The 72,089-nt window shown below is 33.6% G+C and overlaps 4 non-coding genes and 1 pseudogene across 4 annotated transcripts; all 5 read right to left on the bottom strand.

Annotated features, from left to right (window-relative positions):
• Nucleotides 1-48,915: 48,915 nt before the first annotated feature.
• On the bottom strand, nt 48,916-52,292 carry LOC149512417 (25S ribosomal RNA). The gene has a single exon (XR_016332238.1). It is a non-coding gene; the product is annotated as a 25S ribosomal RNA (ribosomal RNA).
• A 229-nt stretch (nt 52,293-52,521) lies between these two features.
• LOC149512416 (5.8S ribosomal RNA) lies at nt 52,522-52,677 on the bottom strand. The gene has a single exon (XR_016332250.1). It is a non-coding gene; the product is annotated as a 5.8S ribosomal RNA (ribosomal RNA).
• Nucleotides 52,678-52,967: 290 nt separating this feature from the next.
• Nucleotides 52,968-54,812, bottom strand: LOC149512415 (18S ribosomal RNA; annotated as a pseudogene).
• Nucleotides 54,813-62,303: 7,491 nt separating this feature from the next.
• LOC149512414 (25S ribosomal RNA) lies at nt 62,304-65,648 on the bottom strand. The gene has a single exon (XR_016332241.1). It is a non-coding gene; the product is annotated as a 25S ribosomal RNA (ribosomal RNA).
• A 227-nt stretch (nt 65,649-65,875) lies between these two features.
• Nucleotides 65,876-66,031, bottom strand: LOC149512413 (5.8S ribosomal RNA). Its single transcript, XR_016332247.1, has one exon. It is a non-coding gene; the product is annotated as a 5.8S ribosomal RNA (ribosomal RNA).
• Nucleotides 66,032-72,089: the final 6,058 nt, after the last annotated feature.

The following is a 72,089-nucleotide window of genomic DNA, read 5'->3' as shown; positions in this document are numbered from 1 at the left end:
AATGATCTCCTTCTTCAAATTTCCAGAAAAAGGATCGATCCCCCCATATGGGGGATCGATCACCTAGGCAAGGGATTGATCCCTCCATTAAAGGGATCGATCGGTTCTGAAACAGAAAGCACTCTCTGCTTGAAAACAAGCAAAAGGGATCGATCCCCCCACATAGGGGATCGATCACCTAAAGAACAAATCGATCAGGTAAGGCCATTTATGCATGATCTTTGGGTGTTCTAAAGCTAACCCAATCGATCCCTTAAGGGAAAGGATTGATCCCCTAAGACCCAAAACACTGTAATGACTACTTTTGCATGATTCTAACGAGCATTTCTTCACTCCAAGCTTCCCCAATGGCTGGTTTCTCAATTTCTCTATAAATTGGGCACTCTAACACACCAAGAACATTGATGAATCAAGAGAGCAAGAGCCAACAAGCAATATTTTCATTCTCTCAAATAATAAAGAGTTTTTTAGAGCTTCAAAGTCTATATCTTTGCATTTATTGTATCCAAATTATTTTTGTTGTTCATTCATCATTTTCTTATCTATACCATTGTATACTTCAAATTAGCAAACACCCTACCTTTGATAGGTTCTTAGAGTTTGCAAAACACTTTAAAAATTTTGTATTGTGTGCTTGTAAGCTTAAGGGGGAGGATAACCCTTAAGAGTATGTAGTGTTGAGTTTGTACAGCTTTGAGAAGCTTGTTTGTAATCTTCAACACATAGTAGATTGAAGCCTTAGTGTGGACAACTAAGAGAGAGGACGTAGGTGCCTTGTGAAGAAGGATCGAACCTCTATAAATCATTGTGTTTGATTTCTCTATCCTTATCTCCTTATAATTTATTATTGTTCATATTTGATTTTAAGTTCATTAATTGTTATTGTTTTCATTATATTTTCATCAAAAGGGCTTATTGTCTTAATTTTCATTCAACTATATTGAAATCATTATTTGGGAAGAATTTGGAGAGATCTAATTCACCCCCATCTTGGATCACCATCTAACCTATAAAGCTAACAATTGGTATAAGAGCTTTGGTATCTTTTTATAGGTTTAACCACCTTGAAAAAAGATTCTGTGGCTCAATTTTGGTTCCAAGATGGTGAGGAAGTCCTTAAAGCTCCTATAGTTGATAAATTTTAATTTTGTGAATGAAAATAGAGGATGAAGGTGTTCATTATGGCCCAAGATTTAGAGCTTGGAATGTGATTGAAAAAGGGCTTGAAACTCTTTCAAATGATGCAAACTACATGAGGCAAGTGATGGATGATGCCAAGGCCAAGTGCTTACTATATGGAGCTATTGACTATCATAAATTCAACTTGGTATCAAAGTGTCCAACCTCAAATGCGATATGGGAGAAATTGGATGAAATACATGAAAGACAACAATCCAACCAAAATGCATCATGTCTCATAGCTCTTGAAGATCCTGAGGTAACCTCTAATTCTATTAATTCAAATTCATATGCTTTTGCTGAATTGCAAGATGCTTATAATGAGTTATATGTTCAGTGTGAATCAATGAAAAGGAAATACAAGAAAATGATTTCAAAGTTGAATGCAGAGAATGAGTTTTTAATGAATGCAAAAAATGCTTTGGAAAAAAAAATGAAAAATTGAAAATAGATTTTGAAACCTCTCAAAATAGGTATGAAATTTTAGAAAAAGAAAATTTTGATTTGAAAAAGAAATTTGATGTTTTGATGAATGAAAAACAAGAATTTTTATATAAGAGATTAAGTACTAAAATAATTAAATGCAATTTTTCTAATTTTCATGGACATACTATACATACTTATCCTATTAGAAGAAAAGTTCCATTTAGAATTAGGCAAGTATGGGTTCCTAAAGGAAGAAGAGACTTGGTAACTAACTCTAAAGGACCCAAAGCAATTTGGGTACCAAAAATCAAATGAGTGCTAGAGCAAGGAGCTATAATGTGAGATTAAAGATTGAATACTCTAGACACATAATGGAGATGGGTAACCTCTAAACTTTTATTTGAAGAAACTTTTATTAGAAGAGAACTTGAATTTGGTTACCTATTCTTGATGAAATTTAAATGCTTAATTGATTATGCAAATTTTTGTTGCCTATTCTTGTTGGACATAGGATGCTTAATGGATATTGGTATATGCTTTATTGATATATATTGAATATATAGATTTTACTTGAGAAAATGTGAACTTGAGTTGAACATGCATTTATTTTGCATAAATATATTTGCTTAAATGATTTTGGCATAATGGAAATAATTTTGTGTTTTATACATATTGATTTGTAATTATTGAATATGCCTATATGACCATGTTGATTAAAATTTGTTCTTAATGCTTGGATAGTGTGAAATATTTTTTTTAACTTGATTGTTATATTCTAAATTGTTTTAACTCTTGATTTGTGTTTTAAAAAAAAAATTGATGATCATCTTGTGCTTAAATCATAAATATTGATGTTTGATTGTTCATCTCTTGACTTCTTATGAAATAATCTTGAAATATGATTTAATTCTTTATCCTTATTAATTCAAGATTTATTTCTTCTCTTGGGTTGATGAATTGATGAACACCTTGTGCTTAAGTTATATATATTGATTTTTTGTTCATCTATGTTTGTGGTCAAGATATGTGCTCATATGATGATTGGTTCAACTTGACCTTAATGCTTATGATTTGAAAATACTTAAATTTTTATTTCTTGATTTTTAAAATATTTTTAAATATACTTGCTCTTGTGCTAAATTGATTCATTAATTTTGTGAAATATTTTGGAACTTGTGCTTAATTGACTTATCTTCTGGTTTGGGATTAAGAATTGATGAACTAATTATGTTTAATGATATATGTTGTTAGTTCATCTATTGTTCTTGTCAAGTGTGTGCATATATGGTAAATATAATTTATCTTTACTTGACATGCTTGCAACATGACTTAAGTGAGTGATTTTCTTATGATGTTTATTTTTAGCTTAAGTCATTATTGATTATGGCCTATAATTTGTGTAGACATATTTATGCTTTTGTGCTAAAATTTTCTTGAATATGTTTTTGATGATAAATATGTCTTCCTTGAGTTTTTAGTTTTCTATGGCCTAAAATTCATTTTGACATATTCTTTGGTGAGTTCTTGAATATACATGAATATTGAATATGTCTATTTTGTGTTCATGAATGATCTAAAAGGTTTGATTTTTGCACATTACATGAGAATTTTTGCTTTAGTGCCATTCTTGTGCTATTTGATGTTTAAATTGATATATGACCTTTAGCTTAAGTATATATCTCTCTTGCAATTGGTGACTTATGCTTAGTGAATAAATTTTCATTTGCCTATAATGACTTAGAATATGGAATTGTTTTCTAACAATTGGTATAATTTTGATCAATTGATTTTCTTGATGCTTCTAATTAAAATCCTCTAAGAGAACTTGAAATGAGCATGGATAAGCCTACATTTTTTGAATTTCAAGTATAGCAAGCAAAGCATGTCATCCTTATCAATCAAGCGTAGTTTTGCTCAAATGAAGTGGATTGGAGAATTCAAAGCCAAATGAGCACAACAACAAAGCTTGACATGGATGGAGGTAAATGTATCAACTTTATGACATGATGTATGAGTTTGAATACATATACATGCTTGTTTTAATATGTGCAAATATATGATTTTGTGGTTGAATATATGAACACATTGCACAAATTAATCACTAAGCCACTTGGTAGATATTGTTCTAATATTTTTTAAGCTTGGATTGATTAATTCACCTTCATTAATATTCATGCCTAGTTCTTGATTGATTTGATTAATAGTTTTAATTGCATGAATATTCGTTTGAATCCTTGAACATGGATATGAGTTAAATTTACATGTTCATTGATTGAGTCCATTGAAATAGCATATACCACATTATGTCTAAATGTTTGTATTTTTTTTTTTTGGTATATTGCTATACATGTTTTGAAATGTTCTTGCATATGCTTGTGTGATTTTGTTTGAAATAAATATATGTTTGATTACTTGCATATGCTTAGATTAATTACATTGCTATGCATTGAAATAATTTGGATTATAATTGAATAATCGTGCTTTCATTATTTCTTTGCTATAGTATATGTGCTCATCATATTTGGAGAATCATGCTTATATAATCTTTATTATGACATGATGATAATTGAACCTCATTGCTCATTAGTAATTATGATTTATTATATACATATGAGCTTTTGTTTCTTGTTTGGATAGGACAGCTTATGAAAGATTACTACTATAATTTATACATGTATTGAATGAATCTTTCATATGCTTGAAGTATGTGTGCTCTATCAAAGTTGTTGAATAAAGTTGCTACTAATTAGTAACAATTGGTATCAAAATTGCTAAAAATTTTTAACTTTCATAGACACTTTTTTATGTGCCTATCCTTGATATAGCTGATACCTTTCATGCAAAATTGTGTGCCTTAAATTGATTAATCCTTATTTTGAAAAGGAGGAGAAATCTCAAAATAAAATTTTGCTTGATTTGTTTTGAGATAACAATTGGTATGCTTTTTGATAACATATCTTTAACAATTGGTATCCATAACAATTGGTATGAGCTTATATGCATGTGCTTGAATTTGTGCTTAATTGATATTGATGTTTTAAGTTCTAAGCACATCTTATAATAACATGATTTATGAGTAGATTGCATATCATTCATTATCCTTTTCTCATAAATTTTGTGTACTAAATTTGTTAACTTGTGCTAAAATGCCAAATTTGGATACACTTATACTTTTCTGCTTGAATACATGTATGTGAACTTCATTGTGCATATTACACTTGATTATATGCATTCAAAATACTCTTGATATTATTGGTATCAAGCATTTTGCCTTATGCCTTGAATTGATCTCTCTTTCTTTTGAAATGGCAAAAAATGGGAGAGAGTTTAGAGATATTTCTTCTTGTATGCTTATTGCAATTGATATAGGAGTTTAAACATTTGGTATAAAGAGCATAAAAAAAAAGGAGGAGAAATGTTTCATGAATATATTTGTTAATGATGACTTTTTGTGTTTATTTGCTTATTAATATGCTCATGCCTTTTTGCTATGACAAAAAGAGGGAGAAATATCATATAGACAAATTTGCTTGTGCTTGATATGCATATGTTTAATTGTGCTTATTTCATATATTTGACTAGCATATGTTTGTTAAGTTGTGTTGGATTACGATGCATAAATTGAGGGGGAGTTTTGCCATTAGATTAGGATGCACAAATTGAAGGAGAGTTTTGCCATGCATTGATTAAGGGGGAGTTTTTCCAAAGTGTTTTTTAAAATCCTAAATGTTTCAAAGAAAGTTTTTCATCAAGCAAATTTATCTTTAAGTTTTCTCATATCAAAAAGGGGGAGATTTTTAGCCTTGAATTGATCCTTATTTTGAAATGACAAAACATTAAGCTGAATAAGCTTGATCAAGATTTTGAAAAATATTTATTTAGTACATGTTCTTAAGTTTTATATTTTGGTATTAAATAAATAATATGATTTTCAAAGTTTAAACAAACTTTTCTTGGTTTCATATTTCTCAAACCCAATCTATCTCTAAAGATTATTTATTTAAGCTTAAATGAAAGTCCAATTGTTGTTTTTAAAGTGAACTTATTCATTTTGGACTTAATACAATTTTGATAATATTGGTTTTGGGAAATAGATTAACTTAGGAAAGTTGTTTTACAATAACAAAGTTTTCCAACATTGAAATTTTTTTATTTTTTTCTATAAATTCACAAAGTTTTAATATTTGAATTTTATATGGTTGGAAAGCTCTTTGAGTTTACTTTCCAATGGATTAAACAGAATGAAAATCTAAATTTTCTAAGAAAAGATTTTTAATTTTTACTAGACGCTTTGTAGTTTTTAGAAAAACTGCACAAGGGGTAACTTTGAAAATTCACTATAATTTATACACAGTGAATTAGGTGATGAACTTTATACGGATAGAAAGCCCTTTAAGTCTAGTTTTTAAATATTTAAACAATTTATAATTTGGATTTGTATAATTCAAGATATGATCAAATTAGTAAGTAGAGTATAGAATAGGAGACTACCACCCAGCATAGACAGGATCAATCCCCTCTAGAAGGGATCGATCACTTTTTCATACAGAATGATCGCCTCTTTCAAATTTCCAGAAAAGGGATCGATCCCCCCAAATGGGGGATCAATAAGTTTCGAAATAGAAAGCACTCCCTGCTAAAAAACAAGCAAAAGGGATCGATCCCCCCACATAACGGATCGATCCCCTCAAGCAAGGGATCGATCGGGTAAGGCCATTTATGCACGATCTCTGGGTGTTCTAAAGCTGACCCAATCAATCCCCTAAGAAAGGGATCAATCCCTTAAGACCCAAACACTCCAGTGGCTACTTTTGCATGATTCCAAGGGGCATTTCTTCACTCCACGCTTCCCCAATGGCTAGTTCCCCAATTTCTCTATAAATTGGCACTCCAACACACCAAGAACATTGATGAATCAAGAGAGCAAGAGCCAACAAGAAATATTTTCGTTCTCTCAAATAATCAAGAGTTTTTAGAGCTTCAAAGTCTATATCTTTGCATTTATTGTATCCAAATTATTTTTGTTGTTCATTCATCATTTTCTTGTTTATACCATTGTATACTTCAAATTATCAAACATCCAACCTTTGAGAGGTTCTTAGAGTTTGCAAAACATTTCAAAAATTTTGTATTGTGTGCTTGTAAGCTTAAGGGGGAGGATAACCCTTAAGAGTGTGTAGTGTTGAGTTTGTACAGCTTTGAGAAGCTTGTTTGTAATCTTCAACACATAATGAATTGGAGCCTTGGTGTGGACAATCAAAAGAGAGGACGTAGGTGCCTTATGGAGAAGAACCAAACCTCTATAAATCATTGTGTTTAATTTCTCTATCCCTATCTCCTTATAATTTATTATTGTTCATATTTGATTTTAAGTTCATTAATTGTTATTGTTTTCATTATATTTTCATCAAAAGGGCTTATTGTCTTAATTTTCATTCAACTATATTGAAATCATTATTTGGGAAGAATTTGGAGAGATCCAATTCACCCTCCCTCTTGGATCACCATCTAACTTATAAAGCTAACATGCAAAATTATTCAAAATAAAATAATACTAATCTATTACTATTTTGAAAATTAATAAGATATTTAAAAACTAAATCTGTTTACTGGAATAGTTCAAATAGTTATGACTATTTGAATAATTATCTATCTCAAATCGTTATGGCTTTTATTTCGTTATAAAACAATTGATTTTTTCATACAAGCTTATTTGGATTAACATAATACTAATTTAATAATATTTCAAAAAATTAATAAGTAAAAGATTTAAAAAATAAATGTGTTTGTCAAACCAGTTTAAATAGTTAAGACTTTTAGAATAATTATCTATTTCAAATCGTTTTGACCTTTTGTTTAGGCATAAAACAATTATTTCAGTTCATATAACCTTATTCAAAATAAATAATACTAATTTATTAACATTCAAAAAAGTAATGAGCAAGAGATTTAAAAAAAAAATTTGTTTATCAAATAAGTTCAAATAGATTTGACTATTTGAACAGTTATCTATTTAAAGTCATTATGACTTTTTGTTTTATCATAAACCAATTGTTTCAATTCATAAAAAGTTATCCAAAATAAAATAATACTACTTCATTAATATTTCAAAAATTAATAAGTAAGAGATTTAAAAAGAAAAACTACTTTCCAAGCCAATTCAAATAGTTATGACTATTAGAATAAATATCAATCTTAAATCATTATGATCTTTGTTTTCTCATAAAATATTGTTTTTGATCATACAAGCTTATTTGGATAAAAATAATATTAATTTAATAATATTTCAAAATTTAATAAGAGATTTAGAAAATAAATGATAGTTAAGATTATTAGATTAATTATCTATTTCAAATCATTTTGACCTTTTGTTAGTCATATAATAATTGTTTCAATTCATAAAAAGCTTATTTGGAATAAAATAATACTAATTTATTAACGTTCAAAAAATTAATAAGCAAGACATTTGAAAAAATAAATTTGTTTACCAAACAAGTTGAAATAGTTATGACTATTTGAACAATTATCTATTTAAAATCATTATGACCTTTTGTTCTATCATAAAATAATTGTTTTAGTTCATAAAAGCTTATCCAAAATAAAATAATACTACTTTAATAATTTTTCGAAAGTTAATAAGTAAAAGATTTAAAAAAAAAATTAGTTTATTGAATCAATTCAAATAATTATGGCTATTTCAATAACTATCTATTTCAAATCATTATTACCTTTTGTTTTGTCATAAAATAATTATTTTTCAATATGCAAGCTTATTCAAAATAAAATAATACTAATTTACTAATATTTCAAGAATTAATAAGAGATTTAAAAAATAAATCTATTTACCGAACTAGTTGAAATAGTTATGACTATTTGAACAATTATCTATTTCAATTTGTTATAACCTTTTGTTTAATCATAAAACAATTGTTTCTATTCATACTAGCTTATTTGGAATAAAATAATACTAATTTAGGATTATTTTAAAAATTAATAGCTAAGAGATTTAAAAAATAAATCTGTTTGCCAAACTAGTTCAAACAATTAGGACTATATAAATAATTATTTATTTCAAATTGTTATGACATTTTGTTTTGTCACAAAACAATTATTTTAGTTTATACAAGCTTAATCGAAATATAACAAAACTAATTGATTAATATTTCAAAATTTTATAAGTAAGAGATTTAGAAAATAATTCTATTTACCAAACTAGTTCAAATAATTATTACAATTTGAACAACTATCTATTATTATTATTATCAATTCAAATAATTATGGCTATTTCAATAACTATCTATTTAAAATCATTATTACTTTTTGTTTTATCATAAAACAATTGTTTTTGTTAATATAAGTTTATTCGAAATAAAATAATACTAATTTATTAATATTTACCAGATTAATCAATAAGAGATTTAAAAAGTAAATCTATTTACCAAACCATTTCAAATAATTTGGACTATTTGAATAATTATCTATTTCAAATCATTATAACCTTTTATTTTGTCATCAAATAATTAGTTCTATTAATACTATTTTATTCAAAATAAAATAATATTAATTTAATAATATTTTGAAACTTGATAACCAAGAAAATTAAAAAAATAAATCTAACTGACAAACCAATTGAAATAGTTAAGACTATATAAATGATTATCTATTTCAAATCGTTATGACCTTTTCTTTTGTCGTAAAACAATTGTTTTGTTCATATAAGCTTATTCTGATTAAAATAATACTAATTTAATAATATTTCAAAAATTAATAAGTAATAAATTTAAAAAATAAATTTGTTTACCAAATCAATTCAAATGGTTAAGATTATTATACCACTTATCTATTTGAAATCGTTTTGACCGTTTGTTTTGTCATAAAACAATGGTTTTAGTTCATACAAGCTTATTTAAAATAAATTAATACTAATTTATTAAGATTCAAAAAATTAATTGGAAAGAGATTTAAAAAAAAAAAATTTGTTTGCCAAAAAAGTTCAAATAGTTTTTACAATTGTTTCAGTTAATACAAGCTTAGATGGAATAAAATAATACTAATTTATTAATATTTTCTAAAATAATAAGAAATTTATAAAATAAATCTATTTACTGAATCAGTTAAAATAACTATAGCCATTTGAATGATTATCTATTACAAATCGTTATGACCTTTTGTTTTTTCATAAAACAATTAATTTTGTTCATATAAGCTTGTTCAGAATAAAATAATACTAATTTATTAATATTTCAAAAATAATTGTTTTATGACAAAACAAAAGTTCATAACAATTTAAAATAGATAATTATTCAAATGGCTATAATTATTTGAACTGATTCGATTAACTGATTTATGTTTTAAATCTCTAACTTATCGATTTTTAAAATGTTAATAAAGTAATATTATTTTATTTCAAATAAGTTTTTATGAACTAAAACAACTTTTTTATGATAAAATAAAAAGTCATAATGATTTTAAATAGATAATTATTCAAATAGTCATAACTATTTGAACTTATTTGGTAAATAAATTTATTTTTTATTAATTTCTTGCTTATTAATTTTTTGAATAAATTAGTATTATTTTATTTTGAATAAGCATGTATGAATTGAAACAATTATTTTATGACTAAATAAAAGGTCAAAATAATTTGAAATAGAAATTGTTCTAATAGTCTTAACTATTTGAATTAGATTAGCAATCATATTTATTTTTTAAATTCTCATTAATTTTTAGAATATTGTTAATTTAGCAATATTTTACTTTGAATAAGCTTGTATGAACAGAAACAAATGTTTTAGGATAAAACAAAGATCATAATAATTTGAGATAGGTAATTGTTTAAATAGTCATAATTATTTAAACTGGTTTGGTCAAGATTTAGTTTTTAAATCTCTTATTAATTTTTGAAATAGTAATAAACTATTATTATTTTATTCTAAATAATTTTGTATGAATAGAAACAATTGTTTTATGACAAAACAAAAGGTCATAATGATCTGAAATATATAATAGTTTAAATGGACATGACTATTTGAACTTGTTCAGTAAATAGAATAATTTTTTAAATCTTCAACTTATTAATTTTTAAAATATTAATAAATTAGTATTATTTTATTCTGAATAAACTTGTATGAATAGAAATAATTGTTTTATGACAAAACAAGAGATCATAATGATTTGAAATAAATAATTGCTCAAATATTCAAAACTATTTGAACTTGCTTAGTAAACAATTTTATTTTTTTAATTTTTTACTTATTAATTTTTGAATATTAATAAATTAGTATTATTTTATTCTGAAATAGCTTGTTCGAATAGAAACAATTGGTTTATGACAAAATAAATTGTCATAATGATTTAAAATAGATAATTATTCAAATAGTCATAACTATTTGAAGGTGTTCCAAAAATAGCTTTATTTTTCAAAATTTTATTGTTAATTTTTGGAATATTAATAATTTATATTATTTTATTCAAAATAAGCTTGCATGAATAGAACCAATTGTTTTATGACAAAACAAAAGGTCATAATGTTTTGAAATAGATAATTGTTCAAATAGTCATAACTATTTCAACTTGTTTGGTAAGCAGATTCATTTTTTTATTCTCCTACTTTGTAATTTTTAGAATATTAATAAATTAATATTATTTTAAATCAAATAAGCTTATATGAATTGAAATAATTATTTTATTACAAAATAAAAGGTCATAATAATTTGAAATAGATAATTATTCGAATAGCTATGACTATTTGAACTGGCTCAAAAAACATATATATATTTTAAATCTTTTACGTATAAATTGTCGAAATATTAATAAATTAATATTATTTTAATTCAAATAAGCTTGTATGAGCAGAAACAATTGTTTTATGCTGAAACAAAAAGTCATAACAATTTGAAATAAATAATTATTAAATAGTCATAATGATTTAAACCTGTTCAATAAACATATTTATTTTTTAAATATTTTATTATTAATTGTCTTAATATTAATAAATCTATATTATTTTCTTCAAAATAAGCTTGTATGAATAGAAAAAATCATTTTATCATGAAACAAAAGGTTATAACAATTTCAAATAGATAATTGTTCAAATAGTCATAATTATTTAAACCGATTAGGTAAACAAAATTATTTTTTAAATCTCTTACTTATTAATTTTTAAAATATTAATAAATCCATTTTATTTTATTTCGAATAAGCTAGTATGATTTGAAAAAATTGTTTTATGACAAAATAAAAAGTCATAACGATTTGAAATAGATAATTATTCATATAGTCTTGACAATTTGATTTGGTTCAGTAAAAAATTTATTTTTTAAATCTCTTAGATTTTAATTTTTGGAATATTATTAGATTACTATTATTTCATTTTGAATAAGCTTGTATGAACAAAAATAATTGTTTTATGATAGAATAAAAGGTTATAATGATTTAAAGTATATAATTGCTTAAATAGTCATAACAATTTGAACTGGTTTGGTAAACAGATTATTTTTTAAATCTCTTATTAATTTTTAAAAAATTAATAAATTAGTATTATTTTATTTCGAATAAGCTTGTATGATAAAAAACAATTGTTATATGACCAAAGAAAAGGTAATAATGATTTGAAATAGATAATTGTTGAAATTGCCATAATTATTTAAACTGATTTGGTAAACAGATTCCCTTTTTAAATCACTTATTAATTTTTGGAATATTATTAAATTAGTATTGTTTTATTTAAAATAAGCTTGTATAAACTAAAACATTTGTTTTATGACGAAACAAAATGTCATAATGATTTTAAATAGATAATTGCTTAAATAGTTGTAACTATTTAAATTTGTTTGGTATACAAATTATTTTTTAAACTCTTGCTTATTAAATTTTGAAATATTAAGGAATTAGTATTATTTTATTTTGGATAAACTTTTATGAACTGAAACAATTTTTTTTATGACAAATCAAAAGGTTATAACGATTTTAAATAGATAATTGTTTAAATATTAAATAACTATTTGAACTTTTTCAATAAACAAATTTATTTTTTAAAATCTTTTTCTTATTGATTTTCCAAATGTTAATAAATTAATATTAATTTATTCTGAATAAGCTTGTATGAATTGAAAAAATTATTTTAAGACTAAACAGAAGATTAAAATGATTTGAAATAGATAATTATTCTAATAGTCTTAACCATTTTGAACTAATTCAATAAGCAAATTTATTTTTTAAATCTCTTACTTATTCATTGTTAAAATATTATTAAATTAGTATTATTTTAATCCGAATGAGCTTTTACGAACAAAATAATTGTTTTACGATAAAAGAAGAGGTCATAACGATTTGAAATAGATAATCGTTCACATAGTCTTAACCATTTGAACTGGTTTGACAATTAGATTTATTTTTTAAATTTTTTGGTTATTGCGTTTCATAATATTATTAAATTAGTATTATTTTATTTTGAATAAAATAGTATGAATAGAACCAATTATTTGATGACAAAATAAAAGGTTATAACAATTTGAAATAAATAATTATTCAAATAGTCAAAACTATTTAAAATGGTTTGATAAATAGATTTATTTTTTAAATCTCTTACGGATTAATTTTCTAAATATTAATAAATTAGTATTTTTTTTATTTTGATCAAACTTGTATTAACAAAAACAATTTTTTTATGACAAAACAAAAAGTAATAATGATTTCAAGTAGATAATTGTTCTAATAGTTATAATTATTTGAGTTGATTCAATAAATAGAATTATTCTCTAAATCTCTTACAAAATTTTGAAATATTAATGAATTAGTTTTATTCTATTCTGAAGAAGCTTGTATGAGTTGAAATAATTGTTTTATTTCAAATCAGCTTGAATAAATAATTGTTCATATAATCTTAACTGTTTGAACTAGTTTGGCTAACAAATTTATTTTTTAAATCCTTAAGTTATTAATTTTCAAAATATTACTAAATTAGTATTATTCTATTATGAATAAGTTTATATAACCAAAAACAATTGTTTTATGATAGAACAAAATGTTATAACAATTTGAAATAGATAAATGTTCAAATAGTCATAGTTATTTGAACCGATTTAATAAACAAATTTTATTTTTTAAATCTCTTATTAATTCTTGAAATATTAATAAATTAGTTTACTTTATTTTGAATAAGCTTGTATGTTGAAAAATAATTGTTTTATGAAAAAACAAAAGGTAAGAATGATTTGAAATAGATTGTTGTTCAAATGGCCAAAATTATTTGAATCGATTCAATAAATTGATTTATTTTTTAAATCTCTTAGTTATTAATTTTTGAAAAATTAATATAGTAGCATTATTTTATTTTGGATAAGCTTTTACGAAACTAAACAATTGTTTTATGACAAAACAAATGATCATAATGATTTTAAATAGATAATTGTTCAAATAGTAATAACTATTTGAACTTTTTCAATAAATAGATTTATATTTTTCAAATCTCATGCTTATTAATTTTTTGAAAGTTAATAAATTAGTATTGTTTTTTTTTCCAAATAAGCTTGTATCAACTAAAACAATTATTATATGACTAAACAAAAGGTCAAAATAATTTGAAATAGATAATTATTTTAATAGTCTTAACTATTTGAACTAGTTCAGCAAGCACATTTATTAAACACATTTATTTTAAATCACTTATGAATTTTTGGAATATTATTAAATTAGTATTATTTTTATTTGAATAAGCTTGTATGATTAGAAACAATTGTTTCATGAGAAAATAAAGATCATAATGATTTGAGATACATATTTGTTCAAATAGTTATAACTATTTGAACTGGTTCGAAAAATAGCTTTAGTTTTTAAATCTCTTGCTTATTAATTTTTGAAATATTAATAAAGTAGTATTATTGTATTCTAATGATTTTATAAACTAAAATAATTGTTTTATGATAAAACAAAAGGTCATAATGACTTTAAATGGATAATTGTTCAAACAATCAAATCTATTTGAACTTGTTCATCAAACATATTTTTTTTTAAAATCTTTTGCTCACTAATTTTTTGAATGTTAATAAATTAGTATTATTTTATTTTGAATAAGCTTGTATGAACTTAAATAATCATTTTATGACTAAACAAAAGGTCAGAATGATTTCAATTAAATAATTGTTCTAATAGTCTTAACTATTTGAACTAGTTCGACAAACATATTTATTTTTTAAATCTCTTACATACTAATTTTTGGAATATTATTAAATTAGCATTATTTTAATCCGAATAAGCTTGTATGGAAAGAAACAATTGTTTTATGACAAAATAAAGATCGTAACTATTTTGGATAGATAATTGTTCAAATAATCATAACTATTTAAAATATTTCGATAAACAGATTTAGATTTTAAATCTCTTATTAATTTTTAAAATATTAATATATCAGCATTAATTTATTTTGACTAATTTTGCATGAACAGAAACAATTTTTTTAATATCAAACAAAAGGTCATAACGATTTGAAATAAATAATTGTTCAAATAACCATGACTATTTGAACTTATTCGGTAAACAGATTTATGTTTTAAATCTCCTACCTTTTAAATTTTAGAATATTAGTAAATTAGTATTATTTTATTTCTAATGAACTTGTATGAATAGAAACAATTGTTTTATGATGAAACAAAAGATTATAACTATTTAAAATAAAAAATTATTAAAACAGCCATAACTATTTTAACTTACTCGGTGAACAAATTTATTTTAAAAATTTTTTACTTATTAGTTTTTGGAATATTAATAAATTGGTATTATTTTATTTCGAATATGCTTATATGAATAGAAACAATTGATTTATGACAAAGCAAAAGGTTATAACTATTTAACGTGTTCAAAAAAAGATTTATTTTTTTAATTTTTACTTATTAATTTTTGGAATGTTAATAATTTATATAATTTTATTTAGAATAAGCTTGTATGAGCATAAACAATTATTTTATGACAAAAAAAATGTCATAATGATTTGAAATAAAAATTTATTCAAATAGCCATAACTATTTGAACTTGTTTGGTAAATAAATTCATTTTTTAAATCTCTAACTTATTAATTTTTACAATATTAATAAATTAGTATTATTTTATTCCGAATAAGCCTATATGAGCTAATACAATTGTTTTATGATGAAACAAAAGGTTATAATGATTTGAAATAGATAAGTATTCAAGTAGTTATGACTATATAAACTTGTTCAATAAACATATTTATTTTTAAAATCTATTACTTATTAGTTATCAAATATTAATAAATTAATATTATTTTAATCTGAATAAGCTTGTATGAACAAAAACAATTGTTTTATGACAAAAGAAAATGTCAAAATGATTTAATATAAATAATTGTTCAAATAGTCATAACTATTTGAACTTATTTGATAAACAAATTTATTTTTTAAATCCTTTTACTTTTTAATGGTTTGAAGATTAATAAATTGTATTATTTTAATTGAAATAAGCTTGTATGAATAGAAAAAATTATTTTATGATGAAACAAAAGGTTATAGCGATTTGAAATATGTAATTGTTAAAATAGTCATAACCATTTAAACTTGTTCAATAAACAGATTTAGTTTTTAAATCTCTTACTTATTAACTTTTGGAATATTAATAAATTAAAATTATGTTATTTTGAATATGCTAGTACAAATAGAAATAATTGTTTTGTGATGAAACAAAAGGTTATAATGATTTAAAATAGATTATTGTACAATTAGTCATAACTATTTGCATTGGTCAGGCCAACAAATTCATTTTTTTTTTTAATTTCGTTACCTTTTAATTTTTAGAATATTAATAAATTACATTACTTTATTTCGAATAAAGCTGCATCAATAGAAACAATTCTTTTATGACAAAACAAATGGTCATAACAATTTGAAATAAACAATTGTTCAAATTTTTATAACTAATTGAACTGGTTTGATAAACATATTTATTTTTTAAATCTCTTATTAATTTTCAAAATGTTAATAAATTAATATTATTTTATTCCTAACAAACTTATATGAACAAAAATATTTGTTATACAACAAAAAAAAAGTCTTAACAATTTGAAATAGATAATTATTCATAATAGTCATAACTATTTGAACTATTTTGGAAAATAGATTTAATTTTTAAATGTCTTATTAATTTTCAAAATATTAATAGATAAATATTATTTTATTTTGAATAATTTCGCATGAACAGAAACAATTGTTTTATGACAAAACAAAAGGTCATAACAATTTGAAATAGATAATTGTTTAAATAAACATGACTATTTGAACTTGTTTGGTAAGCAAATTTATTTTTTAAATCTCTCACCTATTAATTTTTAGAATATTAATAAATTAATATTATTTTATTTTGAATAAACTTGAATGAATAGAAACAATTGTTTTATGACAAAACAAAAGATCATAACTATTTGAAATAAATAATTGTTCAACTAGTCATAACTATTTAAATTTGCTTAGTAAACAAATTTATTTTTTAAAATCTTTTACTTATTAATTTTTGGAATATGAATAAACTAGTATTATTTTATTTCGAATATGCATGTATGAACATAAACAATTAGCTTATGACAAAACAAAAGGTCATAACTATTTGAAATAAATAATTGTTTAAATAGTCTTAACTATTTAAATGTATTTTATGACAAAATAATCTCAACTATTTGAGCTAGTTTGGCTAACACATTTATTTTTTAAATCTCTTACTTATTAAGTTTTGGAATATTATTAAATTAGTATTATTTTAATCCGAATAAGTTTGTATGAAAAGAAACAATTGTTTTATGATAAAATAAAGATCATAAAGATTTAAGATAGATAATTATTCAAATAGTCATAACTATTTGAACTATTTCAGTAAATAGATTTAGTTTTTAAATCTCTTGTTAATTTTCAAAATATTAATAGATCAGTATTATTTTATTCTAAAAAATTTTGCATGAACAAAAACAATTATTTTATGACAAAACAAAAGGTCATAATGATTTGAAATAGATAATTGCTCAAATAGACATGACTACTTGAACTTGTTTGGTAAGCAGATTTATTTTTTAAATTACCTGCCTATTACTTTTCAGAATATTAATAAATTAGTATTATTTTATTCTGAATAAACTTGTGTGAATAGAAACAATTGCTTTATAACAAAATAAAAGATCATAACTATTTTAAATGAATAATTGTTCAAACAATTATAACTATTTGAACTTACTCAGTAAACATAGTTATTTTTAAATCTTTTACTTATTAATTTTTGGAACATTAATAAAATAGTATTATTTTATTTTGAATATGCTTGTATGAACAAAAACAATTGATTTATGAGAAAGCAAAAGGTCATAACTATTTGAAATAGATAATTGTTCAAATAATTATCTTAATGGTTTTGTGTCTGCCTAACGAATTTGGAAATGAAATAAAAAATAACGGAGTTACCACCAATCTTTTTTGGCTAGGTGCGATTGGCCACCTATTAAAACATATCCTTTTAATGAAATCTTAAAATTAATTAAAATTTATTAAGACGATAATTTTAGGGTCTGTGCAACGGTTTGGGTTCAGGAGTCAGTAACGTGTGGGGAATGATTAGCACCCCCACAACTCCCGTTTAAAACGGTACCAATTAACTATATGTTATCCATTGATTTTAATATAAACAATATTATTTTCGGTGTTTGAAAAATAATTTTTTTTATTTTTTTCATTTGTTGTGTTCAAATTTTATTCGAGAAAAATAAATTAGAACCCTTTTATCAAAATAATTCTTAAAATGTTCCAGTACATAGGTAACAATAGAAGAACCTTTTCTCACCTAGAGATTTCTTAAGCATCACTTCTCGGAATACCTTAGAATCCTATCCTTGGAGACTCGAATTTACTTTTTGTAAAAAATTTATGTCATGCATGCAATGCAGAATGTTACCATATTAATGCACACATTTTATTCTCTTTTTTAGAAATTTTATTAATTGTTTTATTAATATTTTCATTTAAAAAAAGAAGAAAAGAGGAATTTTTATTATATTGAAGTTTTTCTATAAATATTCCAATACACTGGTAATATTTAAAGAAACTTTTTCACCTAGGGATTTCATAAAGCATCACTACTCGAAATACTTTTAGAATCCCATCATTAGTTAATTTTCCTTTTTCCTTATTTATATTACTATTTTTTATAAATTAATTAATTTTTATATTTTATTAACAAAAAGGAAAATTTTCTTGTATTGAAAACTTTTTATAAATACTCTAATACACTGGTAGTATTTTAAAAAAAAATCTTCTCACCTAAAGATTTCTTAGGCATCATTACTCAAAATACCTTTGAATCTCATCGTCGGATAAAATTTTCCTTTTCTTACATTTTTTATTTTTGTATTATTATTAAGTTTATTTTTTATTTTTAAAGTTTATTTTAAAAATTAACAAAATTATAAAAAAAATTTAACTACATATTTATTCTAACAAATATAAATATTTTAATATGCAAAAATATTAATAAAATAATATATAAAAAAATTAAAATTTTTTTTTTTTTACTTGAACCGGACCAGTCAATGATTCGGTCAATGCAAGTCTGGTCGATTCGACAACTCGGTTAGGTCTGGTTGGTTCGGCAGCTCAAAACTGATCTGGCTCGGTTTGGATCGATTCAGAAGGATTGATCTGGGTCTAAGGGTGAGTTGGGTCGTCGGGTCGGTTGCGAGGACCTCAAGTCGGGTTGACAGGTTGATGCGCGGATCCTGGGTGCTTAAAACGGTGTCTTTTTGGTCTTTATTAAAACGACGTAGTTTTGGTTCTAGCCATTTATATAAAAGGCCCCAAATTTTTTTTCGATCATTTCTTCCCCTTTCCCCAAAAAGAACACTCTCTTCTCCTTTTTTTTTTTGAGATCGATTTAGGGCTAATGACCGTCCGCCTTGATGACCGCCGCATTTCTTACTATCGGCGAGCTTGAACTACCATCGTCGGTGATTAAAAAATTTTTCAAAAACACTGAAATGCTCCCTACAACCTCTGGAGTCCAAATTTGAGCTTGGTTGTGCGAAAATAAGCTCCAAACGGCGTAGATCTGGCCTGAAAGGTTCAATCAAATTTTTTTTATTTTTTTGGTTTATTTGGCGCTATGGTCCTCATTTCCAGAGGCTGAGTTTTGTTTGTGTTTTGATTCCTCTCTTTTTTTTACATAGAAAGTTTTTTTTTTAATATGGCAATGCTTTTTTCTTTTTGCAAGCCTTCATGGGTTTTTTTTATCGATGGCCCCATCTTCTCTTTTTTCATGTAACAAGCTCTATTTATAGAGCTTTTTGGGATTCAAATCTCATATTTTCAACCAAAATCCATGTTGGCAAGTTAGGCAGTGTGTCAGGCGATTGTCGGTGGTGGCAGTGGCCGTGATTTTGGACTTTCGGAGAGAGTGCATTTAAGGCACTCAGATTCCTATTGAGCTAAATTGGAAAAAAAAAGAAAAAGAAAGAAAGAAAAAGAAAAAAGAAAAAATAATAAAAAAATAAATACAAAATGTTGTTTGTTTGTCTTTGCCCCTCTTTGTCTATTTCTGAGAATCAGGAATAAGGCAAAGATAAACAAACAACCATTTTGTTTGGAAAGAAGAAACATTGAGCATAAAATCTTTTCTTTTAGGGCTCCACAAGTTTAACAACATTTTTGAAATTTTAAAAGGATCCTCTAAGCAAAGGCTCAACAACTTTTAAAAATTTAAAAAGGCTCATTTAAGCAGATGCTCGAAAACTTTAAAAATCCATCTTGAAAAAGCTCCTTTAAGTAGAGGCTCAACAACTTTAAAATTCATAATCCTAGAAAAGCTCCTCTAACCAGAGGTTCAATGACTTTTGAAAATTTAAAAAGGCTTCTCTCAGCAGAGGCTCAACAACTTTAAAATTCATCTTGAAAAAGCTCCTCTTAGTAGAAGAGGCTGAACAACTTTAAAATTCATCTTGAAAAAGCTCCTCTTAACAGAGGCTTAACAACTTTAAAAATCTCATCTTGAAAAAAGCTTCTCTCAGTGAGGCTCGACAACTTTAAAATTCATCTTGAAAAAGCTCCTCTCAGCAGAGGCTCAACAACTTTAAAATTCATCTAGAAAAAGCTCATCTCAATAGAGGCTCAACAACTTTAAAAATCTCATCTTGAAAAAGGCTACTCTCAATAGAGGCACAACAACTTTAAAATTCATCTTGAAAAGGCTCCTCTCAGTAAAGGCTCAACAACTTTAAAAATTTATCTTGAAAAAGGCTTCTCTCAGCAGAGGCTCAAGAACTTTAAAATTCATCTTTAAAAAGCTAATCTCAATAAAGGCTCAACAATTTTAAAAATTCATCTGTTCTTGAAATCAAGTTCTCATCTTTAAACGAGTAAATTTCTTTTGTTTGAAATCTTTTGTTTGATCATTATCTTCATTCGAATATCAAAATCTTGTTTTTCATTAAGAAATGGAAAGTCTTTATCTTTATTATAACTGCTCATGGATGCATGTACTGAGTACTCTAAATGCAATGCATGTAATGCAATCAAACTTATTCATTGTAGTAAAAAGGTTCTCGAACAGTTGCCATATGACCAATCTGTTCTTAAGATCCGACCATTGTATTTTTCCCTAACAATACTTTTTTTCTTCAAAAGTCTACAACATTAATGTCTCGTCATGCCTTTCTCATCTTTTTCCATCTATCTTTGTCAACTTTCAAAAAGTAATGTTGAGATCTTTCATGTTTGTTTTCCTTTTCATCATTTTAAGTTCAAGACAAACAAAATGCAATCACACATTTCTCCTACTCAATTGTAAGGTGAACAAAATATCAAATGAGAATAAAAGAATGGATAGGCATTATTTTTAAAGGAAAGATAACAATATTTCATTAGACAGATAACAAGTGCATGGCGAAGTGTTTGAGTCTAAACAAAGGTACCCAAAATAATGATCATAAGATAATCCTGAACAAAATATTTCGAGATTCTTTTTTCTAAAACTAAATTAGATGACTTTTTTAATTGTTCAGAGTTTGTCAAACTACATTTGCCCTATGTGTTGTAAGTACATCCAAGCTGCCTTTCCAGGTTTTCAGCTTAGATAAGTCATCATTTTTTTTTCTTTTTTTTTTCAAGCAAAATATTTCTTTACAGCATTTGAATTTATTAGAGTAGGTAAATCACTTCTATCCATTTCTGCCAAAATTAATGCCCCACTGGAAAAGGCCTTTTTCACCATATATGGACCCTCCCAATTTGGTGTCCATTTTCCTTGATTGTCATGTTGATTTGGAAGGATCCTTTTTAGCACTAAGTCTCATTCCTTAAAGCGACGGGGATGGATTTTCTTGTCATGTGCTTCCATCATCCTCTTTTGATATAATTGACCATGACAAAGTGCTGTAAGTCTTTTCTCTTCAATGAGTTTCAATTATTTGTAGTGATTCTGAACCTATTCTGTTTCCTCTAACTCTACCTCCATCAATACTCCTGGTGAGGGAATTTTCACTTTGACCGGTAACATAGCTTCCATTCCATATACCAGAAAGAACGGGGTGGCCTTAGTAGATGTTCAAACTGATGTTCTATAAGCATACAAAGCAAAAGGCAACTTCTCATGCAAATCTTTGTAAGTATCAGCCATTTTTTCTAAGATTCTTTTGATATTCTTATTTGCAGCCTCCACTGTCCTATTCATATTTGGACAATATGGTGTTGAATTACGATGATGGATCTTGAATTGAATGCACATTTCATTCATTATTTTGTTGTTAAAGTTTTTAGCATTATAAAAAATAATTGTCTTTGAAAGTTCATATCTGCATATTATCTTTTTTTTTATGAACTTGCATACCACAGATCGAGTCACACTAGCATATGATGCTGCTTCTACCCATTTTATGAAGTAATTAATTATCACAAAGATGAATCTATGCCCATTTGAAGCTTTTGGAGTGATGGGAAAGATGACATCCATGCCTCATATAGAGAATGGCCACAGAGGAGCCAAAACATATAATGCTGTTGGATGAGCATGGATCTTATCAGCGTAGATTTGACTTATGTCATCTTTTAGCATAACTAATACAGTCACTCTTCATTGTCAACTAATAATTGCTAGCTCTCATGATTTGTCAAGCCATCATATGACCGTTTACATGTGCCCCATAGACTTCGTCATATACTTCTTCAATAATCCTTTTCATTTTAGCTGCATTCATACATTTTAAAAGTACTTGATCTCAACCCCTTTTATAGAGGACATCTTCATCTAGGAAGAAACTCATAGCCAACCTTCTGATAGTCCTCTTATCATTTTTTGTTGCATTTTTTGGGTATTACTGGCTTTTAATGACATAATGGCCTCCCATCAACTTCTTCTTCGATACCTGAGCAATGTGTTGGTACATTTTTCACATCTAGCTTGATGGGTTGGATCTCAATATTTGCATCTATTCTCATCATTGCAGCTAGAGTAGCCAGTGCATCAGCAATTTGGTTTTCCTCTCTAAACAAATGCTTAAACTGAATTTCTTCAAATTGCTTGACCAACTCAAAGATGTATTTATGGTACCAGATCAACTTAGAATCTCTTGTCTTCCATTCTTCTCATGACTGATAGATGACTAGAGTTGAATCTCTAAACACATCCAACACTTTGATCTTTTTTTAATCGCTGCTTGTAGACCCATAACATAGGCCTTGTATTCAACCATATTGTTTGTGCAATTGAAATTCAATCTGGCTGTGATGGGATAATAATGTTCATCGAGAGATATTAAAATTACCCTAATACCATGGCCTAAATCATTAACTGCTCCATCAAAATACATCCTCTAAGACTTCTCAATAGGTTCATTTTCTTCAATGGCCATCACATCTTCATTAGAAAAATCTAGTTTCATTGGCTCATAATCTTCGGTTGCATGATCGACAAGAAATTCGACTATCGCACTTCTTTTAATAGCCTTTTAAGTCACATAAACAATATCATATTTGAAAGCATAACTTGCCACTGTATTATTCTTCCTATCAATGATGGCTTCTTAAATATATACTTAATATGATCCAACTTTGTTATGATCCAACTTTGCTATGAGCTAAGTGGTATGATAAAGCATGTATTGTCGGAGTCTTCGAGTTGTCTAGGCCAATGCATAACACATCTTCTCTAATGGAGAATACTTGGACTCATAATCAGTGAATTTTTTGCTTAAGTAGTAAATTACTCATTCTTTCTTACTAGTTTCATCTCTTTGCCCCAGCACACATCCCATTGAATTTTCATGCACTGTTAAGTATAAAATCAAAGGTTTTCCCGGGATTGATGGTACCAACACAAGTGGATTTGATAAATATTCTTTAATCTTATCAAAAGCTTCTTGGTATTCATCATTCCATTCTCCTGATCATGTTTTCTAAGAAGCTTGAAAATAAGATTGCACTTCTAGGTGAGTCGAGAGATGAAACGAGCAATATAGTTTAATCTTCCTAGGAAACCTTGCACTTTTTTTGGGGTACAAATAGGAGATAAGTTCTGGATGGCTTGTATCTTATCTGGTTCCACTTCAATTCCTCTTTCACTAACCACAAAACCTAATAATTTTTTTAATTTGGCACCAAATGTATATTTAGCAGGATTCAACTTCAGCTAAAATCTTCTCAACCTATTAAATAGCTTTTCGTGATTGACTACAAGATTTTTTCTTTCATGAGATTTTATGATCATATCATCCACATATACTTCTATTTCTTTATGCATCATATGATGAAAGAGAGTTGCCATTGCTCTTTGATAAGTGGCACCAACATTTTGCAACCCAAAAGGCATGACTTTGTAATAGAATATCCCCCATATGGTCATAAATGTGGTTTTCTCCATATCATCATGAGCCATCTTGATCGATTATAGCCTGGAAAGCCATCCATAAAGGAAAATATGAAGTGCCTAGTAGTATTATCTACTAGAGTATCAATATGGGGTAGAGGAAAGTTATCCTTGGGACTTATCTTATTCACGTCTTGATAATCGACACATATTCTAACTTTTCCATCCTTCTTGGGAACTAGTACTATATTGGCTACCCATTCAAGATATTTTGCCACCTCCAAAAATTTGGCATCAAATTACTTTTTCACTTCCTCTTTAATTTTAAGTAGCATCTCTGGCTTTATGCACCTTAGCTTTTGTTGCATCGACTTGCATTCTGGTTTCAAAGGTAACTTGTGCTCTACAATATCAGTGCTGAGTCCTGGTATATCCTGGTAAGACCATGCAAACACATCTACATATTCTCAAAGTAGTTTTTTTAGCTTTTACCTTTCAGCTGGTAAAAGGGATGTACTAACTTTGACCTCTCTTTTGTTTTCACTATCTCTCAAATTCACTAATTTGGTAATTTCTTGGTGGGCTTCAATTGGCTTATCTTCATGTTCTATTAATTTTAACAAATCAAGAGGTAGTGTGTAATTATCCAAATCTTCCTCTTTATCAAGTTCATCAACATGAATTAAGTTTTCAAAATCAAATCCGAGATTATTACCATGATTATCTTCGTGTTCATTATTTGGGACCCTACAAAGGGTAAGATGAAGAGAATATTGGCACACAAAAATAGAATGGCAAGAAAATGATGAAAAGAGAAAATGGAAGGCAAAATGAAGATGAAAACAATTGAAGAAATATAGATACATCTTCTAAGTCTTTTATTAAAATGATAAACATAAAGACAACATAAAAGATCACTAATGCTCATAAAAGCAAATTAGGGATTTAAAGTTTCACAATACATTACTTTTTAGAAGTTTTAAAGACAACATGTAGTTTTATGACTCTCCAGTTATCTAGCTCAAAATCTGAAGGATAAGGAAGCACGAACAGCTCTTCATTTTGACTATTCTTTTCTCCATTATCTACTATTTGAATAGCTAGCTTTGAAAACTCTTTCACAAATTCTACATTCAAGGTTTTAAGTGAATCTGGGTAGATATATCCTTTCGAACAAAAAGAATCATAGAGGTAGGGGATGACCATGGGCTCTGACTCTAGCTCATATCCCCCAAGATTAGCCATTCTCTTATCTTTTTTCTCATTCACCATTTTCATTATGTCCCTTCTTGTTGGCTTATATCCCAAGCTAAATCTATCTTTCTTGTCATATATTATTGGTGGCTCTATGATTCTTTATAGGTTCCTCCCTATCTCAATTCTAGGCTGCCATTCCATCCCGATAAGCTACTTAATGACCATTTTAAAAGTTGTAGATAGGTGTGGTGAATATAATTTAGATCTTTTAGCCACATATGTTACGTTAACAATCTCAAAAGATCTATACGAGCACTCTAAGGCTTCATTTACTGCTTCTACATAAAGAGTATTTACCAGTTATATAACCAATAAATCTTCTTCTCCTACCACATATGTTAATTTTCCATTAATAATGAATTTGACTTTTTGATGCAATGAGAATGGAACTGCATCTGTCATATGAATCCATGGTTTACCCAACAAGCAACTATATAGTGAAAGAGATATCCATATCTTGGAATTTCACATTGAAAGTGCATGGGCCAATTTGTAATGGCATTTCTATGTCTTTTAGCACCTCTCTTCAAGTTTCATCAAAGGCTCATACTATTATATGACTAAGCTTCATATAAGATCCACCCACAAGTAATTTTACCAAAGTAATCATAGGCATAACAGTGATGGATGAGCCATTATCGATCAAAACCTTAGCCATTATATAACTTTTGCACTTTATAGTAATACGGAGAGCTTTGGTACTTTTTCAACCTTTAGGAGGAATCTTTTTATCATTGAAAGAGATATAGTTTGAAATTATCAGATTACCTACAAGCTATTCTACGTACTCAATAGATACATTATAGGATATTTAACAGATACATTATGGGACACATATGCTTGATTAAGCATTTTCAGCAGAGCATTACAATATGACTCTATGCTTAGCAATAATGATAATAACAAAATTCTAGCTGGCATCTTGTTCAACTATTCTATAATGCTATACTCGCTATGTTTTATTAGCTTTAAAAATTCACAAGCTTCACTCTTAAAGACTAGCTTCTGACATTCTTTTTTTGGGGCTGTGACAAGATTATTTTGACTTTCCTCTTCTTCTCATACCTTTGTTTTCTCTTTCCTGGCTTTCTCTAAAGCTTCTAGAGTATAACACCTTTCACTTCGAGTCATACCTCTTACGCCTATTATATTTGTAGAATCTGGGTTGACTACGACATCACAATCATATTTCATGGTATTGCTTTGTCATCTTGGTATAGAAAAGGGCCAGGAACTTTAATTGTCACTATTGGTCGGGAGACGGGCTTTTTTAATTTTGGTGTCAATTTTTCATCATAATAAATTGTTATTGGTCTATGCACAAACTTATTATTTGAATCAATGGTAGGCACTTTAGCTTTCATCAACTCTTCTCTTTCTTCATAAAACTCTATCTAACCCATATCCATCAACTTCTGCACCTCTTGATAGAATTGGTGACAACTCTCAATAAAATACCCCAAAGCACCTTTGTGATAATTACAGCTCTTGATTGAGTTAATCATTTCAGAGCAATTCTGAGGTTCTATTGACTTTAATATGTCAGCTTTAACCAATACTTCAAACACTTTAGCCATCGAAGTCTTTAACCAATACTTCAAACACTTTAGCCATCGAAGTCTTAACTTCATCTATTTTTTCCTTTAAGTGGTTTTTTTTTCTAATCAATTAAAGCATTTATCGATGGCCTAATGTGGTTTGGTAGAGGGTTCCCATTAACATTTGGAGTCTTTTGTTGGTTAGTCTCAAAGTTTAACACCCTTTTATTGATTAATCCCTGTACTTTACACTTCAAAGTAGTACAATTTTCAGTAGAATAGCCTGGGTTTCCATAGTGATAATCACAATATGCATTAGGATCATACCATTTGGGAAATGGAGGTTTTAAAGGTTCAATAATAATAGGAACAAGTAAATGTTTTTCAAAAAGTTGAGGATACAAATATGTGTATGTTACAGTAATGTGGTCGAAGGTGGGTTTTTCTTGGATATTTCTTGGGGCTCTTGATTATTTGGACTAGGTCTCTATTCTAGTCTGACAGGTGCAGTAGGATGGTTGTAAGAATAGATGGGTATCTAAAAAGATGGCTAAAACTAAGGTGGATAAGCTGGTGGTTGTAATGACTGGTATGACTAATATGGATGAGGAGTGGACGTAATACTATTTATAGGAGGGTAATGGGTTTGGTAGATTGGTGCAAGATAAGGCATGAAACCTCTGAATTGTTACCCCACATAGTTCACCGTTTGAGCTTCATTCTCTTTTTTTTTAGGAATTCCACCTTTCTTTGCTCCACTCGTTTCTCTTGCATCGAGCTTGTTATTCTTTATAGCATTTTCAATAATCTCACCCGATATCACCATATCTATAAAGTTCTTGGTTGCATTTCCTATCAGTCTCTCATAATATGCTATTTTTAGAGTGTTCACAAATAAAATAATTCTCTTTCTTAGTGAGAGAAGGTTGAACTTGTGCAGCCATATCTCTCCATCTCTGTGCATACTTCTTGAAGCTCTTAGTTGCTTTCTTTTCCATACTCTATAAAGATAAATGATATAGAGCTAAATCCCTGACATGTTGATACTGTGTAAGAAATACCTTTGTGAGTTCTTGCCATGAATGAATACGAGTCCTATCTAATTGAACATACCATCTGGCTGTAGATCTCGTAAGGCTATCTTAAAATACATGCATCAACAATTTCTCATCACTAGCATGTGATGCCATCTTACGATAATACATGGTGATATGGGTCATCGAGAATTTTGTACCATTATATTTTTCAAATTCAAGGACCTTGAATTTAGGTGGAATGACCATGTCTGGGGCCAAACAAAAGTTGGCTATATCCGTGGAGCCACAAAAATTCATTCCTTCTATGGCCCTAAGTCTTTCTTCTAATACTTTCATCTTCTGTTAGGCACTGGTACCTTTTACTTTCTTAAGTGTCTTCAACCTTAGCTTTTCTCTCTCATTAGGATCATCCAAGTCAGGGATCAAGATTGGCTCGGGTGGTTTTTCCATCATAACGGGATTAACAAAATTTTGGAATTGTCCTAGAGTAGGTGTGGATGTCATTCCTGGATAAGGATTAGGATATCCACCGGAGTAGGAATTTGTACTCTAGTTCTTTAAAAGGTTGGGTCAGTCATGGCTCAAACCCTGGAGGGTAAACATGATCTACCATATCTAGTGATTGTTCTTGAAAGCTAGGATTTTCTTTCACTGTTTTTCCCTTGTCAAGTTTCTTGAGCATATCCATTATTATACTGAGATCCCTTCTTAGTTCTTCTTAAGCTTTTTCAATTCTCTCAAATCGACTGGCTTATTCTTGCTCTATGATTCTTGTTTGAGTCCTAGTATTATATGAATGACGAGTAGGTTGGGTCAAAATTTTTGATGGGTGAGCTATTCTTGAACTTTTATTAGCACAAAGTTTTTTTGAAAAAAAAAAAATTAGAATGCCAAGTGTTGAAAAATTTTTATTTTTTGAATTTATTTTATGAAAATGATGTACATGATGCATGAATGCAAGTGGGAGATATTTGCTCTTAGATGAATTTCAACACTAGAAATTTTTATTGATTCCATACAACTTTTATTACATGGGATTTTTCGTCCTAGAATTATATCCATAGAAGCATTTGATTTGTTCATAATTGTCCTTCACCTTGTCTAGAAAGTTCACTAGGCATTGTCCATATTTTCCTATGGGATTGACTTCTCTTCTTAACGCTTCTACCTTTTCAACCATCACCTATGCTTTTTTCACTACTTTGCAAACTTGATTGATTAGGTGCTTATGTACTATTGCCTCCTTAAGCTTTCTGCTTTCCATCTCATGTGAACATCCCTTTCTAAATCACATGTGAAGATCCAATCTTTTTCCCTTCTATGCTACTCATCTATTATTGCTGAAATATGGCTCTTGTAGTCTTACAATTACATCTCTAACCCTTGGATCACCTGGTGAAGTGATTTTTTTTCATTCAATACTTCAAAGTGTTTTCTTCTATTTTTTGTGAGCATGGCTTTCAACCTTTCCTTTTCTTTTTTGGCATTTCACTAATTTTGTCAAGGTTATAGAGTATAACCCCTTCCAATTCTTACATTCTTGAGAAATTCTGGTGGTTTCCTCTTACTTTTCTTAAGCTTTGCCTTTTCATTGGTTCATTTTCTCTCAAAGCTTATCCATTTCATGTTGTCGACTAAGGTAAGACTTGGTGACTTTTTTGGTTTTAAATTGAACTTGTAATCTCTTATTTTCTTGGTGCAAATCTTTCAAATCATTGTTGGCCATATCTCGTTCTTTTATGATTTTTTCCAATCTACTCTTTTGTATTTTTGCTTTATATTTCAACTGTTCGACCTTTTCACGAAGTCCTAAGTTTTCTCTTCTTATTTTCTTCTTTTTTAGCTTCTAATTCTTTCTTGACAAGCTCAACATTTGATAATTGCATTTCTATCAAAACATTAGCTAATTGGTGTGAGCTATTATCAAGATTAAGTACTATGTCTCTAGGCCACTTTACTTTCCAAATCAGATAATCAAGAGTGACTTTGTTGATGAGAGGTCCTAATCTCATTCTTCATGTTTTCTTCCATGCTTGGATCAATTGCTTTAAGATTTTTGGTGGATTTGGTTCTCCGTAAATGAATTCTACCTGAACCAGGCCATAAGTAGCATGAACAAACTGTTTTGCACCAAATTGCCTAAGCACCATCAACAGAGTGTAACTTACAACACCCCATAGTCCTAACAATGGTATCCACAATTCTTTTCCTCTATGATAGAACAAAGGCACACGAGGCATCCAAGGCACCATCAATTTAATTTCATCCCCAATAAGCCTTTGTAAGAAAAGGACCCACTTTTCCTTAGTCTTCAATGTTGGCCATTGACTTTTGTAGAACTTTTTAATTGGTGCTTTGTTCCGGCCTATGTGGTCACTAAAGTGCTAAGTATGTGACTTTTATATACATTCTAGAGCATTCCAAGACCCTTAGACACATGCAAGGTTGGTTAGGAAATTTTTGGAAAGGAGTTGGTTCTAGACACTCTGTGGTGCATTAGGTCTAAAAGGTTCCAAGCTCTCTCGTAAAGTGCCCATGCCTCTAGCCTTCCAAAAGCTTTGCTACCTGATGCTATAGTAACCATACCTATTTTCATATTTGGCTCTTCTAAAAGGTTTTGCACCCATGCATCTAACTTGTGTCTAGGCTTATCTAGAGCCTTCGTACCTATAGTGCCTACACCATCTTTTCAAGGCTTTCTAGAAGCTTCTCCCAAATGGTCCTTAGGCTTAACAACAAGTAACTCATATAGGGACTTATCGATGGTCTAGCCTCTAAACTTTGGTGCTCAAGCCTTGGTCTTGATAGTGCTGATGCAGGGAGTGACATATTTCCCTATCTGTTCTATTGATGCCTTCATCATGTCTTCTTCATGAAACTTGTCAATCTAATCTTGAAACTACCATAATGCCTCAGTTGGCTCCTAGCTTATCTCACTATCCGACTGGCCTTTCTATTGTACTAAGTACTCATGCTTAGGCATGTGTTGCCTTGTGGTTGGCTAAGTTATGCTCAATCTTTCAATCATAAAGGGCCTTAATGCCTATTGGTGCTCTCTTTGATTAGCTTTAAGAGAGATTATCCAAGTTATTGTGGTAAGGCTTAAGCATACTTACATCAAACCCTAGATGTACAATGAGCCTCGGAGGAAGCTCAAGCTTGTATGCATCCTTGCCTATTCACTTTAAAACTTTGAAAGAACTTTTGTACCTATAAGTAAGCCTTTTCTACATCCTTGGATACCATAGCACCAAGTGTAGCTTAACTAGTTCCAAGTCCCCTACTTGATACTACATGTCCCATCACTTTTGATCATCTCACTTCTTCAATCACTTTGCTACCTTATCTAGACACACTTAGGCTAGATTAACTTGTTCTTGCCATGCCTTGCCAAATTTGTAAGTGGTTAGGTTCGATCTTGTGTACCTTGAGGTAATAGCACTAGATGTACATGGCTACTATTTAATCACAATCTCAAAAGGACTTTGATTCATAACCTCACTTCACTGAAGATTGTATGAGAACTGAGCTACATCTAATAGGTTAGGCCAGTCTTGTTGGGAGGCACTAACATAGTGTTAAAGGTGCACTTCTAATAAGGCATTAACCTTTTCGATTTGCCCATCCATCTGAGGGTGCACAATGGTGAAGAACCTCAAGTCTGACACTAAGAGCCTGATCAATTCACTTTAGAACTTGCCCATAAATTGACCATCTCGATCACTAATGATGGATTAAAGAGCACCCTAGTACTTGACTAGGTTCTTAAGGAACAATAGGGTTACTTCCTCCACTGGGCATTCTTTAGTTGCTAGAATGAAGGTTCCATTCTTGGAGAACCAGTCCACCATTACAAAGATGCTGCCACACCAATCCAACTTGGGTAATCCAATAACGAAGGCTACAGAGACACTTTTCCATGGGTGCTTAAGAACCAACAGTGGTTTTAAAAGGTCAATGGGGGGACTTTTGTTGTATCTTGTCTTCTTGGCACATAAAACAAGTTTTGACATAAGCCTATACATCATCTCTTATCCTAGGCCAATAATATCGATCCTCAACAAGGGCTAAGGCATAATGTACATCGGATGGCCTGTTCATCATGAGTCATGACACTCTTTCATGACTTTGTTTCATAGCTTGTCAAATTATGGGACAAAGAGTTAGTTTCCCATGGTGTAGAGTAGATCACCTTCAAGGTAAAACTGTCTAGTCTTCACTTGCTTCATGTACTCAATCAAGGTTTAGGTTGTAGGGTCTTCGATCAGCCCCTCTTTGATATATGCCACCAAAAAACCATCTAGCCTGTTGATTGCTACTAGTTCGACCTTGCAGTTGAGTGCATCAGCCATGACATTGGCCCTTCCTGGCTTGTACTCCATTGTAAAATCAAACTCAGCTAGAAAAGTCTTGTAAACGTGCTTGTTTAGGAGTAAGCTTCTTCTGACTTTAGAAGTAGTTGGTCATCATATTGTAGGTTATCACCACGAACTTACTTCCCAACAAGTAATGCTTCTATATGGATAAACAATGCACAATGACAATCATCTCTTTCTCTTGGACTATATATTAATGCTTGGTCTCATTGAACGTTCTACTCTCAAAGGCAATTGGGTACCGATCTTGCATCAACACACCTCCAATAACAAAGTTGGATGCATTAGTGTGTAACTTCTATGGCTTGGTGTGATAGCTTACTTTAGGCAATCAAAGGCCTCTTGGCTCTCGAGACTCCATTCCCAAACTTATCCTTTCTTGTGCATGTCGGTCAAGGGTGCTATAATGGATTAGTACCCCTTTATGAAGTATTGATAGCAACTTGTCAGACCAACGAATGATTGTAACTCTATGACCTTGGTTGGCAACTTCCACTATTGGATTGCATGGACCTTGTTAACATTTATCCAAATCGGGCCATTTTCCATAATATGGCCTAAGAATGAGATCTTATGCTGAGTGAATGTACATTTTTCCTTCTTTACATATAGTTCATTTTCCCTTTGTACTTGGAACACCTACCGTAAGTGATCCACATGCTCCTCGAGTGTTCAGCTATAGATAACAATATAATCAAGGTATACAACAACAAATTGGTCAAGGAAAGGTTGTAGTACCTTGTTCATCAACATACAAAATGTCACAGGTGCATTTATCAAACTGAAAGGCATGACTAGAAACTCATACGCCCTATAGCAAGTCACATTTGTGTCTTTGATCATTAACTTTGACTATCCTTACTTGATAGTATCCCAATTTTAGATCTAGCTTGATGAACTATCATGCTTCTCCTAGCTAGTCAAACAAGTTAGCAATAAAGGGAATGGGATACTTGTTTTTCATTGTAAGCTTGTTAAGCACCTAGTAGTTGATGCACATTCATAAGGACCCATGTGTTTCTACTAAAATAAGACTAGTACACCATATGGAGCTTTAAAAGGCTTGATGAACCTTGCATCTAGAAGCTTTTTGAGTTATCTTTTTAGCTCCTCTAACTCTAGAGATGACATCATATATGGGGCTTAGGCTGGTAGCTTGGCATCAAGAAGTAGCTTGATCTTATGGTCTACCTCTTACTTAGGTGGTAGTCTCTTAGCAGTTCTATAGGCATTACATCTTTAAATGACTCAAACACCTCTAGCACCTCCAAGGCAGTGTTGTCTTTTCACATGCCCTTGGTAAGTTGGATGGGTGATAGTACCTTGGTTCTAGTCCCTTGCTCTCATTTCACTAAGACAATGCATTGGCATCGATGGTCAAAGATGTAAATGTAGTTGGCAAAAGGAACAAGGAGTGCATTAATCCTGTCAAGGAAATCTAAATCGATAATAAAGTCATAGTCATCAAGAGGGTTTACCTTGATGGATTCCTTGCTTTTCCATGCAACAAGTTGTAACTTGACTCCTTGTGCCATGCCCACAATCAAAACCACTTTAGAGTTAATGGTCTTGATCCATTTAGCTCATTTTTTAACTTTGAGCCCTAATCTCTTTACCATTTTTTCAAACATAAAGAGATCAGATGCACCTATGTCTACCAGAGCATTTACACACTTGCCCATAATTGAGATTTTGGTGAACATAAGCCCCTTTCTCTTGTGCCTCTTATTTGCCAATATAGAACTTAGCATGATCAAACCAAGCTTCAATCCCTCCTTCTTGGGTTACTCCCATACCCCTTGACAATGGCCATGAGTTTGGCTCTATTGAGATTGTCCTTGGCTCGGTATTAACCATCATAAAGAAAATAGGTCATGGGTTCATCCTTGGTCATTGGTCATTTATCCTTTTTCTTGTCTCTCTCACCTTTGCCTTTACCCTTAGGCATGGAAAACTTAGACTTGTCCTTTTTCTTGAATTTCATAAGGATTTAATGGCTGTCATGGCTTTAGTGAGGTCTTGGACGCCCATCTTCTTTAGCTCTTACTTAGCCCATGGCTTTAGCCCATCCATAAATGCAAAAAAAGCTTATCCTCCTCATGGTTGGAAAATTAGAGCATGAGTTTTGAGAACTCTCAAACATAGTCCCACACTTTTCCACATTAGGTAAGCCACTATAGCTTCGTGCGTGCCTCCTCCATAGCCTATTATGGGTAAAACTATTGCCTAAACTCCCTTTGGTGCTCTTCACATGTTTCAGTGGTAGCAACCCTACACTTGGCCTCCTTAGACCAATGACAGCACCATAGAAATGTGATATCTACAAGATACATAAAGTTAGTGGTTACCTTAGTACCATCTTCTTTAATGCCCATTACATGCAAATACTGTTTCATGCCCTATAAGAAGTTGTCTACGTCCTTTACAGACCATGTGCCCTTAAACTTGTTTGGCTTGGGAACTTTCACCCCCGTCCTAGGAGCTATTGTGAATATGCCTCTCTTATGGCTACCTCACATATGAAGAGCCTCTTCTTGAGCTACTCCATCTCCTTCCTCATGGCCTTGACCAGGGCCTCTAGGGTAATGTTCTTATGGGTGAGGCTTTTGATCTCTTTGAAAAGAGTTTGCCTTAATTCTTCCATGATCTCCTTTCTAGCTAAGACTAATTCCTCAATTTGGTCTTCGTACTTGTCTTGAATTTCAGCCATGACCAACTCCACCTTGGCCACCTGAGCATTAGAGGGTGAGATCATGTCCCTACTAGTACCTTTTTTATCCTTTCTAATAATGTGTGTCTTGTGAACCTTTTGCCTCTCAGCATGTTAGTGGCTTATCTTGGAAGTAGACATTGTCTTAGATCAGGGTCACACACCAAACTATGCTCTAATACCAATTGTCACAGGCTTTGATCTTAAGCCCTGTAACCATATGGCCTTAGGTAAAAAACTACCATCCACGTATGCCTAAGTTAACCTTTAACCAGGTTGAGTGAGTGTGCCGTTCACCAAGGACTAATTGGACCCTAAAGACAATCAAACACTATAGCACACTAAGAAGGCACTAGTTAAAAAACCCAAGAACCTTTCTATTATTGTAACAATGTGGCTTATGTACAAATGTGCTTGAAAAGCTTTGTTGGTTCACAAGTTCATTAGCTCATGAGTTGGTACTATGGGGAAAGGGCCACCTCTATTTATACTTGATCCTCAATGGCCTATGTGGTTACTAAAGAGTCAAGTTTGTGAATCTCATATACATTCTAAAGGGTTTCAAGGCCTCTAGACACATATAAGGTCAGTTAGGGAATTTTTAAAAAGGAGCTAGTTCCAAACACTTTGTGGCACACCAGGTCCAAAAGGTTACAAGCTCTTTCGTAGAGTTCCTATACCTCAGGCCTTCCAAAAGCTTCCCTACTTGGTGCTATAGTAACTATACCAAATTTTGTATCTAGCTTTTTGTTAGCCTTGAATTAATCCTTATTTTGAGATGACAAAACATTAAAGCTCAATAAACTTGATCACGATTTTGAAAAAGGATTTATTTAGTACATGTTATTAAGTTTTACATTTTGGTACTAAATAAATAATATGATTTTCAAAGCTTAAACAAACCTTTATTTTTTAAAATATTTCTCAAACCAAATCTATCTTTAAAGATTATTTACTTGAGCCTAAATGAAAGTCCAATTGTTGTTTTTAAAGTAAACTTATTCATTTTGGACTTAATACAATTTTGATAATATTGGTTTTGAGAAATGGATTAACTTAAGAAAGCTGTTTTACAATAATAAAGTTTTCCAACGTTGAACTTGTTTTATTTTTCTATGTTAATTCACAAAGTCTTAATATTTGAATTTTATATGGCTGGAAAGCTCTTTGAGTCTACTTTCTAATGGATTAAACAAAATCAAAATCCAAATTTCTAAGAAATGATTTTGAATTTTTACTAGACACTCTGTAGTTGTCAGGAAAAACTGCACAAGGTGTAATTTTGAAAATTTACTATAATTCGTGCACAATGAATTAGGTAATGAACTTTATATGGATAGAAAGCCCTTTAAGTCTAGTTTCTAAATATTCAAACTTTTTGTGATTTGGATTTGTATAACTCAAGATATGATCAAATTAGTAAGTAGAGTACAGAACAGGAGATAACCACCCAACCACTGACATGATCGATCCCCTCATGGAAGGGATCGATCGGGTCATGATTTTCAAAGGAAAATTGGTTCAAAACATGAACCAATTGATCCCCTCATAGAAGGGATCAATCAGTTTTAGGTAGAAGCACTCCAACGGCTACTTTTTAGTTCTTTCAACGGCTATTTTTTAGTTCTTCCAACGGCTACCTTTTCAATTTCTGTATAAATTGGGCACTCCAACACACTAAGAAGATAGATAAATCAAGAGAGCAAGAGCCAATAAACAACATTTTTATTCTCTTAAAGAATCAAGAGTTTTTAGAGCTTCAAAGTCCATATCTTTGTATTTATTGTATCCAATTTTTATTTGTTGTTCATTCATCATTTTCTTGTACTTAAACTTAGCAAACACTTAGCCTTAGAGAGGTTGTTCTATTATTTTCAAAATTATCTTTGATATACAAGGGTGGAAGAGAACAAGAGGTGAGGTATCCTCTTGAGAGCTTTGTAGTGAGATTGGGTAAAATACTACAAAGGGTAGAGGTTTCTATCTTAAGCCTTAGAAAGAAAAAGATAGGTTGTATTTTCAATTCAAGAATAGTGGATTGAAGCCTTGGTGTGGACAACCAAGAAAAGAGGACGTAGGTGCCTTGTGGAGAAAGATCGAACCTCTATAAATCATTGTGTTTGATTTCTCTGTCCCTATCTCCTTACAATTTATTATTGTTTATATTTGATTTTAAATTCATTAATTGTTATTGTTTGCATTATATTTTCATCAAAAGTGCTTATTGTTTTAATTTTCATTCAACTATATTGAAATCATTTGTTTGGAAAGAATTTGAAGAAATCCAATTCACCCCCTCTTGGATCTCCATCTAACCTATAAAGCTAACAATTGGTATCAGAGCTTTGGTCTCATTTTTGTAGGTTTAACCACTTTGAGTAAAGATCCTATGGCTCAATTTTGGTTCCAAGATGGTGAGGAAGTCCTTAAAGCTCCTATGATTGATAAATTTGAATTTTGTAAATGGAGAAGGAGGATGAAGATGTTCATAATGGCCCAAGATTTTAGAGCTTAGTTAATGATAGAAAGAGGGCTTGGAACTCCTTTAAATGATGTAAACTATATGAGGCAAGTGATGGATGATGCAAAGGCCAAGTGCATTCTTTATGGAGCTCTTGACTCCCATAACTTCAACTTGGTCTCAAAATGCTCAACCTCAAATGAGATATGGAGAAAGTTGGAAGAACTGCATAAAAGACAAATTGTCAACCAACATGCATCATATCTCATGGCTATTGAGAAACCAAAGGTAACCTCTAACTCTTGTGATTCAAACTCTTATACTTTTGATGAGTTACAAGATGCTCACAATGATTTAGTAATTGAGTTTGAAAATATGCATGTGAAACATAAGAAAATGATTTCAAAATTGAAAGTTGAAAATGATCTTTTGATGAATGCAAAAAATATTCTAAAAAAAGAAAATGAAAAGTTGAAAATAGATTTAAAAACCTCTCAAAGTAGAAATGAATTTTTAGAAAAAGAAAATTTTGATTTGAAAAAGAAATTTGATGAATTGAAGAATGAAAAACAAAAGCTTTTAAATAGTTCATTAAGTACTAAAATGATTAAATGCAATTTTGGTAATTTTCATGGTCATACTATACATGCTTGTCCTATTAGAAGAAAAGTCCAATTTAGAATTAGGCAAGTATAGGTTCCAAAAGGAACAAGAGACTTGGTGACTAACTTTCAAGGGCCCAAAGCAATTTGGGTACCAAAAATCAAACAAGATTGTCTCTTGTAGGTGTGCTAGAGCAATGAGCTAACAATGTAAGATTGAAGATTGAATACTCTAGACACACAATAGAGATGGGTAACCTCTAAACTTTTATTTGAAAAGTATTTGAATTTAGTTACCTATTCATGATGATTTTGTGATTTTCATACATATTGATTTGTGATTATTGAACATGCCTATATGACCATGATGTTTAAAATTGCTTAACTTGTTTATAATGCTTGGATCTTGTGAAATTTTGTTAAAACTTGATTATTTTATTCTCAATTGTTTTAACTCTAGATTTGTGATTTTAAAAATTGATGATCATCTTGTGCTTAAATCATAAATATTGATGTTTGATTGTTCATCTTTTGATTTCTTATGAAATAGTCGTGAAATATGCATTAATTATGTATCCTTATTAATTCAAGATCTATTTTTTTTCTTGTGATTGATGAATTGATGAACTTTATGTGCTTAAGTGATATATATTGATTCTTTGTTCATCTATGTTTTTGATCAAGATATGTGCTCATATGATGATTGGTTCAACTTGACCTTAATACTTATGATTTGAAAATACTTAAAATTTTTTTTATCTCTTGATTTTCAAAATATTTTTAAATTTACTTGCTCTTATGCTAAATTGATTCATTAATTTGTGAAATATTTTGGAACTTGTGCTTAATTGACTTATCTTTTGGTTTGGGATTAAGTATTAATAAACTAATTGTGTTTAATGATATATGTTGTTAGTTCATCTATTGTTCTCGTCAAGTGTGTGCATATATGGTAAATATAATTTATCTTTACTTGATATGCTTGCAACATGACTTAAGTGAGTGATTTTCTTATGATGTTTATTTTTAGCTTAAGTCATTGTTGATTATGGCCTATAATTTGGGTAGACATATTTATCCTTTTGTGCTAAAATTTTCTTGAATATGTTTTGGATGATAAATATGTCTTCCTTGAGTTTTTAGTTTTTATATGGCCTAAAATTTATTTTGGCATATTCTTTGGTGATTTATTAAATATATATGAATATTGAATATGTCTTCTTTGTGTTCAATATTTCTAAATGATCTAGAAAGGATTCATGTTTTTCACATTACATGAGGACTTTAGCTTTAGTGCCAATATTGTGATATTTGATGCTTAACTTGATACATGGCCTCTAGCTTAAGTATATATCTCCCTTGCAATTGGCAACTTATGCTTAGTGAATAAATTTTTTTTTGCCTATAATGACTTAGAATATGGATTGTTTTCTAATAATTGGTATAATTTTTATCAATTGGTTTTCTTGGTGCTTCTAATGAAAATCCTTTGTCAAGAAATTTTCTAAATCTATGCTAAGAGAACTTGAAATGAGCATGAATGAGCCTACATTTTTAGAATTTTAAGTGTAGCAAGCAAAGCATGTCATCCTCATCAATCAAGCCTAGTTTTGCTCAAATGAAGTGGAATGGAGAATTCAAAGCCAAATGAACACAACAACAAAGCTTGACATGGATGAAGGTAAATGTATCAACTTTATGATATGATGTATGAGTTTGAATACATATACATGCTTGCTTTAACATGTGCAAATATATGATTTTGTGGTTGAATATATGAACACATTGCACAAATTAATCAACAAGCCACTTGGTAGATATTGTTCTAATTTTTTTTAAGGCTTGGATTGATTAACTCACCTTCATTAATATTCATGCCTAGTTGTTGAATATTTTGATTAATAGTTTTTATAGCATGAATATTCGTTTGAATTTTTGAACATGACTATGAGTTAGCTATGTTGATTTCTTGATTTTTAAATTGATATGACTCATAGATTATGAATTATAAATTTGAAATTTATATACATGTTCATTGATTGAGATCATTGAGATAGCATGTACCATATTGTGTCTAAAGGTTTGCATTTTTTTTGGTATATTGCTATACATGTTTTGAAATGTTCTTGCATATGCTTGTGTGATTTGTTTGAAATAAATATATGTTTGATTATTTGCATATGCTTAGATTAATTACATTGCTATGCATTGAAATAATTTGGATTATAATTGAATAATTATGCTTTCATTATTTCTTTGTTGTAGCATATGTGCTCATCATGTTTGGAAAATGCTTGAATAATCTTTGTTATGACATGATGATAATTGAATCATATTGCTCGTTAGTATTCATGCTTTATTAAATACATATGAGCTTTTGGTTCTTGTTTGGATAGGATAGCTTATGAAAGATTACTATTATCATTTATGCATGTATTTAATAAATCTTTCATATGTTTGAAGTATGTGTGCTTTATGAAAGTTGCTAAATAAAATTGCTAACAATTGGTAACAATTGGTATCAAAATTGCTAAATAATTTTTTAACTTTCATGGACACTTGTTTATATATGTGCTTATCCTTGATATAGCTTGTACCTTTCATGCAAAATTGTGTGTGCCTTAAATTCATTAATCCTTATTTTGAAATGAGGAACAATCTTAGAATACAATTTTGCTTGATTTGTTTTGTGATTGGTATGCTTTATCATAACATATCTTTAAAAATTGGTATGAGCTTGTATACATGTGCTTGAATTTATGCTTAATTGCTATTGATGTTTTAGGTTCTAAGCACATCTTATGATAGCATGATTTACGAGTAGATTGCATATCATTCATTATCCTTTGCTCATAAATTTCATGTAGTAAATTTGATTACTTGTACTAAAATGCCAAATTTGGATACACTTATACTTTTGTGCTTGAATACATGTATATGAACTTCATTGTGCATATTACACTTGATTACATGCATTCAAAACACTCTTGCTATTATTGGTATCAAGCATTTTGTCCCATGCCTTGAATTGATCTCTCTTTCTTTTGAAATGACAAAAAGGGAGAGAGAAATTAAAGATATTTCTTCTTATTGCAATTGATATAAGAGCTTAAACATTTGGTAAATAGAGCATAAACAAAAGGGAGGAGAAATGTTTTATGAATATATTTGTTAATGATGCCTCTTTGTGTTTATTTTCTCATTAATATGCTCATGCCTTTTTACTATGACAAAAAGGGGGAGAAATATCATATAGATAAATTTGCTTGTGCTTGATGTGCATATGTTTGATTGTGCTTATTTCATATATTTGACTAGCATATGTTTGTTAAGTTGTGTTGGATTAGGATGCATAAATTAAGGGGGAGTTTTGCCATGCATTGCTTAAGGGGGAGTTTTCCAAAATGTCTTTCAAAATCTTAAATGTTTCAAAGAAAGTTTTTCATCAAGCAAATTTATCTTTAAGTTTTGTCATATCAAAAAGAGGGAGATTGTTAGCCTTGAATTGATCCTATTTTGAAATGACAAAACATTAAAGCTAAATAAACTTGATGAAGATTTTGAAAAAGGATTTGTTTAATATATGTTCTTAAGTTTTATATTTTGGTACTAAATAAATAATATGATTTTCAATGCTTAAACAAACCTTTCTTTGTTTTCATATTTCTCAAACCAAATCTATCTTTAAAGATTATTTATTTGAGCTTAAATGAAAGTCCAATTGTTGTTTTTAAAGTGAACTTATTCATTTTGGACTTAATACAATTTGATAATATTAGTTTTGAGAAATAGATTAACTTAAGAAAGTTGTTTTACAAGAATAAAGTTTTCCAACATCAAACTTGTTTTATTTTTTTGTATTAATTCACAAAGTCTTAATATTTGAATTTTATATGGTTGGAAAGCTCTTTGAGTCTACTTTCTAATGGATTAAACAAAATCAAAATCCAAATTTTCTAAGAAAAGATTTTGAATTTTTACTACACACTCTACAGTTGTTAGAAAAACTGCACAAGATGTAAATTTGAAAATTCACTATAATTCGTACACAGTGAATTAGGTGATTTGGACAGAAAGTCCTTTAAGTCTAGTTTCTAAATCTTCAAACAGTTTGCGATTTGGATTTGTATAACTTAATTTATAATTAAATTAATAAGTAGAGTGCCAAACATAAAACTACCACCTAGCCACTGACAGGATCGATCCTCTCATGGAAGGGATCAATCGGGTCATGATTTTCAAGTGAAAAATGGTTCAAAACATGAATCAATCGATCCTCTCAAGTAAGGGATAGATCGGTTCTGAGTGGAAACACTGCAACGGCTACTTTTTGGTGCTTCCAACGGCTATTTTCTTCTCCTAAACACTTCCAGCGGCTACCTCTTCAATTTCTCTATAAATTGGGCACTCCAACATACAAAGAAGACTGATGAATCAAGAGAGCAAGAGCCAAGAAGCCACATTTTCATTCTTTCAAAGAATCAAGAGTTTTCAAAGCTTTAAAGTCCATATCTTTGTATTTATTGTATCCAATTTTTATTTGTTGTTCATTCATCATTTTCTTGTACTTAAACTTAGCAAACACTTAGCCTTAGAGAGGTTGTTCTATTGTTTGCAAAATTATCTTTGATATACAAGGGTGGAAGAGAATAAAAGGTGAGGTATCCTCTTGAGAGCTTTATAATGAGATTGGGTAAAATACTACAAAGGGTAGAGGTTTCTATCTTAAGCCTTAGAAAGAAAAAGATAGGTTGTATTTTCAATTCAAGAATAGTGGATTGAAGCCTTGGTGTGGACAACTAAGAAGAGAGGACGTAGGTGCCTTGCAGAGAAGGATTGAACCTCTATAAATCATTGTGTTTGATTTCTCTATCCCTATCTCCTTACAATTTATTGTTGTTTATATTTGATTTTAGATTCATTAATTGTTAATATTTGCATTATATTTTCATCAAAAGTGCTTATTGTTTTAATTTCCATTCAACTATATTGAAATCATTTGTTTGGGAAGAATTTGGAGAAATCCAATTCATCCCCCTCTTGGATCACCATCTAACTTATAAAGCTAACACTCTTCTAAAAGGTTTTGTACCCATTCACCTAGCTTGTGTCCAAGCTTATCTAGAGCTTTTGCACCTATAGTGCCTGTACCATCTTTTTGAGGCTTTCTAGAAGCTTCTCTCAAATGGTCCTCAAGCTCAACATCAGGTAACTCTCGTAGGAACTTATTCTCATGGACTGGTGCTTGAACGATGGTCTGGCCTCCATGCACCGGTGCTAGGGCCTTGGTGTGTAACACATGCATTAATGGTGGTCGAGGCATGTTCTTGTGTCATAGTCTGCAAGCTGTCCAAGGCAAGGGTTATCTCTGAGTCAAAGAGCAATTCCAATTCTAGTGCAATAGGGTCTGACAGCTAGGGGGACCAAGCCTTGAGGTATACTAGAGGCTTAGGTCATGGGAAACTAGCATAGAACAGTGGTATGGGCAGTGATCAAGGCTCCAAAGGTTCAGCCATGGTATTCAGGTTTGGTAAAATTGAGTCAAACCCAAGTACGAGTACTGGTAAGTGATGTGTGGGCATACAATTAGACCCAGGCAAGGGCACTGATAATCAAGGTATGGGTACAGGTCAGACCTAGGTGTAAGCATGCCCAAACATAGTCATAGGCAAATCAGATTTAGAGGCTTTTAAAAGGCCTAATACTATAGCACATTCTTTGATAAGCTAGAATTGTGCTGAGCACTTGAGTTTCATAGGTTCACTTAAGTGCACGGAGTCAATTCCCTATCTAAGGCCACATGAAGTTTGGCTTAAGATCAAGCCTACCACACATGCACCAAGCATCATTTTGTGTCTATGGCACTCTTGGGGCAAACAAGTGCCCTAAAAGGGATAGAAGAGTGGTATGAGGGTTAGGTACCTATGTCGCACCAAGTGCCAACATTTGGCGATAGTGTCAAGGCAACAACCCCCATCAAAGGCCAAAATGGCCAATGGTGGTTGACACATGAGCCAAGACCAAGGGCGAACATGTCTCGATGGTGGTTGAGGCATGTGCATGCATTAAGGGTCATTGGGTGCCAATGGTGGTCGAAGAATGTGCATATGTCATGGTTTGCAAGCTAGTCTAGGCCTAAGGGTTCTCTTCAGGTCGAGAAACAGCTCCAGTTCTAGTGGGATAAGGTTTGACAGCTAAAGGGACTAGGCCTTGTGGCATACTAAAGGCTTAGGTCACTAGGAACTAGCCCAAAATAGTGGTATAAGGATTGATCAAGACTCCAGAGGCTTAGGCATGATGTTTAGGTATAGGAAAATTTAGCCAGGCCCAAGTACGAGCACTAGTGAGTGCTTATATGAATTTACAAGATAAAAAATGTCATTGGCTTGGTAGAAATATGAAAATGTACCTACAACCACCTACCGATCGATCATGGTGCACATGGTATGCTACTTGAGCTAAAGATACCTGCGTGTACTGCATAACCTAGTATGTACTAATGGTGTTTAAGGGAACTACTTGCACAAAGGGCCAACTTGTGCCAATAGGGGTTGAAGCATGTGCCAAGATCAAAGGCCAACATGTCCTGATGGTGGTCAAGGCATGTGTATATGTCACAGTCTGCAAACTGGTCTAGGCCTAGGGATTTTCTCTAAGTCAAGAAATAGTTCCAAGTCTGGTGGGATAGGGTCGATAGTTGAGAGGACTAGGCCTTGAGGCCTACTAAAGGCCCAGGTCATGAAGAATTAACCCAGAACAAGGGTATAGGCTGTGATCAAGACTTTAAAGGCTCAGGCACAGTATTCATGTTTAACAAAATTAAGCCAAGCCCAGGTACAGGCACTGGTGAGTGCTTATATGAGTTTACAATCAATAAAAATAGCATTGGCATGGCAAAACTATGAAGATGTGCCTAAACCACCTATTGCACGGCCATGGTGTGTATGGTGCATAGCCTAGGCCTAGGATACCCATGTGTGGTGCATAGCCCAGCATGTGCTGATGGTGTTTGAGGGGACTACCTACACAAAGGGTCAGCATGTCTCAATGGTGATCAAGCATATGCTAAGACCAAAGGCTAACATGTCTTGATGGTAGCCGAGGTATGTGCATGTGTCAATCCATAAGCTTGTCCAAGCCCAAGGGTTCATTTCAAGCTGAAGAGTAGTTTCGGTTCTAGTAGGATAAGGTCCAATAGCCAGGGAGAGAAGGCGTTGAGACCTAGGTCATGAGGAGCTAGCCCAGAATAGTGGTATGGGCAGTGATCAAGACTCTAGAGGCTCAGGCACAGTGTTCATGTTTGGTCAAATTAAAGCACTCACGATGCAGGCATCAGTAAGTGCTTATATGAATTTACAAGCCATAAAAATGTTATTAGCATGGTAGAAATATGAAGATGTGCATGAACCCGCCTATTGCTCAGTTATGGTATGCATGGTGTATGGCTCAAGCCTAGGATACCTGCATGTGGTGCATAGCCCTGTATGTGCTGATGGCGATCAAAGCATGTGCCAAGACCAAGGGTGAACATGTCCTAATAGTGGTCAAGGCATGCACATGTGTCATAGTCTATAAGCTGGTCTAGCCCAAAGGTTCTCTCCAAGTTGAGCAGTTTTAGTTTTCGTGGGACAAAGTCCGATAGCCAGAGGACCAAGTCTTAAGGCCTACAAAAGGTGCAGGTTACGGAGAACTAGCCTAAAATAGTGGTATGGGCAGCGATTAAGACTCTAAAGGCTCATACATGGCATTCTTATTTGGTTGAATTGAACGAAGCCTAGGTATGGGCATTGGTGAGTGCTGATATGAATTTACTAGCCATAAAAATGGCATTGGCATGGTAGAAATATAAAGATGTGCTTAAACCCACCTACCGCCTAGTCATGGTGCACATAGTGCATGGTCTAGGCCCAAGACACCAGTACGTGGTGCACATGGTTAAAGCATGTATCGAGACCAAGGGCTAACATGTCCTAATAGTGGTCGAGGCATGTGTATGTGTCACAGTTCGCAAGCTAGTCTAGGCCCAAGGGTTTTCTTCAAGTCAAGGAAAAGTTTCAGTTCTAGCGCATAGGGTCCAACATCCAAAGAGACCAGGCTATGAGGCCTACTGAAGGCCCAAGTCATAGGGAGCTAACCTAGAACAATGGCATAGGTAGTGATCAAGACTTCAGAGGCTTAGGCATGGTGTTCATGTTTAGCAAAATTGAGCCAAGCCCAGGTGCGAATATTGGTGAGAGCTTATCTAAATTTATAAGCAATAACAATGACATTGGCATGACAAAAATATGAAAATGCTCATAAACTCACCTACTACCTGATCGTGGTGCACTTGCTGCATGGCCCGAGCCTAAGATACCTACATGTGGTGTATGATACAGCATGTGCTATTGGTGCTCAAAAAAATTTTCCACACAAAAAACTAGCATGTGCCAATGGCAGTCAAGGCATATACTGAAACCAAGGGCCAACTTGTCCGATAGTGGTTGAGTCATGTGCATGTGTCATGGTTTACAAGGTAGTCTAGGCCCAAGGGTTCCTTTTTAGTAGAGGAGCAGTCCCTATTCTTATGGGACAGGGTTTAATAGCCATGAGGACCAAGCCTTGAGGCTTAATGAGGCCCAAGTCACAAGGAACTAGCATAGAACAATGGTATGGGTAGTGTTCAAGACTCTAGAGGCTTAGGCACAGTGTTCATGTTTTGCAAAATTGAGTCAAGCCTAAGTATGGTTGCTAATGAGTACTTATATGAATTTACAAGCCATAAAAATGACATTGACATGGTAGAAATATGAAGATGTGCTTGAACCCACCTACTGCTTGATCGTGATATGAAAGGTGCATGGCTTGGGTCTAGGATTCTCATGTGTGGTGCACAGCCCAACATGTGCTGAGACCAATGGCCAACATGTCCTAATGGTGGTCAAGGCATGTGCATGTGTCACGGTCTGTAAGCTGGTCCAGGCCAAGGGATTTTTTCTAACTCATGGAGTAGTTCTAGTTCTAACGAGTTAGGTTTCCACAATTAGGGGGACCAAGCCTTAAGGCCTATAGGAGGCACAAGTCATAGGGAACCAACCTAGAATAGTGGTATGGGTAGTGATCAAGACTTTGGCAGCTCAGGCATGGTGTTCATGTTTGACAAAATTAAGCTTCGCCTTGGTGTGGGCCTTGGTGAGTGCCTATATGAATTTACAAGCCATAAAAATGCCATTAGGACAGTAGAAATTTAAAGATGTGCTTGACCCTACCTATTGCTTGGTAGTGGTATGCATGATGCATGGCCCGACATAGGATACCCTTGCATAGTGCACGGCCTAGCATGTTATAATGGTGTTTGGGGAAACTACCTGCACAAAGAGCCAACATTTGTCGATGATGGTTAAAGCATGCACTAAGACCAAGGGCCAACTTGTCTCGATGGTGGTTGAGTTATGTGCATATGTCATGATCTACAAGCTGGCCTTAGCCCAAGGGTTCTCTCCAAGTCAAGGAGCAGTTGGAGTTCTAACGAGACAAGGTACAACAATCAGGGGGACCAAGCCTTAAAGCTTATAAAAGGCCTAGGTCACAAGGAAGTAGCATAGAACAATGGTATGACCAGTGATCAAGACTCCAAAGGCTCATACATAGTGTTTAAATTTGGCAAAATTAAGCCATGCCTAGGTGAGGCGTTGATGAGAGATGCATAGGCACATAGTTAGAACCAAGTGCGGGCATTGATGATCAAGGTGTGAGTGTATGGTTAGGCTTAGGTGGGGGTGCATGGTCATACCTAGGTATAGGCCCACTTGAACACAGTCCTAGAAGGATCATATTTGGGGGCTTCTAGAAGGCCTAACAACAACACAATCTTTGACAAGCTAGAATTATGATAAGTACTTGAGTTTTGTAGGCTAACTTAGGCAGATGGGGTCAATCTGCATGGAGTTTGGCTTGAGATTGGAGCCTATAACCCATACACCGAGCATCATTTAGTGTCAATGGTAATCGAAGGGCAGACAAGTGCCTTGGGTGGGAGGTTCATGGTACACATGTTGCACCAAGTGTCAGCATCTATCGAAAGGTGTTTAGGCAACAACCCACAATAAGGGCCCACTTATGTCAATGATGGTCAATGCAAGTGCCAGCATCTGGCTTTGGTGTCTAATGTAACATCTTACACCAAGGGGCCAGCATCTATAAATGGTGTTGGATGCGATTGCCTGCACCAACCAAGGGCCAAATGCTATTGATGGTGCTCGACGTAACAACCTAGATTAGGGCTAGCATGTGCCGATAGAGTTTAAGGTAAGTGCCTGCACCAAAAGTAAGCCCATCACTGTAACAAATACCAAAAGCATTCAATTGTTGTTTACTTGTATGCTTAAGAAAGAGACATCATCACCTGACTAAATCAATTGTAATGGAGAACACCATTCATCCCCAACCCTAGTGAGGTGTGGTGAAAAAAAAAATAAATTGAGAGGACTTCAGTGGCTATGGTAGGGGGAGGGGTGAATCAAAGCAACAAAAAGGTTGAATCTCAGTGGATCATGGCAACAAGGCCATTCTGCCACTTACAATACCCTATCGTGTATTTAAGTCATCTGCAAAGGATTTTTCCCACCACTAGATGGGAATTGAGCTCCAAGGAGGCCTGTATAGCTTGTTTGCTAAGGGTGTTACACCTATGACATGTGCCCTTCAAGGTATAGGCCCTTACTACTAGTTGACAGTTGGGTGATAGATGCTTGTGTCCCTTCTAACCTAGATTCTAATGTAGAGGCATTTAGTCATAATCAAGTGCATGGTAGCTTTATGCCACTAGCTTTTCAACCAAATGGGATAACCAAATGCACGAATCAACGATTCCTTTCGTATTAGGTTGAATTATTATTGTGATGCTGCCATTTTAGTAAAACTAACCTATCTCATAACGGTGTAAACCTAGCTCACATTCTTTATTGGGGGGTGAACAATCCTACACTTGGTGAATTTTGCTTCACAATGATAGGAAGAGCCAACATTGAAGGATTAAAAAGCAACATCACTATGAACACTTGTCTGCCATAAGCCAGTTATCCTTCTGTTAACTTTTCTGACACCTCTAGCTTCAAATTTTAAAGATCTACAGGATTAATAGGCCATGCTTTCATAGTTTATTCGTACTAGAAAACAAAATCAAATGAGCTTTTATCCTTTTGTTCTATATGAGATTTCTATTCTCGTTAAGCTCATATTAGGACACATGCATTATCTTTTAACAGATGTGCTACCTCAGCCAAACTCCCCACCTGACAATGTCTTTTACCCTAATCGACTGATCAAGGTTGGCCTTAGGCCAAATAGAAAGGGTTCTACCTTGCCTCCAATTCATGAAATAAGTAAAATAATGTTAAAAGTTGTGGTATTTCAATTTTGACTTAGGGCTTCCATTTATCCTACACCTCTCAATTCATTTCACAGGTTGGACTAGAGTCAAGCTGAATAGGGTCTTCTTTCCCTACTGATTCTGTCAAGCCTATTCCTTTGATTGTGGTTTCATTGGATAGTAGATAGGGACAATGGGAATTGTGTTAATCCATTCATGTGCTCACTAATTAGATGATGAGGCATTTGGCTACCATAAGAGAGTCATAGTTAGTCTTGTCGTTTACACTCACTTGGTTGAGTTCTTCACTTTGACATTTAAAGCACTGGGCATAAATCACATTGCATGAGCATTCGTAGGGACCATTGTAATGCTTTATTTTAATTAAATAGTTAGATTCCCTTTATCTGTATTAATTTTGAGTCGACTATTCATTACTCGGGGAAAGCCCTCAAGGAAGCCTTTCCAAGTCCATCTTTGATTGGCACGCAATAACCCACTGTTGCCACGAGACCAGTTCGAGTAGTGCATCGACAGTCGATGAGTTTAGGACTAGGACCCCATGCCTAGCCCTTAAAGCCAATCCTTTTCTTGAGGTTATGGATCCATTTTGTCGACTTTCCTTACCTACATTGTTCCATTGACTAGAGACTGTTCTCCTTGGAGAGTGATGCAATTATGAATATGACCAGGCATAGAGAGCACTCAGTCCTCCAAATTTTCAAGGGTCATTGAGGGCACACCAAACACCATGTGACGTGTGATGCTCTTTCGATTGCTGGACCCTACCTTTGGCTGAGCCATTTCTAGGGTGGGCAGACCATAAATAGAAAAGATAACTTTTCCCAAGGCCCCCTTCAACACCTCTAGACTACCTAATATTGCCGTTAGCCTATGCATCCTTGTTCAGGAATTGTAACTCGATTCCCTTTTAAAGCTCACATTGGACACACTATTGGATGGGCTTCCCCCATCTCTTAGGATCGACTAACCCATGTGCAAGTGCAATTCACATGAAACCTTTTCCTTTTTTAGCATTCAATATTCTTATTTGAATATTTGCTACTACCACCAAGATTAGCACCGAGGCTACTTTATGAGGCTTATGCCCTAAGTTTTGTAGTGACCACCATGCCCTTCTACTCATTAAGGCCTGGCCTTTGCCCTTGCCCTAATAGTTATGTATAGGTCACATGTTTAAATGCCATCCATTTTTTAGGCTAGTTGATTTAATAGGTAAGTTGTTACACACTCAGCGGATTTTAACTTTCATGACCCTTATCTTACTATCTTAATCGACCAACACCCTTTATGGGTTCTAGGTTAGCACATAGTTGGGCACCATAACTCAGCTTTCAGTTCATCCCTTATTGTCAGTTTTGCTTACCAAAAATGGCCCATTTAGAGCTTTCAATTCTATGGCACGGCTCAATGAAGTAGTTGCACCATCCTACCTATTTAAAGTTTGAGAGTAGGTTGAGGGCATTGCACCCTTGATACCTCTAATCATTGGCTTTACCTAATAAAACTTGCTAAGTGCTCTGCTATCTTGAGGGAAACTTAAGAGGGAACTAGCTACTAGATGGTTTGATTCGTCTTTCACCCGTAAACCCAAGTCAGATGAATGATTTGCATGTTAATATCACTGTAGACCTCCATCAGAGTTTCCTCCAGCTTTACCCTACTCAAGCATAGTTCACCATCTTTTCGGTCCCAACCGACATGCTTACACTTGAACCCTTTCCAAAAGATCAAGGTCAGTCAATGGTACACCCATGAGGGATCTCACCAATTAGCTTCCTTGCACCTTATGGGTTTTCTAGCTTATTGACTTGCACATATGTCAGACTCTTTGGTTCATGTTTCAAGATAGGCCGGATGGGGAGCCTATAGGCCAATGTCAGGAGCATGCGAGTGCCAAGGCACACTAAGATGACTTGTGTTGCATTCCATAATTACAAAAATGACATCTTTATAGGCATATCGAAAGCCCAATCTTAGGCCGTCACCATGACCCGTATCAGTCCATGCTTCGAGCTGATCTACAGACTGGCTCTTGCCATTCCATGTTTGACCAAGGTGCATAGCCAGGCCCTATTTACTTTCCTCATAACAATTTCAAGCACTATTTGAATCTCTTTTCAAAGACCTTTCCATCTTTCCTTTGTAGTACGTTTTTACTATTAGTCACTCACCTGCATTTAGCCTTGGATAGAATTTACTGCTCGATTTGGATTGCATTCCCAAACAACCTGACTCACAGATTGCACCTTATTATGGGATAAGGTCCAGGCACAATAAGGCTCTTACCTTTTTTGGTGCCCTTTTCCAGGGGACTTATGCCTGGTCTGCCATTAAAGATGCTTCTTTAGACTATAATTCGGATGCTAGGGTGCCTAATTCTCAAACTAGGCTTTTCCTAGTTTGCTTCCCATTACTAGGGGAATCCTGGTAAGTTTCTTTTCCACCACTTATTGATATGCTTAAACTTAGTGGGTAATCTCGCCTGACCTGGGATGATGATGCAAGCATTGATCGAGCGATACAAGGGGCCTGATAAGGTCTAGATAGACAATGAGTGAATCTCATAGGAGATGAGGCACATCGAGAGCTTTACCATTGATAATTGGTGCTATCATTGCCAAGGACTCATTTTTGGGCCAACCATGATCGATGAGATCATGGAAAGCCATCTTTTACCCCTTCACAAAAAGCTCAATAGGCAATGGGGTGGAAGGGCAACAACACATGGCACCCAGGTAGATGTGCCTTTGGCCTAATGGAATGGGAAGCAACTTGCATTCAAAGATTCAATGATTCATGGGATTCTACAATTCACACCAAGTATCGCATTTTACTACATTCTTCATTGATGTGAGAGCCAAGATATCTATTGCAAATAGTCATTTTAGTTTTTCATGATAGAAAGAGTCATGGTATCGCCCTTACACACATCGCAAGTGGGATGGCAATGGCACACACGCTCATTTTCATTAGGGTTCCTTAGTGTGATTCTTGTCAGGGGTTTATTATTCAGCCACAGGCAATGATACCAATTTTGTCACCCACTTAGAAGGTAAAATGAATCAATCGCTGTACATGCATGAGGCATGAAGGGGCTTAGGGCACAAAGGCACCCTCATCCCTAGGTGTTTCATTAATGTGTTTATGGGTCATTCATTGAGTAGGTTTCAACAATGATCTTTTTATAGTTTCACCTATAAAAACCTTGTTGCAACTTTTTCTTCCTCTAAATGATAAGGTTTAATGGACTTCTTACAGCATCTTTGGCAATAAACCATCCACATCACCATTATCGGACCATTCAATTGGTAAGAGTGATAGGTGATGTGTACAAAGGGCAAGGACATAGTCAATATAAGCTGAAGACTCACATTTACTAGGAATTCCTCATTGAAGACTAATAATTGCAATGATCTATCCCCATCACGATGAAATTTCAATGATTACTCGAGCCTATTAGCCAAGGCTATAGACTTGTTCAATACATCAGTGTTGTGTATGAGTAGCCTAGAACATTTATAGGTGTCATAGACCTATTATTCCCTCAAACTTCTTTAGCTTAAATGGCCATAGTCCCTCTAAGAAGCTAGCCGTGAAGAATCACCTCCTTGTAGCTAGTTAGTAGGTTAAGATCTTATTCATTAACAGAATTAACTAGACAAATCACTCCACCAACTAAGAATGGCCATGCACTACCACCTATAGAATCAAGAAAAAGCTCTCAATCTGTCAATCCTTACTATGTGTTGACTGGGTAAGTTTTCTCGTGTTGAGTGAAATTAAGCTATAGCCTCCATTCTTGGTGGTACCCTTTTTATCAATTCCTTTAAGTTTTAGCCCTGCGACCATATTACCCCTGAAACCCAAACATTTGATTTCTCATAAGGTACCAACAGAGTCCTAAAAGCAACATCCATTGATCCTTAGTCAACATCATTTATGGTAGAGACTAGAATGGTATCTAATCATGTTCTAGCCCCAACTTTCATTCTTGATTAATAAAAATATCCTTGGTAAATGCTTTTGTAGTTGTTCGTCTCTTATAAATCCAAGAATTTCACCTTTGACTATGAAATACAAATCCCCCTAATTGTCTTTATTAATCATTACTCTGATCTCGAAGGCCAACACAATAGGACCAAAATCCTATGATGTTATCCTATGCTAATGCATACAAGCAAAGGCCTACTTTAAGCACTTTAATTTCTTCAAAGTAGCAGTGTCGGAGGAATGACCCAGCCAATTAAGGCCAAGGGCACATTGCCAGTAGTAGGGACAAGTAAACCGATGCTTATTGTGAGGTAGACCAGAGGACTTAAGCCTAGCTTTAACTATGAGCTTTTTAACTGCAACAACTTAAATTTATGCTATTGGAGCTAGAATTACTATGGCTACTGGCACCAGACTTGCCCTCCAATGGATCCTCGCTAAGGGATTTAAATTGTACTCATTCTAATTGTTAAACTCATAAAGCTCAATATTGTTATTTATTGTCACTAACTCCCTATGTCAAGATTGTGTAATTTATGCTCCTACTGCTTTCCTTGGATGTGGTAACTATTTCTCAGGCTCTCTCTCCAGAATCGAACCCTAACTTTCCATCACCCATCACCACCATAGTAGGCCACTATCCTAGCATCAAAACTTTATAAGGCAAAATTTTGAATGATGCATTGCTAGCACAGCACAAAGGCCATGCAATCCATCAAGTTATCATGAATCATCAAAACAACGAGCAAAGCTTGCGTTGACCTTTTATCTAATAAATTCATCCCTTTTAGAAGTTGGGGTTTTTGCACGTATTAGCTTTAGTATTACTATGGTTATCCGAGTAGTAGATACCATCAAATAAACTATAACTAAGTTAATAAGCCATTCACAGTTTCACAATCTGAATTAGTTTATAACACCACATAGGCCTCAACACACCAACTAAGCAGTGAAGAGAGCCAACATGGAGCATAAATGTCTTGCATGTCAAGCACATAAAATGCATAGCATTAGATGAACAAGGTCGAGAGCCCATGCCCACAAAATGTTCCACATCTAAGAGCACTATTGAACACCAGTGTAGCAATGTAGCCATAGAGGTTTGGGTGGCATAATTGGGTCATGAGGCATGATTGAGTTTTGACTCTAGCCCTTAAAGACATAAGATTGATGAGGGATGGCAAGACATCTGGTTTCCATTGATTTTGATATACGGCATAGGATCCTAATTGCACCCCCAAGGTATGATGACCATATAGGGGTAAATTGAAATGGATGATGGGTCAATACTTTGATGCATCAAGCTTGGACCTACCAACATGCACAACCATTACACCATTCCTATGCCTATTACTACAAGTGGTAGCATCCACACACACTGGTCTATAACCCACCCAATTGATTATTCGATGAGCAAGTAGATGAAACAATGTACGAGGCCATGCCATAACTGCTTGGCATGGGAAAAACAAAAGCAATGTCCATGAGACTGCCCCTGCCATCCAATAGGCAACAATGTCATAATTGGCTCATGAGGCATGATTGAGGTCTAACTTGTAGCCCTTAAGGACATAAGATTGATGAGGGATGCCAAGACATCCGATTTCCATTGATTTTGGTATATGGCATAGGATCCTAATTGCACCCCTAAAGTATGATGACCACATAGGGGTAGATTGAAATGGATGATCGATCAATAGTTTGATGCATCAAACTTAGAGCCTGCCAATATGCATAACCATAGCACCACTCCTATGCCTATTACAACAAGTGGTAGCATCTACGCACACCAGTCTATAACCCACCCAATGAATTATTCAAGAAGTGAGCAGATAAAACAACGTACGAGGCCATGCCACAACTACTTGGCATAGGAGAAACACAAGCAATGTCCATGAAACTACCCTTGCCATCCAATAGGCAACAATGGCATACACCACCAACGCTCAGTTTGGCTAGGACTGTACACACAAACTCTGTTGTCACCATTCGAAAAAGACATTGGCCGATTTAGGAACTTGTTCCTAGGGCCTTAGGCAGCATCAACTGTACGCACGGGCTCGATTAGGCCTAAGCATTTTTATGGTTGATGAGAAAAGACCATGACATTGCCAAATACCTGATAGACTAGGCTAAACCAAGCCTGCAATCATAGCTTCTGCTTGCCCCAACCCAATGAGCCATTACCTGATTCAAAGAATTAGTTTAGAGTTTGGGGTAGCATCAACTATAGGCATTGGCTTGAGCTGGGCATAGCTAAGTCCTTTTTACGTATGCATGCCAACCGATTAAGGCGATGGGTGCCTACGAGTCACCAAAGCAACCAGTCATCGGACAACATGGCCAAAAGGCATGCATGGCCTAGATTTTGCTCTAAGGATGTTATCACGAATGTACATAATGACATGCCCATCATGAACATGTAAAAAGCATGAGAGATTTTATAGATGTACTAGTAATAAACATTAAGGGGTCTAAAATGGGGGCACTTTTTTCAAACAGGCATATCCTACACCAAGGGTTTGTATGTATTGATAGTGGTCAAGGCATGTGCCCTCACCAAGGCCTAGCATGTGCTGATGGTGTTTTAGGAAAGTACCAGTAGCAAGGGTTAACATGTGTCGATGGTGTTTGAGGTAACTGTCTATACTAAGGGCCATCTTCTGTCAATGCCAATTAAGGCATTTGCTCATACTAGGTCCAAATTATGCCAATGCTAATCGAGGCATATGCTTGTACTAAGGGTTGGCATGTGCTCACACCAAGGGCTAGCATGTGCCAATGATGGTTGAGGCAAGTGCCCATACCAAAGGCCAGCCTTGTGTCAAAGGAGGTTGATGTAAGTGCTCATACCGAAGGCCAGCTTATGCCAATGATAGTCGAGGCATATGCCGCACCATGTGTCAACATGTGCCATTGATGGTAAGGCCTTGGCTAAAGTTTGATTCTAGGCCACGATACACATGCTAGCCTCGAGCATGTGTTTTTGCCTAAGGCACAATCTTCGAAGCATTATCGAAGAACTTGATCGATGGCATTAAGGGTTCTGAGATTAGAGGTGGAGGACCAGGGGTGTGTGCACATGATGTGTGATGGGTACTGGTCCTTGGCCCTTATATTGGTCCCCTATCCCCCAAGGAACCTTAATAACTGATACCTCCTTTAAGAGTATAAATGCTTTTATAGGTTCATAGGCAGTAGCCATTCAAGTGTTTGAAATAGGGATGCTTTTTCCAAATGGCCACAAAATCTTCTACATTTAAATTTTTTAGCTAAATTTTTTGTGAATGCCAATAAAAATACAAGCATCACGTGCCAAATTTAGGGCCAAAACTCTTAAAAAAATTTCAAAGAATCTTGAACCATGAAAAATTCCAAACATCATGAAAAATAGAAAACAAGTCATCTTACCATGAAACTTAACGTGAAAGCTTAAGAGACCATTATATGAATTTACAAGCCATAAAAATGGCATTGGCAAGGCAGAAATACTAAGATGTGCCTGAACCCACCTACTGCTCAATTATGGTATGCATGGTGTGTGGCCTAGGCCTAGGATACTTACATGTAGTGCATGGCCCAACATGTGCTAATGGTATTTGAGGAAACTACCTGCACAAGGGCCAACTTATGCCAATGTTGATTGAAGCATGTGCCAAGAAAAATGGCTAACAAGTCTCGATAGTGGTCGAGGTATATGTATGCACTGAGGGTTATTTTATGTTATTGGTGGTCGGGGCATGTGCATGTGTCATGATCCATAAGCTAGTCTAGGCCCAAGGGTTCTCTTTGAGTCAAGTAGCAATTCCAGTTCTGGTGGTACTAGGTCTAACAACTAGAGGGACTAAGCCTTGAGGCCTGCTGGAGGCCCAAGTCATGGGGAACTAGCATAGAACAGTGGTATGGGTAGTGATCAAGACTCTAAAGGCTTAAGGATAGTGTTCACGTTTGGCAAAATTGAGCCAAGCCTAGGTGTAGATGCTGGTCTCTTTAACCCATGCTGTCGACATTTTTGGTGCTTCTTCTGAGTTACCTACGACACCCTCTCTTGTGAGGAATTTGGTTGTATTATGAAACTCATACTATGGCACTCTGTTGCCATTGGTTTCCCTTTATCATCTTTTCGAGAGGTCTTAATCCCTTAGCAGTCTCGACTAGCACCTAGTTACTCCTCGTTGGGCCCTTCTAGGGTTGTTTACCATTGCCACTTTGCGTTTGGACAACCTTTCTTCCCATTTGATGGTTGAAAGCTTTGGGCATTCCCTAACCCAATGTGAATTGGCACAAAAATAGCAACTCATAGGCCCCATGCCTTTGCTGATAGTTTGTTGATCTTGCTAAATCTAGGCCTCCCCATAGCATTTTCTTCTCTTAAAGAATTACCATCGATGTCTCCCCTACTCTTTCCTTTTTCCTTTGGCCTTAGAAACTTGGTACATTCAACCTAAGTGAAGGATTCTATAGCAACTCTAGCCCGACTCAACTCTTGAATGCCTTTTCATTGTAGCTTGACCTTGACCCATCGCATTAGTCTATTAATGAAATGCTACCTCCACTCTCGGTCATAAGCTTGTATCAGTAACCACAGTAGCTCGTAATGTAGCATGGTCAACCTTGAGCCTAGCTAGCTCTTCTCACAAGATTGTCACCATGGACTCCAACGCTTCATTACATTGCACGAGCTTCTCTAGTGCCTTATTCAAAGGTCCCTCAACATCTCTAAACCAATCTATTATTTGTAAAATAGCTTCTCACACTGCACTAATTGAGTGCTTGTTGGCACATATCTTTCTAAAGCTTTTCGCTACTTATTTGTAGGTTGGCGCTACTCAAGCACCTTTTTTTTGCCTCTTTTCTAGTTTTCCCTAAACATGTTATAGCCTAAAACATGCTTGCATAACTTACCACAATGCTTGTAGACCACACTAGGATGCCCGTATGCAAGTTTCCCAACTTGCACCAATGCCAACTCTGGCTCTTCACACCAATTTTAGCTTTTACGACAACTCCATCTCCTCATGTCATGAGTAGAGATCTATTGCACACTCTGAACCAAGGCTCTAGTCACCACCTTTGGTTTGATCTAGGCTTTGACACCCCCTAGTATTTGGTTCTACTGTCTACTCCTAGCTCCCCCAAACTAGACTTTGATACAACTTTTCATAGGTTGAGACTCAAGCTCCAGGATCGCATACCTGCATAACTGTGAAATGAACTTTTCTACATCCTAGATTAGTCTAACACAAAAAATAATACATGATCACTTTAGACTACGGGGTTCGTTACCCAGTACATTACAAAACAAAAGGGCACAACAAGTGTTTGAAGAAAGGCTAAAAGAACAACAGAAAGTTTAAGGCAAGAGTAAAGATGTTATTACTTAATGGTTCTAGTGTGTGCGTAATGAGGATGGGGGACTCTCTCTTTATAGCTAAATCCCTGTTATAATCAAAGCCTAAAATACATTGTTAAACTCTAAAGATTACAATATTTGATTTTAGGGGATTTGGTGCTTTTGCACGATTTTTGACTTGCTAAAATCATGCTAAGCACCAAGCCTTCTAGAAGCCCTTAAATATAATCCTTCTAGGACTGTGTTCATGTATGCCTAGACTTAGGCCTGACTATGTACCCACACTTCGATCATTAGTGCTCTTGCTTGGGTCTAATTGGGTGCCCACCCATTGTTCACTAGTGCCTGTCTTTAGGCCTGGCTCAATCCTGCCTAACCTTACCCCCTTTTCTAAACCTCTAGAGTCTCAATCAGTTCTCACCCCATTGTTCTAGGTTAGTTCCATGTGACTTGAACCTTTAACGTTCCTTATGGCCTGGTCCTTTAAGCTATCATACTCTATCCCATTAGAACTTATACTACTACTCAACTTGGAAATAACCTCTACGCCTAAACCAGCTTTCAGACCATGACACATGCATTGAGGGTCATTAGATAATAATGGTGGTCAAGGCATGCACATGTGTCATGATTTACAAGCTGGCCTAAGCCCAAGGGTTCTTTTTAAGTCAATGAGCAATTCCAGTTTTAACGGGATAGGGTCTGACAACTAAGGGGCCAAGCCTTGAGGTGTACTAAAGGCCTAGGTCATGAGGAACTAGCCTAGATGGTGGTATGAGTAGTGATCAAGACTCGAGAGGCTCAGGCATGGTTTTCGACTTTGGCAAAATTAAGCTAGGACCAAGTGCGAGTGTTGGTGAGCACTTATATGAATTTACAAGCCATAAAAGTGGCATTGGCTTAGCAAAAATGTACAAATTGCTTGAACCCACCTACCATTCAATTATGGTTCTCATGGTTCATGGCCCAAGCCCAAGATAGCATGACACAACATATGCTGATGGTGTTCAAAGGAACTGCCCACACAAAGAGCTAGTATGTGCTGATGATGGTCGAAGCATGTGTTAAGACCAAGGCCCAACGCGTCTCAATAGTGGTCAAGGCATGTGCATGTGTAATGGTCTGCAAGCTGGTCTAAGCCTAGGGGTTCTCTTTGAGTTGAGGGATAATTCTAGTTCTAGCAAGATAGGGTCCAATAGCCACGAGAACTTGTTCTTAAAGCCTACTAGAGGCCCAGGTCATGGGGAACTAGCCTAGAATAGTGGTATGGGTAATGATCAAGACTCTAGAGGCTAGGACATGGTGTTCATGTTTGGCAAAATTGAGACAATCCTAGGTACAGGCATTGGAGAGTGCTTATATGATATTACAAGCGATAAAAATGGCATTGGCTTTACAGAATAAGATGTTCCTAAATCCACCTACTGCTCGATCATGGTGCGCATGGTGCATGGCCTAGGCCTAAGATACGTACGCATGGTGCATGGCCTAGCATGTGTCGATAGTGGTTGAAGCATATGCCAAGACCAAGGACTAACATGTCCCAATGGGGGTCAAAGCATGTACATGTGTCTGGTCCACAAGCTAGTCAGGCATAGGGGTTTTTTTCAAGATGAGGTGCAGTTATAGTTCTAGTAGGATAGGTCCGACAGCTAGGAGGACCGAGCCTTAAGGCTTATTGAAGGCCCAAGTCATAGGGAACAAGCCCAAAATACTGGTATTAGTAGTGATCAAGACTCTAAGGCTTAAGCACAATGTTTATGTTTGGTAGAATTGAGCCAGGCCTATGTGCAGGCACTAGTGAGCACTTATATAAATTTGCATGCCATTAAAATGGCATTGGCATGGAAGAAATATAAAAATGCGCTTGAGCCCACCTATTACCTGGTCATGGTGCGCATGATGCATGGTTGATGCCAGGATACCTGCACATGATGCACGGCCCAACATGTGCCAATGGTATTTGAGGGAACTACCCATACAAAGGGCCAACATGTGTTGATAGTGGTTAAAGCATGTGTTGAGTCCAAAGGCCAATAGGTCTTGATGGTGGTCGAGGCACGTGCATGTGTCACAATCCATAAGCTGGTACTAGCCTAGGGGTTCTCTCTAAGTCAAAGAACAATTCTAGCTCTAGTGAGACAAGGTTTGACAGCCAGGGGGACCAGGCCTTCAAGCCTACTAGAGGCCTAGATCATGGGAAACTAGCCCAGAATAGTGGTATGGGTAGTGATCAAGACTTTAAAAGCTCAGGCATGGTGTCTAAGTTTAGTAGGATTGAGCTAGGCTTAGGTATGGACATTGGTGAGTGATGCACTAACACACAGTTAGACCCAGGTGCAAGCATTGATGATCGAGGTGTGAGCACATGGCTAAACCTAGGTGTGAGCATACTTGAATACAGTCATAGGAGGAGTAGTATTTATGGGCTTCTAGAAGGTCTAATACTATAGCACAATCTTTGATGAGCTAGAATTATGCTAAGAACTTGAATTTTGTACTCTGACTTAGGCAAATGGAGTTAATTCCCTGTCCAAGGCCACACAAAGTTTGGCTTAAGACCAAAGCTCATGACACATGCATCGAGCATCATTTAGTGCCAATAGCGATCGAGAGGCAAACAAGTGCCTTGGATGGAGGGGTTATGGTACACATGCCACACCAAGTGCCAATATCTACCAAAGAGGTGTTCAAGGTAACAACCTACACCAAGGGCCCACTTGCATAGATGGTGGTGGAGGTAAGTACCTATGCCAAGTGTTAGCATCTGGTAATGGTGTCTTAGGCAACATCCCATACCAAAGGGCCAACATCTACTGATAGTGCCTAAGCCAACAATTTTCTTGCATCTATCGATGGTGTCGGATCTGATAGACCACACCAACCAAGGGTTGGATGCTGTCGATGGTGTTCAAGGTAAGAACTAGCACCAAAGGACAGTGTGTGCTGATGGAGTTTGAGGCAAGTGCCCTCACCAAGGGCAAGCCCATCCCTATAACAAATACCAAGGGCATTTGGTCCTCATTTACTTAGAAGCTTGAAGAAAGGATTTCATCACCTGACTGAATCAGTTGTAATGGAGAACATTATTCATCTCTAACCCCAGAGGGATGCAGTGTAAAAAAATGAAGTGAGAGGACTTTGGTGGGTGTGTGGAGGGAAGGATGAATCGAAGCAACAAAGGATTGAATCTCAGTGGATCATGGCAGCAAAGCTACTCTACCACTTACAATACCCCATTGCATATTTAAGTCATCTTCAAAGGATTCTACTCGTCACTCAATAGGAATTAAGCTCCAATGAGGCCTGCGTAGCTTGTCTGTAGCAGGGGCTGCACCTATGACACATGCCCTTGGGGGCCATGCATCCATGCTGTAGGTTTGCAATTGGATGATGGGCACATGCATCACTTCTAGCCTAGATTTTGACTTAGAGGCATTCAATCATAATCTAACGCATGATAGCTTCTTGCCCCTAGCTTTTCAACCAAGCACGATGACCAATTATGTGAATCAATAGTTCTTCTCATTCTAGGTTGAATTACTATGGTAACATTGCTATCAGTAGGGTAAAACTAACCTGTCTCACAATGATCTAAACCTAGCTCACATTTCATATTGATGGGTGAACAATCCACCACTTAGAGAATTCTGCTTCATAATGATGGAGAAGCTGACATCAAAGGATCAACAAGCAATGTCTCTAATGAATACTTCATTGCCACAAGCTAATTGTCCTTATGGTAACTTTTCTAATGCCTCTAGCTTTAAATTTTGAAGGTCTAAAAGATCGATAGGCCACGCTTTCAAGGTTTATGTTTGTACTAAAAATCAGAATAAAATGGCCTTTTCTCTTTTATTCAACATGAGATTTTTGTTCTCATTGAGATTATCATAGGACACCTATGTTATCTTTTAAAAGATGTGCTCCCTCAGCAAACTCCTCACCTGACAATGTCTTCTGCCTAGATTGACCGACCAAGGCTGGCCTTATGTCCAAAAGAAAGGGTTGTGCCCCACCTTCAATTCATGAAATAAATAAAATAACATTAAAAGAAATGGTATTTCAATTTCGTCAGAGGGCTCCCACTTATCCTACACCTCTTAAGTCATTTCACAAAGTTAGACTAGAGTCAAGCTCAATTAGGCTTCTTTTCTGCTGGTTCTACTAAGCCTGTTCCCTTGGTTGTGGTTTTGCTGGATAGTCAATAGGGACAATGGGAATCTTGTTAATCCACTTATATGTGCCACTAATTAGATGTAGAGGCATTTGGCTACCTTAAAAGAGTCATATTACTCCCATCATTTACCCATGATTGGTTGAATTTCTTCACTTTGACATTTAGAGCACTGGGCAAAAATCACATTAAGTGAGCATCCCTAGGGACCATTGTAATGCTTTATATTAATTAAATAGTTGGATCCCCTAGTCTGTACCAATTTTGAGTTGACTATTCATCACATGGGAAAGGCCCTCGAGGTAGCCATTCCTAGTCCATCCCCTATCCTACACACTTTAAATTGCTTTCATCGTGGGGGCAGCTCAAGTAGTGCATTGATAGCCAAAAGGTTCAAGACTAAGACCCCTATAACCAACCTTCAGAGCCAATCCTTTTCCCAAGGTTAGAGATCCACTTTGCTGACTTTCCTTACCTATATTATTCCATCGACTAGAGCTTGTTCAATTTGGAAACCCATGCAATTATGAGTACAACTGGGCATGAATAGCATTCACTCCTCCATATTTTCAAGGGCTGTTATGGTAAACAGGACATAATATGACATGCGTTGCTTTTTTGGCCAATGGAACCTACCTTCGATTGAGTTGTTTCTAGTGTAGGCAAGTTATTAAATAGAAAAGATAACTCTTCCTAAGGCCTTCATCGATGTCTTTGGAATCCCTAATGTTGCTGTTAGCCATTGTGTCCCAGTTTAGGAATTTTATCTCAATTTCCTTTCAAAGCTCATGTTGGACCCATCTTTAAGGATCGATTAACCTATGTGCAAGTGCTGTTCACATGGAACCTTTCCCTTTTTTGGCCTTCAAAGTTCTCATTTGAATATTTGCTACTACCACCAAGATCTACACTGACAGTCTCTTTGCACAAGCTTACACACTGAGTTTTGCAGCAACCATCATACCCTTTTACTTATCGAGGCTTGGCCCTTACCTCGATGATCTAGTATAGGTCACGTGCTTAAACACTATTTATTTTTTAGGCTAGTTGATTTGATAGGTGGGTTGTTACACACTCCTTAGAGGATTTTGACTTCCATAATCACCGTCTTACTGTCTTAATCAACAAACACCTTTGAGGGTTCTAGATTAGCGCACAATTAGGCAATATAACCCAACTTTTAGTTCATCCTATGTTGCCAGTTCTACTTATAAAAAATGGCCCACTTGGAGGTTTTGATTCCATGGAGCATCTCAATGAAGTAGCTGTATCATCATACTTATTTAAAGTTTGAGAATAGGTTGAGGGCATTGTGCCCCAATGCCTTTAACCATGGCTTTACCCAATAGAACTTGCTAAGGGCTCCATTTATCCTAAAAGAAACTTTAGATGGAACTAGCTACTAGATGGTTCAATTAGTCTTTCACCCCTATACCCAAGTTAGATGAATGATTTACACATTAGTATCATTGTGGGCTTCCACTATAGTTTCCCCTAGCTTAGCCCTACTCAGGCATAGTTCACCTCAACAGGTAAGCTCACACTCGAACCTTTCTCAAAAGATCAAGGTTAATCGGTGGTGCACCTATGAGGGATCCTGCTAACCAGCTTCCTTGCACCTTTTAGGTTATCTAGCATGTTAACTTGCACACATGTCACACTCCTTGGTCTACATTTCAAGACAAGCTAGATAGGGAGCTCACAGGCTAATGCTAGGAGCACATGAGTGCCAAGGCATGTTGAGACGATGTGTGTTGCATTCCACGATCATAGCAACAATGTCTCTATAGGCATATCGAAAGGCCAGGGTTGGGCAGCCACTGCGACACATGTTAGTCAATGCCTAAGCCAATCAATGGACTGGCTCTCACCATTCCACATCTGATTGGGGCGCATCATCATCCCCTATCCATTTCCCTTTCGATAATTTCAAGCACTTTTTGACTCTCTTTTCAAAGTCCTTTTCATCTTTCATTCATGGTACTTCTTCACTATTGGTCTCTCACTCGTATTCAGCCTTGGATAAAATTTACCACCCAATTAGGGCTACAGTCTCAAATAACCTGACTCGTAGATAGAGTCTCATGGTGCGATAGGATCTAAGCACAACAAGACTCTCACCCTTTCTAACACCCCTTTCTATGGGACTTAGGCCTAGTCCACCACTGATGACGTTTCACCAGACTACAATTTGGACTCCAAAGGTTCTTGATTCTCAAGCTGGGCTTTTCCTAGTTCGTTCGTTACAACTAGGAGAATCTTGGTAAGTTTATTTTCCTTTGCTTATTCATATGCTTAAACTCAACAAGTAATCTTACCTGACCTAGGGTCACGATGTAAGCATCGATTGAGTGATGTGGAGGGTCCAATGGGTTCAGTTGAATGAGTGTATGTCATCAGAGATGATTCACACTAGAAGCTTTAGCACTGATGGTCACAGGGCTTTGATTGCCAGGGACTAGTTTTTGGGCCAACCACAATAGACGAGATTACTAGAGGCCATATTTTGCCTCTTACTAGGAGCCCGATGGGCGAGAGGTTAAAAAGGGTGATGATGTATGATAGCCAGGCAGGCATGCCCTTGGCATAATGGCTAAAGGTGCAACTTGCATTCAAAGAATTGATGGTTCATAGGATTCTACAATTCACACCAAGTATCATATTTTGTTACATTCTTCATCGATGTGAGAGTTGAGATATCCATTGTAGAGACTCATTTTGGTCTTTCATGACAAAATGAGTCATGCTGCCACCCACGCATGCACTATAAATGGGATGGTGATAGCACACACACTCCTTTTCATTCCAGTTTCTTGGTGAGATTTGTGTTAGGGGTTTGTTATTTGGCCCTCGATGATGATACCAATCGTTTCACATGGTCGAGAGCCAAAATGAAGCGACCGTCATCCATGTTAAGGCTAGAAGTGGCATGAGGCTCAGGGCATAGAGGCATCCTTGCCCTCTCAGTGTTTCATTAAAACATTTGTGGGTCTTTTGTTAAGCAAGTTTCAACAATAATCTTTTCATAGGTTCACCTATGAAAACCTTTTTATGACTTCTCCTTCCTCTAAATGATAAGGTTTAGTGGATTTCTTGTGACATCGTAGGCTGAGCTCTTATTCATTAATGAAATTAACCAAACAAATCACTCCACCAATTAAGATTAGCCATGCACCATCACCCATAGAATCAAGAATTAGCTTTAAGTCTATGAATCCTTACTTTCTCTAGACTTAGTAAGTTTCCTCATGTTAAGTCAAATTAAGCTGCAAGCTACACTCTTGGTGGTACCCTTCTATCAATTCCTTTAAGTTTCAGCCTTGAGACCATACTTACCCGAAACCCAAAGACCTAGATTTCTCATAAGGTGTTGATGGAGTCCTAAAAGTAACATCCATTGATCCCTAGTTGGCATCATTAATGGTTGAGACTATGATGGTATTTGATTGTCTTTGAGCCCTCAACTTTCATTCTTGATTAATGAAAACATCCCTGGCAAATGCTTTTGCAATTGTTCATCTTTCATAAATCCATAAATTTCACCTCTGACTATGAAATATGAATGCCTTTAACTGTCCCTATAAGGACCAATTTTATTCTTCTCTTTTATTATTATTATATAATTTTGTTATTTTTTATTATTATATAATTATGTTTATTATTATTATTGTTGTTGTTAATCTTTAAAACAAAAGGAAAAAAAAACTTTGATTTCAACTCTAGCAGCCGAAATCAAGCTGTCAAAGTAGTCCAAATTTCTTCTTGACACTGCCTAACATGGCAACATGAAATCCGATGACCAATAGTCATCGGATAGATAGCCAAATTTTCCACAAAAAGATCCTAGAAGATCTGGGATCTTAAATCTCAAAAGCTCTATAAATAGAGTTAATCTCTGTAAGAAACAGACAAAAAAAAAAGAACAATAAGAGGGAACACAAACAATTAAAAAAAAAACAACAGCAAACACAAAAAAAAAATTTCCAAGAATGAAATTCTCAATCCTAGAAGTTGTAGATTTTTTTTGAAAAATCTGGGCTTGGAAAGGTGTTTAGAAAGCAAAAACGATCATTGGGGGAATTTTTGAAAAATTTTTTGGGTCGCCAAAAACTAGAAAAGTTTGAATTTTTTGATGACTATTGAATTTTTTAACCACTGAAATTTGGGGATCTTTGAATTTTTTGGCACTATTGAAGTTTTTGGCCATTGGTGCACGGTGGCAACTGATGAAAAATTGGGCTCCATGACAGTCACCATAGGGGCTAGATTTTCTAGAGAGAAGAGCTCTGGGTAGAGAGAGAAAGGGGAAAGGGTAAAATAAAAAAAAAAAACCAAAAACAGGCCTTTTATAGGCCCTTCAAAATGACATTGTTTTAGACGTCTAGACCAAACTTAACCCGCATAGGGTATGCACGCCAACCCTACCCATTTTGTCAGTTTTTTCTTTTCTTTTTCTTTTTATTTTTCGTTTTGATTTTAATTTTGATTTTGATTTTTAATGTTGATTTTTATGTTTTTTTTTATTATTGTTATTTTATATTATTATTGGCAATAATTTTTTTTTAAAAAAATAAATAAATATAATAAAAAATAAAACTGAAATAAAATAAAGACCTAAAAAATATAAATAAAAAATTTAATAATAATAACTACTTAAAGGAAATAAATTTTATTACAAACAAAAATATTATTTAAATTTCACCAAAGTGTTGGGATAATTTAAAAAAATAATTTTTGCTAAAAAATAAACAAAAATTGATAAATAAAAAAATAAATTGTTTAAATGAATCTTTTAAATGTAATTTTTAGAGAAAGTTAAAAGAGTTTAGTTTTCTTTAATTATTGCAAGCAAAAATAATTTTCGAATTTCACCATAAAGTTGGGATAATCCAAAATTATTTTCACTAAAATAAAAATTGATTTAAATAATGTAAAAAAATAATAAAAAATGAAAATAATAATTATTGATATTTTGAATATTTACAAATATAAAAAATTGAAAGAGTTCGATTTTCTTCAATACAAACAAGAGATTAATATTTGAATTTCACCGGTGAGTCAGAATAATCTAAATTTCTTCTTATAAAAAATAATTAAACTATAAATAATACAAAATTTTAAAATAACTATAATATTTAGATTTCACTGAAGAGTCAGGATAATCTTAAAATTTGTTCAAAATTTTAAAAACTCATCGAAGAGTCGGGGATATTCTTAAAATTTTTTTTAAATAAATAATTAAAATATTTTATGATGAAGTTTCGAGAATTTTATGAATGGTCAATTTTCTCGAAATATTTTCTAAATAGTGATTTTTTATAAATTCCACCAAAGCGTTAGAGAATTTATAGAATATGAAATAATAATAATAATGTTAATTTCGAAATAGAGAAAAATGTTTCAAAATAAATTTTAGGAAATTAAACTTAAATAAAAAAGACCCTATTATCGAAATTATAGGATTACGCATGTTTAAATGGTACCGTTCTTCGAACGGGTGACATGAGGGTGCTAATACCTTTCTCACTCGTAATCGTACTCCCGAATCTAGTTCTGATTTCACAGACCTAAATTTCTTTTAGTAAGTTTTAATTAATTTTAAAATTTTTTTACTAAAAAATGATATTTTGGGTGGCCAATCACACCGTATAAAAAGATTAGTGGCGGCTCCAAAAATTTTTACCAAGTCTAGTGATTGAGTCCCCCCAGACGAAAAATCGTTATGACAGCTTGGTGACTCCACTGGGGACAAATGAGAGTCAAGCCAAAAATTAAACATGCATCATCCAAAATTTGATTTAATGGTCTTTTCAATTTTAATTTTAATTTCTTATCTCCGAATATTAAAATTTTTTTTTGGTTTCATTTGGTTTTGATATGTTATTATTTTATATTATTGCTAATTATATTGTTAATTTTATTTGTTACATTCCCTCACACACGTGCACATTTACATTCATGCATGAGCTCTATACCTTAGCTCCCAAATCTATCCCTTTTTAGAAGGGATTAGAGTACCTACACTTTCGTGAGGTTATAATGCCTCTGCTTGGGCTAGTGAAATACTTCTACTCAAGTTGAACCCTTTTTGTCTGCAGCCCGTTATGGGTGAGGATTGGGGGCCTTACTACTCCAAAGTGGACAACAGTGAGGATCAATTTGGGAACCTTTTTAACCTATGTTAATTACCAAACCATGCAAATAGTGAACCTTAAGAAACCAACCTTAGATAGGGCCATACCATTTTTAACTATACCATAAATTAGGACACATGAAGGAATATTTATTTTAATGTGATTACTAACCCTATTTTGTTTTGATCTCTTTTTGTTTCATGATCATCCATCATCATAAACACTTGCATATGGGATGTGCTTATCAATATGCCAATATCAATAAGAAGATTTTCAATCTTGCTTTGAAAAAACCATCATGATGTTCTCAACTTCAATGCTCACCATGTGTGAAGAGACCAATACGTTGATAACTTTATCATTAGAAGCCCAAAGTAGAATGGGAAATTGTTTGAAAGAATCTGAACAAGAAATTTTGCCTAAAGAAATAAAGTTGGGACTTCAACAAAATGACATTTTTAAGTTGATCGAGATCTGGCACTGTGTAACAATTTCTAGGAAGATGGCTTTTGAGAAAAAATATGGTCATATTACTTTACTGCTTGAGGTGCCTATGAAAAATCAATTGATAAGAGCTTTAGTTCAGTTTTTGGATCCTGCATACAGATGTTTCATATTCAATGAAATAGATATGACCTTGACGATCGAAGAGTATACTACATTATTATGGTTGCATCTTCCCAATCCGGACAAAATCTATTGGAAAGGCCAAAAACTTGGATCTTGAAAGAAACTCGCCTGTATGATGGAAGTCCCCACTCAGACTGTGAACTCGTATATCCAAACAAAAAGCAAAAGTGATTGCATCCTGTGGGCAATCTTACGTGATTACATCATCAAACACTTAGAGGATGAACAAGACATAAGAATGATAGATTTGGCAATTTACGGCTTGATCATTTTTCTAAAGGTCCTAAGGCACATTGAGGTATCAGTGATTAACTTTCTTAAGAAGGTGGACAATAAAATCAATCATATTCCTTCTATACTAGCAGAAACCTTTAGATCATTGAATTATTACCGAAAAAGAGGAAGACACTTCATAGGGTGTGTACAGTTACTCTACATTTGGGCAAAAGGTCATCAATATCCTATAGGTAAATTTTGTCCTACTTATAGCAATAAAAGTAGGTCAATTGAAGAATGCTATAATGTGGAGTGGCCAGAATCAAAGACCAAGGAAGAGTGGGTATTGATCTTGCAAGATCTCACCAGTGCTCAGGTTATATGTTGAGCTTAATGGATGCCACGAGAAGCGATGTTATACAGGTATGGTGACAAGCCATGGGTTCCACTCTTAGGACCGTGGGGAGGTATAAGCTATGGTCTAGCACTAGTTCGTCGACAATTAGGGTCAGAGCGATTTGTCCCAATGACTTATGGGCTTCAAGAATTGGAATTCTCTTTTAAGGAATAAGGATTTTTGGGAAAGATGAAAGAGATTATCAAAGAGTGGAAGCAAACTTAGAGAATAGATCATGGGGAATATATAGACAAAGCCATATCTGAATATTTGATATGGAGAAGTCAAGGGTCATAAACAAAGTTGGTCCTAAAGAAAACAGATCATGCCACCAAAAAGACACCTATTGTGAAAAGATTCCTGAAGATATAAAGATTATGAAGTACGAATTTAAAGAAAAAAAAGAAATATGGGAGCCTGAAAAGAAGAGGCTTCGGCATAAGATTAATGAGTGGAAAGACAAGATTGATAAGAGTGAAGCAAAATTTCAAAGGCTTAAAAGAGAACAAGTAAAGATCTCTGAAAGCTGGCATGCGTCCATCACCATAATAACTGCAGAGCTTGAAAGATCTAGGAAAAATGCAAAACAACTTCAATCTAACTTATTATCTAAGGAAAAATAGCTTAGTCAACTTGTGGCAGAAAAGAAGGTACTACAAGGTCTCATAGATGACTTGAAATAGCAAATGCATTATCGACGTGAAGCCATTCAAGTTTTGAGAGAGGAACGAGATCAATTTGAACATAAAGCACAGTATTAAAAGGAAGAAGATCAGTTGAAAGAATTTTAAGCCATTCGTCTAGTAGAACAGATAAAAGAAGTTAGCTTTAAAGTAAAAGACATAGCCTAAAAAGCTAAACAAATGAAAAAAGAGGTTTAGCCAGGACAGCATAACCAATGCTTGACCAATTTTCTAGAGAATGCTTATGAGCAGTACAAGTATGTAGGGTGCTTCTTTTGAAAATTTTAATATTGTAATGAAAAAAGTATTTAGTAAGGATAATGTGAAGTTATGATATGGTGGTTCAAGTTTAGACTTAAAATCTTTTGCAAATATTGGATATATAATAAGCACATCCTTTGTATTCATGCATTCATGCATCATATATGTGTTCCATTTTTAAAAAAAATGCATCGTGACTAAAAGAAAGAAACCTCAAAATAACAAATCTCAAAGAGTTTCCTTTATCTTAATCAGGTGCAAGGATAGTTAGGCATAAAGAAAACATAAATCAAACCACTCATCATCGTTACAACACTCGCTCACAAGTCAGAATCATGGAAAGTGAGCAAGCATCTAGAATAGAAAGGATAGAAAAAGCTTAAATTGATATGCAAGAGCAAATGATTAGGTATCAATAAGAATTGTTGGAACAAATTACTAGGACTTAAGAA

Source organism: Durio zibethinus, chromosome 22, assembly GCF_047325235.1.
Source record: "Durio zibethinus cultivar Kanyao isolate XHJ-2024 chromosome 22, ASM4732523v1, whole genome shotgun sequence".
NCBI classification, from domain to species: Eukaryota; Viridiplantae; Streptophyta; class Magnoliopsida; order Malvales; family Malvaceae; genus Durio; species Durio zibethinus.
This window is presented reverse-complemented; position numbering and strand designations above follow the sequence as displayed.